Below are 72,089 nucleotides of genomic sequence, written 5' to 3'. Positions count from 1 at the left end.
ATAGGAAAAATCTCGGGGCTATATATGGCTATAGATTGATACGGACCAATTTTGGCATGGTTGTTATCAGTTATATAGTAACGCAATGTACCAAATTTCAACCAGGTCGGATGAATTTTGCTCCTCCAAGAGGCTCCAGAGGTCAAAACAGGGGATCGGTTTATATGGGGGCTATACACAATTATGGACCAATATGGACCAGTTCTGGCATTGTTGTTAGAGACCATATACTAACACCACGTACCAAATTTCAACCGGATCGGATGAATTTTGCTCCTCCAAGAGGCTCCGCAAGCCAAATCGGGGGATCGGTTTATATGGGGGCTATATATAATTATGGACCGATGTGGCCCAATTTTTGCACGGTCGTTGCGGACTATATACTAACACCATGTACCAAATTTCAACCGGATCGGATGAAATTTGCTTCTCTTAGAGGCTCCGGAAGCCAAATCGGGGGATCGGTTTATATGGGTGCTATATATAATTATGGACCGATGAGGACCAATTTTTGCATGGTCATTAGAGACCATATACTAACACCATGTTCTAAATTTCAGCCGGATCGGATGAAATTTTGCTTCTCTTAAAGGCTCCGCAAGCCAAATCGGGGGATCGGTTTATATGGGAGCTATATATAATTATGGACTGATGTGGACCACTTTTTGCATAGTGGTTGGAGACCATATACCAAATTTCAACCGGATCGGATGAAATTTGCTTCTCTTAGAGGCTCCGCAAGCCAAATCGGGGGATCGGTTTATATGGGGGCTATATATAATTATTCACCGATGTGGACCAATTTTTGCACGGTCGTTGCGGACTATATACTAACACCACGTACCAAATTTCAACCGGATCGGATGAAATTTGCTTCTCTTAGAGGCTCCGCAAGCCAAATCGGGGGATCAGTTTATATGGGTGCTATATATAATTATGGACCGATGTGGACCAATTTTTGCATGGTCATTAGAGACCATATACTACACCATGTACTAAATTTCAGCCGGATCGGATGAAATTTTGCTTCTCTTAGAGGCTCCGCAAGCCAAATCGGGGGATCGGTTTATATGGGAGCTATATATAATTATGGACTGATGTGGACCACTTTTTGCATAGTGGTTGGAGACCATATACCAACACCATATACCAAATTTCAGCCAGATCGAATGAAATTTGCTTCTCTTAGAGGCTCCGCAAGCCAAATCGGGGGATCGGTTTGTATAGGGGCTATATATAATTATGGACCGATGTGGACCAATTTTTGCATGGTTGTTAGAGATCACATGCTAATTTCAACCGGATCGGATGATATTTGCTTCTCTTAGAGGCTCCGCAAGCCAAATCGGGGGATCGGTTTATATGGGGGCTATATGTAATTATGGACCGATGTGGACCAATTTTTGCATGATTGTTAGAGACACCATGTACCAAATTTCAGCCGGATCGGATGAAATTTGCTTCTCTTAGAGCAATCGCAAGTTAAATTTGGGGGTCCGTTTATATGGGGGCTATACGTAAAAGTGGACCGATATTGCCCAATTGCAACACCATCCGACCTACATCAAAATAACATCACTACTGTGGTATAGGGTATAATAAGTTTGTGCATTTGTATGTAACGCCAAGAAGGAAAAGTCTGAGACCCATCGTTTAGTGTACCGATTGTCTTAGAATTAAAGTCTGAGTCGATTTAGCGATGTCCGACTGTCTGTCTGTCTGTCTGTCCGTCTGTCTGTCTGTCTGTTGGTGTATTTTTTGTGCAAAGTACAGCTCGCAGTTTTAGTCCGATTGTCCTAAAATTTGGTATAGGGTCCTGTTTCGGCTCAAAGACGATCCCTATTGATTTTGGAAAAAATCGGTTCAGATTTAGATATAGCTGCCATATATATTTTTCACCGATCTGGTCATAATTGGCGTGTATATCAACCGATCTTCCTCAAATTCCGTACATCCGAAGATTTTTTGTGTCGCGCAAAACTTTGAAAATATCAGCCAAATCGGTTCAGATTTAGATATAGCTCGCCCGATTTACACTCATTTGCCCACAGAGGCAATTTTTTTTTGCTCCGATTTAATAGAAATTTTGCACAAGGAGTAGAATTAGCATTATAGCTATGCGTGTCAAATTTGGTTGAAATCGGTTCAGATTTAGATATAGCTCCCATATATAGCTTTCACCCGATTTACACTCAAATGACCACAGAGGCCAATTTTTTGCTCCGATTTAGTTTAAATTTTGCACAGGGAGTAGAATTAGCATTGTAGCTATGCGTGCCAAATTTGGTTGAAATCGGTTCAGATTTAGCTATATCTCCCATATATATGTTTTTCTGATTTCGGCAAAAATGGTCAAAATACCAACATTTTCCTTGTAAAATCGCCACTGCTTAGTCGAAAAGTTGTAAAAATGACTCTAATTTTCCTAAACTTGTAATACATATATATCGAGCGATAAACCATAAATAAACTTTTGCGAAGTTTCTTTAAATTGCTTCTGATTTAAATGTTTCCCATATTTTTGTACTAACATTGTGTTCCACCTTAGTGCATTGGCCGACTTAAATTTTGAGTCTATAGATTTTGTAGAAGTCTATCAAATTCTGTCCAGATCGAGTGATTTTCAAATGTATGTATATGGGACAAACCTTTATATATAGCCCCCAACACATTTGACGGATGTGATATGGTATCGAAAATTTAGATCTACAAAGTGGTGCAGGGTATAATATAGTCGGCCCCGCCCTACTTTAGACTTTCCTTACTTGTTTTTTAATTGGATCAATTATTTTTTAGTTGACCTTCAATTAATTTTTTAATTGATACTATCATTTCTGTGATTGAAGACATTTCCATTAAAAATTAAATGGATCTATTAATTTCGTGATTGAATCAGACATTTTTTTGTGTGTATGACAAGCCCATGTAAAATTTATTGATGATCAAAATTTGTACTACTATCGGATCACAATTTGGGGATCCAAACAACTTTTTTGGATTTTTTTTTTTTTTTTTTTGTGGGATGCTTTGTGATGTTTTATAACATTTCCCGTCTGTGATACAGATAATGCGAGATACAGACAAATAACGCCACGTATTGGGATAATAATGGATTTATTTTTGCTATACCTAATATTTACAATAACTTAATCTTAAAAACTCAAGAATTAAATTTATTAACCCATCAATTCTTAATATTTCCCAACATCACAACTGACATCTCTACGGGAAAGCCACATCGATCTTTGTAACGGATGAATGCGTAGCGACTAACTGGTCAATGATTCGTTTTTTTTGTTGTTGTTTTTTTTTTTCGGGGATGAAAAATCCTAACTCAATTTGGTTTGCTGTCATTGATTTTTCTTTCGCTCATAATGCATGGCATGGCTTATTAATCCAACTGTCCAAGAGCCCCATCAGAGGAGAATTTATCGACATACGTTAGACATTTACTATGACATCGTGGACATAAATCAAAACGCCAAATATAATGTAAAATCTACCAAATACTCAACGACGACAGGCCAATGGACTACCTACTAATGGAATGGAAAATGCTAAGAACGTAAGACAAACCAAACGGAGGAATAATCCAGTATTTTTGTTGAATTTTGTCTTCATATCCATCGTATGCCGCTTAGAGATGGAGTAGAAGGTGTAGAAGAATGCCCCTTTGGCTTAAACAACAACGATGTACCCATTTGAAATGGCCATATGTCCGTCCATACATTGGCTATGTCGTCTATCTGTCTATCTATCTGTCACAATGTAATTGTCCATAATTTTTGTTAAAAAGAAAATCATTTATTTCTTTTTGGAAGGCGAAGACCATAGCCATAGTCATGGCTCTTGGAGTGTTTTGGATTAATAATGAATGTTGTCACGTTGCCACTGTTAACGCGTTTCAATAACCAAAAACTACTGCCACCTCTAAAATATCAATTATTAGTCGTTCAGTGAAAAGCATCCGCCGCACCCGCACGATCGCTCGCATTGTATGCGTTTTGACCACTTATCATTCCATGGTGCAAGAATTATGATCACCATGTCAAGATGACAGAATGATAAGCGGTCTAGAAGAAGTTTAGAGCATACGAAGTGAGTTTTTTGTGTTTTAGATTTTTTTGGGAGGAATTTAATTTTGGGCAGCCCATGATACAACCATAATGGGCAAATCAAAATTTTTTGAGCATGAAATTGAAGACAGCTTTATTCTATGAACGTTTCATAATTTTTATTTTTTAAATCTTTTCCAAGGTAGAGATACATATTGGAAAAGGTCAAAGGTCAAGTTGGAATTTATTCTGGAATTCTTATAGTTCCTGGGGGTGTGTTCAATAAATCAATCGGCAACAAATCTATAAAACTTGAGCCCAACATTGGGTTTGAGCCTATGATATCTCTATATAATATTGCCATAGATTAATCGAAATATTGTTCATATTAGTTAAGATTTGGATATATCTTCCATATCGTTACATCTACAGAGATTGGTCTAACGGTATATCCTGCATAGACAGAACTAATCATGTACTGCACAGATCGCAAAACTCCAACGGTTAAGCCCATTTCCTTAAGAAGTATTGAAATTCCCTTTGGCGAGTGTGATAAATATGGATGGAGTTATATTGGACAGGAAGCTGAACTTTAAGCTGAATATTGAAGTAAGGGCGAGGAAAGCTACACATACCAAAAAAAATTTTCTGATTCAATCACGAAATTAATTGATACAATTAATTGAAATGTCTTCAATCAAAGAAATGATAGTATCAATTAAAAAATTAATTGAAGGTCAAATAAAAAATTAATTAATCCAATTAAAAAATTAATTGATACTATTAATTTTCGTGATTGATTTTTGTTTCAATTAAAAAAATTGTTGATTCAATTAAATTTTTAATTGAATATTTTTTAAAACTCAATTAAAATTTTAATTGGAAAAATTTTCGTGACATATTTATCTGTGTACGGTAGCCTTGTACTCGTGCAAAAAGCCAATAGAGAATAGAGAAGTGGGCACTAAAACCGAAAATTGTACATTGGCTATACACGGCTGTGGTTAGACCTAATATAATGCTATATAGGTTAAAGTGGCAGCCCGATTAAGATTCAGGCTCACTTAGACTATTCAGTCCATTGTGATAAATAATGCTATATGGTATTGTGGTCTGGTGGCCGGCACTTGAGCAGCCGACAAACTTACATAAAGTTCAGCGAATGGCGGCGCATTCAGTAAGACAGCAACAAATTCTCTTAATGCCATACTGCATCTATTACCTTTAGACCTATTAGGCAAACAATCAGCTGCAACAATGGTTATATTTTTTTATCACAATGGACTGAATAGTCTAAGTGAGCCTGAATCTTAATCGGGCTGCCACTTTAACCTATATGTGAACTATCCCTTTGGTCGAAAAAAAGCAAGGTCACAAATCGGTCCTCAAAATAATGCCAAATGTTCCTAACGTAGTGCATTAGACTGGGGCGAAAACATTTTTCGACAACAAGTTTGAAACTCTAATTCCGAACAGTGATGGGAATTTCTTCAAATTCGATGGACAAATAGGTTTCGGAGCAGGGTTGCCATTATGGTCCGATCACAATGGACTGAATAGTCTAAGTGAGCCTGAATCTTAATCGGGCTGCCACTTTAACCATTGTCCGATCGTTCCCAAAAATTATTAATTTTTTAATTTGGTCCAAAATGGAAATTGGTTAATTTTGGTCCGTTTTCGTCAAATAAGAACTTTTTTCAAAATTTTCTGTAGAAATAAAAATTGGAAAAAAATATTTTCTGTAGAAATAAAATTTTGACAAAAAATTTTCTATAGAAATAAAATTTTAATAACATTTTCCATAGAAATAAAATGTTAACAAAATTTTGTGCAAATTGTATATAGAAATAAACGTTTGACAAAATGCCTATAGAAATAAAATTTGGACACTATTTTCCATATAAATAAAATTTTGGCAAAATTTTCTATAGAAATAAAATTTGGACACAATTTTCTATATAAATAAAATTTTGACAAAGATTTCTATGACACTAAAAGTTTGACAAAATATTCCATTTAAAAAAAATTTTGACAAAATTCTCTATAGAAATAACATTTTAACAAAATTTTGTACAAATTTTATATAGAAATAATCGTTTGACAAATTGTCTATAGAAATAAATTTTTTTGTAAAGAAATCAAATTTGGACACAATTTTCTATATAAATAAAATTTTGGCAAAATTTTCTACAGAAATAAAAATTTGCCAAAATTTTCTATCGAAATAAAATTTGGACACAATTTTTTATAGAAATAAAATTGTGGCAAAATTTTCTATAGAAATAAAATTTGACAAAGATTTCTATCGCAATAAAAGATTGACAAAATATTCTATTTAAATGAAATTTTTACAAAATTTTCTAAAAAAAAATAAAATTTTGACAAAATTTTCTACAGAAATAATATTTTGACAAAATTTTCTATAGAAATGAAATTTTGTCAAATTTTTCTACAAAAATAAAATTTTGAAAAAATTTTGAGAACATTTTCTATAGAAATAAAATTTTGACAAAATTTTCTATAGAAAAAAAAAATTGCACAAAATTTTCTATAGAAATAAAACTTTGATAAAATTTTTAAAGTTGAAAAGAAATAAAATTTTGACAAAATTTTCTACAGAAATAAAATTTCGACAAAGTTTTCTATAGAAATAAAATTTTAACAAAACTTTGTACAAATTTCATATAGAAATAATCGTTTGACAAATTGTATGTAGAAATTAAATTTTGCCAAAATTTTCTATAGACAAAAATTTGGACAAAATTTTTTATAGACAAAAATTTGAACCAAATTTTCTATAGAAATAAAATTTTGACACAATTTTTTATAGAAATAAAATTGTGACAACATTTTTTATAGAAACAAAATATTGACAAAATTTTCTATAGAAATTAATTTCGACCAAAAATTTCTATAGAAATAAAATTTTTCTAAAGTTGACACAATTTTCTAAAGAAATAAAATTTTAACAAATTTCATATAGAAATAATCGTTTGACAAATTGTCAATAGAAATTAAATTTTGCCAAAATTTTCTATAGAAAAAAATTTGGACAAAATTTTCTATTGAAATGAAATTTTAACAAATTTTTGTACAAATTTTATATAGAAATAAACAAAGTGTCTATAGAAATGAAATTTTGCCAAAATTTTCTATAGAAGTGAAATTTGGACACATTTTTCTATATAAATAAAATTTTGGCAAAATTTTCTATAGAAATAAAATTTGGACTCACTTTTCTATATAAATAATATATTGACAAAGATTTTTATGGCAATAAAAAATTGACAAAATATTCTATTGAAATAAAATTTTGACAAAATTTTCTAAAGAAATAAAATTTTGACAAAATTTTCTACAGAAATAATATTTTAACAACATTTTTCTATAGAAATAAAATTTTAACAAAATTTTGTACAAATTTTATATAGAAATAACCGTTTGACAAATTTATTATTTAAATTTAAATAAACTTTTGACAAAATTTTCTAAAGAAATAAAATTTTGACAAAATTTTCTACAGAAATAATATTTTAACAACATTTTCTATAGAAATAAAATTTTAACAAAATTTTGTACAAATTTTATATAGAAATAATCGTTTGACAAATTGTCTATAGAAATTAAATTTTGCGAAAATTTTCTATAGAAATCAAATTTGGACACAATTTTCTATATAAATAAAATTTTGACAAAATTTTCTATAGAAATAAAATGTTGTCAAAATTTTCTATATAAATAAAATTTTGACAACATTTTCTATAGAAATAAAATTTTGAGAATATTTTCTATAGAAATAAAATGTTGACAACATTTTCTATAGAAAAAAAATTTCTATAGAAATGAAACTTTGATAAATTTTTTTTTAAGTTGACATAATTTTCTAAAGAAATAAAATTTTGGCAAAATTTTCTACAGAAATAAAATTTTGACAAAGTTTTCTATAGAAATAAAATTTTAACAAAATTTTCTATAGAAATAAAAATTTTGAATATAAATAAAATTTTGGCAAAATTTTCTACAGAAATAAATTGTTCACAAAATTTTCTATAGGAAAAAAAAATTGAAAAATTGTCTATAGAAATAAAATTTGGACAAAATTGTCTATAGAAATAAAATTTTGACAAAATTTTCTTTAGAAATAAACTTTTGACAGTCTAGAAAACACTACAGCGATTAGGCATTCGTTTCGCTATTCGAAGTGCCAGATCTCTAGAATATATAAAATTTTTATTTATATAGAAAATTTTGTCAAAATTTTATTTCAATAGAAAAGTTTGTCAAAATTGTATTTCTATAGAAAACTTTGTCCAATTTTTTTTTCTATAGAACATTTTGGCAAAATTTTATTTATATCAAAATTTTTATTTCTATAGAAAATTTTGTTAAAATTTTATTTCTATAGAAAATTTTGTCAAAATTTTATTTCTATAGAAAATTTTGTCAAAATTTTATTTATATAGAAAATTGTGTCCAAATTTTATTTCAATAGAAAATTTTGGCAAAATTTCATATCTATAGATATTTTGTCAAACGTTTATTTCTATATAAAATTTGTACAAAATTTTGCTAAAATTTTATTTCTATAGAAAATGTTGTTAAAATTTTATTTCTGTAGAGCATTTTTTGTCAAAATTGGCAAGGCTAGGAACTACCTTACATATTCCTACCTTACATACTGCATAAGATGGCTGTTATGATGGCGTATGTCCGATGGATTGCAACGACACTAAGAAAATCTAAACTTAAACCGCACACTACAAATCGATGGCCTCATTCCAGAGTACGCTAAATCGACTTAGCATGTTTTGATGAAGTTCGCTGTTTTTTATTCGGATTGATGTGAATTGCATCCTGTAAAAATTTGGAATTTATTGGAAGTTATGGTTAATATTGTACTTAGCCTGTTATTAAAGTTTTAAAAAATGTCCAATCAAAAAGGGGCAAAAAACTTTGTTCGGTCTAAAGTGATCTAAGTCATTTTTAGCTTTGTTATATTATCACTATTTTGAGTTCGTACATACTAAAAAAATTATAAAAAATATGATTTTAAGACCAAAAATAAGGAAATTTCTTTCTATCTTATACGGGTTTTGAGAAATTTCAAAAAACAAAAGTTTTAACTTGTTTCCTGTAAAATTCACTTTTTAGACTTAGCGCACTTTGGAATATAGACATCAATATGTTATTGTTTTCACTCGAAATATCTGCTATAACGCAAAGTATAATGACTATTGCATGAGTTGTCATGATGCGTAGGAAATGGAATCAATTAAACTGCTCTTGTGTGAATGTCCTGCATTTTGTGTAAGGCGTGAGGCGGACATTAGGAACAAATCCTCGTAGCACTTTTGCCACTCCGATTGATGTATTTTCTAAAATATGCATACTGAACGCATGCACCGCTTCTTCAGGTATCTACCACATTGATACATTATATGTTTAGGTACGGGAATAAAAAAGAAGTCATTCGATGCAAAGTCAGGACTATATGGCGGATGACCGATAAAATCAATGTTTTGAGTCCTCAAAAATTCAGTTGATTGAGCCGATGTATGGGAGTTCGCAGAGTGTTCCGTTTTCGACGGTTGGATTTGCTTATTTCTTGGAAGGCACTGAAGAAACTATTGTCGTGAGGCCAAAGATTTCATGCCCTTAAAATACGATAGCGAATTTTGCTTGGCATAGAAGACGAATTTCAATGATATAAAGATTTTTTCCTTGTCCGAATGTCGATAAACTTTTGCGACATACGCCGTTTTTCCGAAAAAAGGCGATCGGATTTGCTTGCAAGTAACTTATGTTGACCCCCCTAGCCATCACCATTGGTAAGGATAAGCGGGTCACTGGATAAAATATATTCGTGTCATACAGTCAAAAAAGTATTTGCCCACCCTCGTAATGTATTCGCGTCATAGAGTCAAAAAAGTATTTGCCCAGCCTCGTATTATGATCCACCAGAAACTCATCTAAAGTGTCAATAATAATATCGCTATAATTTTTTTCCAGGTTTCCAGTTTTTCATGTTTTCATCCTAGATCCTAGACATCCGAAACTCAACAATGATACATATATAGGCGTAGAGGGATGGACAGATAAAATATATTCGCTTCATAATCATGGAAGAAAATTTAGTCACAAAATAAATAAAATTGTCGTATATTAATTTACATATACTTTCTACCTTTCGTAGGGGGAGCGGAGTTTATTATAAAAATATTATGCTTCTAGACATTAAAAATTCACCGTGTAAAAAAAGAAACGTCACTTCATATTAGCCCCACTAAATCAATTCTATGGTCTATTTAACGACCATATTTAAGACATAATTTTCATTGGGGAAACTTTCCCCTCGAACACACAATACATTGTGTGTTACAAATGTGACACTATTGAGGATTTATTGGAAAAATTAATTTCTATTAATCATGAAATTTCGATTATGAGAACAAAAGAGAAAACTGGGCTATGAAAGAAAGACTCAAGACACTTAATTTGAAAAGAAGCTCTAGTAACAACACACACGAGATAGTAAAGGCAAACGAATGCTAACCAAATAGTTTATGAAGCCAATTCACACTTTCCCACACTAATTTCATAAGAATTTCATGTCGATTATTATCTGGCTGTGAATGGAGTGAACTACGCCGAGCTTCACCACCACATAATTAAAACTTACAAAAATTATAATTAGTAGTGGCAAAACAAATCAAATCAAAATGATCATAAGTTTTCCAAACATTGCACGACGCTATCTTAACCGCAAGAAATTTTTGAAAAAGGTACTCAACCATGGTTGCCACTCGAGCCAAAAATAATTTACCAAAATTTAGAGAAATGTTTACCAAAAAAAAACTAATAAACAAACATCTTATTTTGCAACATTTTATTTCTATAGAAATTTTTGGTAGAAATTTTATTTCAATAGAAAATTTTGTTAAAATTTTATTTCTATAGAAAATTTTGAAAAAAAATTTATTTCTATAGAAAATTTTGTCAAAATTGTAGTCCAATAGAAAATTTTGTCAATTTTTTTTTTTTCAATAGAAAATTTTGTCAAAATTTTATTTCTATAGAAAATTTTGTCAAAATTTAATTTCTATAGAAAATTTTGTCAAAATTTTATTTCTATAGAAAGTTTTGTCAAAATTGTATTTCTATAGAAATTTTTGGTAGAAATTTCATTCCTGTAGAAAATGATGTCAAAATTTTATTTCTATAAAGAATGTTGTCAAAATTTTATTTCTATGGAAAATTTTGTCAAAATTTTATTTCTATAGAAAATTTTGTAAAAATATTATATCTATAGCAAATGTTCTCAAATTTTATTTCTATAGAAAATTTTCTCAAAATTTTATTTCTATAGAAAATTTTGTCAAAATTTTACTTCTATAGAAAATTTTGTAAACATTTTATATCTATAGAAAATTTGGACAAAATGTTGTTGTTTTTGATTTCAGCTTAAAACCATGCATTGACTAAACTACAAGTGTAGCTTAATCAACAGAGGAGAAGAAGGTTTGTCAAATTTATTATAGAGTGATACTATAGACTGGAAGACGGTTGGATGGACGCACGTTTCGGAAGTCCACATTCCTCAAAAATTTTGTCAAAATTTTATTTTTATAGAAAATTTTGTCAAAATTTTATTTCTTTTGAAAAATTTGTCAAAATTTGATTTCTTTAGAAAATTTTGTCAAAATTTTATTTCTATAGAAAATTTTGTAAAAATGTTATTTCTATAGAACATTTTGTCAAAATTTTACTTCTATAGATAATTTTCTCAAAATTTTATTTCTACAGAAAAATTTAGTAAAAATTTTATTTCTATAGAAAAATTTGTCAAAATTTGATTTCTTTAGAAAATTTTGTCAAAATTTTATTTCTATAGAAAATTTTGTGGAAATTTTATTTCTACAGAAAAATTTGTCAAAATTTTATTTCTATAAAAAATTTTGTCAAAATGTTATTCCAACAGAAAAATTTGTCAAAATTTTCTTTCTATGGAAAATGTTGTCAAAATTTCATTTCTATAGAAAATTTTGTCAAAATTTTATTTCTATAGAAAATTTTGAAAAAAAATTATTTCTAAAAAAATTTTGTCAAGATTTTATTTCTATAAAAAATTTGGACAAAATTTTATATTTTTAGAAAATTTTGGCAAAATTTTATTTCTCTTGAAAAATTTGTCCAAATATTACTTCTATAGAAATTTTTTTCAAAATTTTATTGCTATAGAAAATTTTGTCAAAATTTTACTTCTATAGAAAATGTTGTCAAAATTTTATTTCTATCGAAAATTTTGTAAAAATTTTATTTCTATAGAAAATTTTGTGAAAATTTTATTTCTACAAAATTTTATTCCAATAGAAAAATTTGTCAAAATTTTCTTTCTATAGAAAATGTTGTCAAAATTTTATTTCTATAGAAAATTTTGAAAAAAAAAATAATTTCTATAGAAAATTTTGTCACAATTTGATTTCTATAAAAAATTTGGACAACATTTTATATTTTTTGAAAATTTTGTCCAAATTTTATTTCTATAGCAAATTTTGTCACAATTTTATTTCTATAGAAGAATTTGTCAAAATTTGATTTCTTTAGAAAATTTTGTCAAAATTTAACTTCTATAGAAAATTTTGTAAACATTTTATTTCTATAGAAAATTTGGACAAAATTTTATTTCTAATTGTTGTTGTTTTTCAGCTTAAAACCATGCATTGACTAAACTACAAGTGTAGCTTAATCAACAGAGGAAAAGAAGGCTTGTCAAATTTATTATAGAGTGATACTATAGACTGAAAGATGGTTGAATGGACGCACGTTTCGGAAGTCCACATTCCTCAAAATTTTTTGTCAAAAATTTTTTTTTTATAGAAAATTTTGTCAAAATTTTATTTCTTTTGAAAAATTTGTCAAAATTTGATTTCTTTAGAAAATTTTGTCAAAATTTTATTTCTATAGAAAATTTTGTAAAAATTTTATTTCTATAGAAAATTTTGTAAAAATGTTATTTCTATAGAAAATTTTTTCAAAATTTTACTTAATTTAATTTTACTTAATTTAAATTTTACTTAATTTAATTTTACTTAAAATTTTAATAATTTTCTCAAAATTTTATTTCTATAGAAACTGTTGTCAAAAGTTTATTTCTATAGAAAATTTGGTAAAAATTTTATTCCTATAGAAGATGTTGTCAAAATTTTATTTCTATAGACAATTTGGTCAAAATTTTATTTCTATAAAAAAATTTAGTAAAAATTTTATTTCTATAGAAAAATTTGTCAAAATTTGATTTCTTTAGAAAATTTTGTCAAAATTTTATTTCTATAGAAAATTTTGTGGAAATTTTATTTCTACAGAAAAATTTGTCAAAATTTTATTTCTATAAAAAATTTTGTCAAAATGTTATTCCAACAGAAAAATTTGTCAAAATTTTCTTTCTATGGAAAATGTTGTCAAAATTTTATTTCTATAGAAAATTTTGTCAAAATTTTATTTCTATAGAAAATTTTGAAAAAAAAATTAATTTCTAAGAAAATTTTGTCAAAATTTAATTTCTATAAAAAATTTGGACAAAATTTTATATTTTTAGAAAATTTTGGCAAAATTTTATTTCTCTTGAAAAATTTGTCCAAATATTATTTCTATAGAAAATTTTGTCAAAATTTTATTGCTATAGAAAATTTTGTCAAAATTTTACTTCTATAGAAAATGTTGTCAAAATTTTATTTCTATCGAAAATTTTGTAAAACTTTTATTTCTATAGAAAATTTTGTGAAAATTTTATTTCTACAAAAATGTTATTCCAATAGAAAAATTTGTCAAAATTTTATTTCTATAGAAAATTTCGAAAAAAAAAATAATTTCTATAGAAAATTTTGTCAAAATTTGATTTCTATAAAAAATTTGGACAACATTTTATATTTTTTGAAAATTTTGTCCAAATTTTATTTCTATAGCAAATTGTGTCACAATTTTATTTCTATAGAAGAATTTGTCAAAATTTGATTTCTTTAGAAAATTTTGTCAAAATTTTATTTCTATAGAAAATTTAGTAAAAATTTTATTTCTATAGAAAATTTTGTAAAAATGTTATTGCTATAGAAAATTTTGTCAAAATTTTACTTCTATAGATAATTTTCTCAAATATTTATTTCTATAGAAAATGTTGTCAAAATTTTATTTCTATAAAAATGTTGTCAAAATGTTATTCCAATAGAAAAATTTGTCAAAATTGTCTTTCTGTAGAAAATGATGTCAAAATTTTATTTCCATAGAAAATTTTGTCAAAATTTTATTTATTTCTATATAAAATTTAGTAAAAATTTTATTTCTATAAAAAATTTTGTGAAAATTTTATTTCTACAGAAAAATTTGTCAAAATTTTATTTCTATAAAAAATGTTAAAATGTTATTCCAATAGAAAAATTAGTCAAAATTTTCTTTCTATAGAAAATGTTATCAAAATTTTATTTCTATAGAAAATTTTGTCAAAATTTTATTTCTATAACAGATTTGGACAAAATGTTATATTTTCTATAGAAAAAATTTTACTTCTATAGAAAATTTTGTCAAAATTTTATTTCTATAGAAAATTTTGTGAAAATTTTATTTCTACAGAAAAATTTGTCAAAACTTTATTTCTATAAAAAATGTTGTCAAAATGATATTCCAATAGAAAAAATTGTCAAAATGTTCTTTCTATAGAAAATTTTGTCAAAATTTTATATTTTTAGAAAATTTTGTCAAAATTTTATATTTTTAGAAAATTTTGTCAAAATTTTATTTCTCTTGAAAAATTTGTCAAAATTTTATTTCTCTTGAAAGATTTGTCAAAATTTTATTTCTATGGAAAAATGTGTCAAAATTTTATTTCTATAGAAAATTTTGTCAAAATTTTATTTCTATAGAAAATTTTGTCAAAGTTTTACTTATATAGAAAATGTTCTCAAAATTTTATTTCTACAGAAAATTTTGTCCAAATTTTATTTCTATAAAAATGTTAGTCAAAATTTTATTTCTATAAAAAATTTTGCTAAAATTTTATTTTTATAGAAAATTTTGTCCAAATTTTATTTCTATAGAAAGTTTTGTCAAAATTTTATTTCTATAGGAAATCTTGTTAGAAAATTTTATATAGAAAATTTGGTAAATTTATATAGAAAATTAGAGAGCAATGTTTTGCACAATCTACCAACACATCAAGAATTCTACCTACCAGTAAAAAATTTACCATGTTTGGTAGATTTCTACCAACTGTGGCAACTCTCCAACTCCTGAGGTGAGGCAATGGTAGTGAGTGAGGTACTATTTCTTTGCCTTTGGGGGCACACACTCCAACCCCCCATTGTAGTTGAAAGCGAGAAGCAATTTATGATAGAAACATTTTTGAATTTCTACGAAGGAATATGCGTCTATTCCAGCTTCAAATAAACTTAATTTTATCATAAAAAGACCAACAGAATAAGAGAGTGATACAAGTAAGCAGACATTTTAACCTGGAATTGCAATTCATTGTCAGATTGATTTGTTTAATTGGCTTGGGTGAGTTGAAATATAATGGCATTTTGGTCAGAGTTTTGGAGTCAACATCATCGTCTTAATCCCTCTACCCCTACCCTAAGAGACGTGAAAACAATATTCATATTTCTATTGTTCAAAAATTGTTGCCAATGCTGTTACGTTTCATTTTATTTTGGACTTCAATGAATGTTTAAACGAAAGATTCCATCTGCAAGCATTGAACAATGGTACCTTTGTTGGAGGGGGTAAACAAATCTTTTTCCAAGACAAATTCGAGAAATAATGAATGTTTTTGTTAAGATAATGTTTTGGGTGATTAATGTGTCGGTTGTTGATATAAAATGTTGTGATCTAAAAAAATTAACTGACATCAGTTTTCGGTTATTATGTGAACAAAGCTTAAACGGTTATGGTTTCTTTTATGGAATTTTCTTTTTTTTAATAATGGATTACCATGGCTGACATATGGCAATTGTCATGGAGTTTCCTATAATGCTATGGAGATTTGAGAAAGTAAGATATGATTATTCCGTTTTGGACAATACGAATTAGTCAAACTTATTTTAGAAAAAAAAATTACTTTTGTTTTGCGTTTTTTGTCAATTTTCACAATTTGTTTTCTATAGAAAATTTTGTCAAAATTTTATTTCTATAGAAAATTTTGTTAAAATTTTATTTCTATAGAAAATTTTGTGCCAATTTTATTTCTATAGAAAAATTTTGCGAAAATTTTATTTCTATAGAAAATGTTGTCAAAATTTTATTTATATATAAAATTTTGTCAAAATTTTATTTATATATAAAATTTTGTCAAAATTTTATTTATATATAAAATTTTGTCAAAATTATATGTCTTTAAAAAATTTCCCAAAATTTTATTTTTATAAAAAATTTTGTCAAAATTTTATTTTTATAAAAAATTTTGTCAAAATTTTATTTCTTTAAAAATTTTGTCAAAATTTGATTTCTATTGAAAATTTTGTCAAAATTTTATTTCTTTAGAAAATTTTGTCAAAATTTTATTTCTATAGAAAATTTTGTAAAAATTTTATTTCTTTAGAAAATTTTGTCAAAATTATATTTCTATTGAAAATTTTGTCAAAATTTTATTTCTTTAGAGAATTTTGTCAAAATTTTATTTTTTAGAGAATTTTGTCAAAATTTTATTTCTATAAAAAATTTTGACAAATGTTTATTTCCATAAAAATTTTTGTCAAAATTTTATTTCTATTGAAAATTTTTTCAAAACTTTATTTCTATTGAAAATTTTGTCAAAATTTTATTTCCATAGAATATTTTGTTAAAATTTTATTTCTGTAGAAAATTTTGTTAAAATATTATTTCTATAGAAAATTTTATCAAAATTTTATTTCTATGGAAAAATTTGTCAAAATTTTAGTTCTACAGAAAATTTTGTCAAAATTTTATTTCTATAGAAAAATTTGTCAAAATTTTATTTCTATAGGAAATTTTGTCAAAATCTTATTTCCATTGAAAATTTTGTCACAATTTGATTTCTAGAGGAAGTTTTAACAAAATTTTATTTCTATAAAAAATTTTGTCAACATTTTATTGCTTTAGAAAATTTTGTCAAAATTTTATTTCTATAGAAAATTTTGTCAAAATTTTATTTCTATAGAAAATTTTGTCAAAATTTTATTTCTATAGAAAATATTGACAAAATTTCATTTCTTTAGAAAATTTTGTCAAAATTTTATTTCCATTGTAAATTTTGTCAAAATTTTATTTCTTTAGAGAATTTTGTCAAAATTTTATTTCCATAGAAAAGTTTGTCAAAATTTTATTTCCATAGAAAATTTTGTCAAAATTTTATTTCCATAGAAAATTTTGTCAAATTTTTATTTCCATAGAATATTTTGTTAACATTTTATTTATGTAGAAAACTTTGTCAAAATTTTATTTCTATAGAAAAATTTGTCAAAATTCTATAGGAAATTTTGCCAAAATTTTATTTCTATAGAAATTTTGTAAAAATTTTATTTCTATAGAAAATTTGTCAAAATTTTATTTCTACAGAAAATTTTGCGAAAATTTTATTTCTACAGAAAATGGTGTCAAAATTTTATTTCTATGAAAATTTTGTCAAAAATTTATTTCTATAAAAAATTTTGTTAAAATTTTTATTTATATAGAAAACTTTGTCAAAATTATATTTCTTTAGAAAATTTTGTCAAAATTTTATTTATATAGAAAATTTTGTCAAAATTTTATTTTCACAGAAAATTTTGTCAAAATTTTATTTCCACAGAATATTTTGTTAAAATTTTATTTCTGCAGAAAATTTTGTTAAAATTTTATTTCTATATATAAAATTTTGTTAAAATTTTATTTCTATAGAAAATTTTGTCTAAACTGTATTTCTATGGAAAAATTTGACAAAAATTTATTTTTATAGAAAATTTTCTTCAATTCAATTCAATATTTCTTTATTTTCAAATTTCGTTATAAAAGATACATTAAATAATATATTTACAATATTACTTTTCTTGAAAATAAAACAAAGAAATGTACAGCATGGTTTTTATAAACCGTCTGCCGGAAATCGAGTTTTATATGTAAATTTAATATAAGTATAAGTATATAAGTATACTCTTCAATTAATGTTTTTCTGTAATTGAGAGCTTCTACCAGAAATTTGTATAAAGGTAGCCAGCAACAATCTTCACCAGCAAAAATCTTCTTTGTTAAAATTTTATTTTTATGGAAAATTTTGTCAAAAATTTATTTCTATAGAAAATTTTGTCATCGTTATATTTCGTTACAAAATTTTGTAAAAATTTTATTTTTATAGAAAATTTTATCAAAATTTTATTTCTATAGAAATTTTTTCAAAATGTTTTTCCAATAGAAAATTTTATCGAAAATGTATTTCCATAGAAAATTTTGTTACAATTTTATTTCTATAGAAAATTTTGTGAACATTTTATTTCTATAGGAAGTTTTCTTAAAATTTTATTTCTATAGAAATTTTTGTCAAATTTTTATTTCTATCAAAAATTTTGTAAAATTTTATTTCTATAGGAAATTTTCTTAAAATTTTATTTCTATAGAAATTTTTGTCAAATTTTTATTTCTATCAAAAATTTTGTAAAATTTTTATTTCTAAAGACAATTTTTTTCAAAAAATTATTTCTATAGAAAATTTTGTAAAAATATTATTTCCAAAAAAAATTGGCAAACTTTTATTCATATAGAAATTTTTGTTAAAATTTTATTTGTATAGGAAGTTTTGTTAAAATTTTATTTCTATAGAAAATTTTGTCAAAATTTTATTTCCATACATGTTGTCAAAATTTTATTTCTATGAAATATTTGTCAATCGTTTATATCTATAGAATATTTTGTAAACTTTTTATTTCTATACAAACTTTTGTCAAAATTTTATTTCTTTAGAAAATTTTGCCAAAATTTTTTTTTTAGAAAATTTTGTCAAAATTTTATTTCTATAAAAAATTTTGTCAAAATTTTATTTCCATAGAAAATTTTGTCAAGATTTTATTTCCATAGAATATTTTGTTAAAATTTTATTTTTATGGAAAAAATTTTCAAGAATTTATTGGTATCCAAACTCCATTATCTGATGAAGATGAGCGTTAAGACCTCTCATATAAGAAGTTATACGAGTTATAATCGGGCATCAAAATCTTTCCCCTTTCAGGATCACAACAACGTGATTAATCATGGAGCTTAAATATAACTTCCAATTCTTTCAGCCTGTCGTCTATTAACCCTAACTAGGTCATACAATAACATTAAATATTGGGAATTTTTCAACTTGTTGTTGAGACTTTTTTTGGACTACTTTCTCCTCCACAGCTAGACACAGAACAAATCCACTCAAGCATTCATAAACTCAAAAACTTTGTTAGACAGCTGTAGAGTTGTCTAGGCAAATTATATTCCTAACAGAGAATCTTCGGTCGATGGATGAATGGTTAACACAAAATTAGGCGCCACTACTAATCTCTTCCAAAATCTGGACTACAAGATGCAACACATGTCCATGTACACCCACCTTAATTTGAATGCACTGAATAGTGAATCTCTTATGAATATTGAAGAATGGTGAGTGGAAAAAATCCCCAAAATATATATTCCACAAAGTCCCGGCAACATCAAGTTCACATCCCATGTTTACACAAAACAAATTACTCGACAAAATACTATGTGCACACATTTATCTTCATTCAATGTGACTTCCTTGCCTCAACTACCTCATCAGAAGAAGGGAGGTGTATATGCCATTATGGTTGAATAGGACAAAAATTAGAACAAAAATGAAAAAAAAAAACTCTGTGAATTATGAAAAACAGAAATTAATCGCATTCAATTTAGCCACAAATGCTCAGACCATTTATGATGTGAGAAATGTTGCCACAAACATTATCTACTTCAGCCTCCCCCTCCTCACTCGTGGCATCGTATTTTTTAGGGTTTTGAATGAGGGGTAAACGAGCATAGGGAAATCACTGCAGAGTACATGGAACAACTGAGAAATGACACCGCAAATAAATCAAATTCAAATTCATTCTTCTTTGTGATTCACAATCAATTTGAAAATAGATGTGTTCTTCCAAAATCCACAGCATCCAATGAACAGTGATGCGAAACCATAACGTACACCAATGGAAATTTAAGAAACATTATCGAGTTTGTCAAAATTTTATTTCTATCGAAAATTTTGACAAAATTCGATTTTTATCGACAATTTTTGCAAAATTTTATTTCTATAGAAAATTTTTGCAAATATTTTTTTCTATAGGAAATTTTGTCAAGATTTCATTTTTATAGAAAATTTTGTCAAAATTTTATTACTTTAGAAAATTTTGTTAAAATTTTATTTTTATAAAACAGTTGTCAAAATTTTATTGCTATAGAAAATTTTTGCAAATCTTATTTCTATAAAAAATGTTTGCAAAATTTTATTTCTCTAAAAATTTTTTACAAAATTTTATTTCTATAGAAAATTTTGTCACATTTTATTTCTATAGAAAAATTTATCAAAATTTTATTTTACTAGAAAATTTTATAAAAATTTCATTTCTATAGAAAATTTTGTCAAAATTGTATTCATATAGAAAATTGATAAAATGTTATTTCTACAGATTTTTTTAATTTTTATTTCTCTAAAATTTTATTTCTAAACAAAATTTTTGCAAAATTTTATTTCTATACAAAATTTTGTGAAAAATTTATTTCTATACAAAATTTTGTCAACATTTTATTTCTATAGAAAATTTTGTCAAAATTTTATTTCTATAGAAAATTTTGTAAAAATATTATATCTATAGCAAATGTTCTCAAATTTTATTTCAATAGAAATTTTACTTCTATAGAAAATTTTGTTAAAATTTTATTTCTATCGAAAATTTTGTCAAAATGTTATTTCTATAGAAAATTGTATTTACATAGAAAATTGATAAAATTTTATTTTTATACAAAATTTTTGCAAAATTTTATTTCTATAAACAATTTTGTCAACATTTTATTTCTATAGAAAATGTTGTAAAAATTTCATTTCTACAGAAAACGGTGTCAAAATTTTAATTCTATAGAAAAATTTTGCAAAATTTTATTTCTATAGAAAATGTTCTCAACATTTTATTTCTATACAAAATGTCGTCAAAATTTTGTCAACATTTTATTTCTATACAAAATTTTACCAACATTTTATTTCTATACAACATTTTGTCAAAATTTTATTTTTATAGACAATTTTCTCAAAATTTTATTTCTATAGAACATTTTGTCGAAATTGTATTTTATAGAAAATTGATAAAATGTTATATCTATAGAAAATTTTGTCAAAATTTTATTTTTTATAAACAATTTTGTCAAAATTTTATTTCAATAGAAAAGTTTTTCAAAATTTTATTTCTATAGAAAATGTTGTTAACATTTTATTTCTATACAAAATTTTATCAACATTTTATTTCTATACAAAATTTTTTCAACATTTTATTTCTACAGAAAATTTTGTCAAAATTTTATTTCTACAGAAAATTAATTCAAAATTTTATTTCTACAGAAAATTAATTCAAAATTTTATTTCTATAGAAAATTTTTGTCAAAATTTTATTTCTATAGAAAAATTTCTCAAAATTTTATTTTTGTAGAAAATTTTGTCAAAATTGTATTTATATAGAAAATTGATAAAATTTTATTTTTATAGAAAATTTTGTCAAAATTTTATTTTTATAGAAACTTTTGTCAAAATTTTATTTCCATACAAAGTTTAACAACATTTTATGTCTATAGAAAATTTTGTCAAAATTTTTGCACAACTTTGTTAAAATTTTATTTCTATAGAAAAATTTGTCAAAATTTTATTTTACTAGAAAATTTTGTCAAAATGGTATATGAATACCAAAATCTCTATAGAATTTTTTGTAAAAATTTTATTTCTATAGCAAATTTTATCAACATTTTATTTGTATAAAAAATTTTTGCTAAATTTTCTTTCTATAGACAATTTTGTCAACATTTTATTATACCCTGCGCCACACTGTGGAACAGGGTATTATAAGTTAGTGCATATGTTTGCAACACCCAGAAGGAGACGAGACAGACACATGGTGTCGTTGGCAAAAATGCTCAGGGTGGGCTCCTGAGTCGATATAGCCATGTCCGTCTGTCCGTGAACACATTTTTGTAATCAAAGTCTAGGTCGCAGTTTTAGTCCAATCGACTTCAAATTTGGCACAAGTATGTGTTTGGCTCAGAATAGAACCCTATTGATTTTGGAAGAAATCGGATCAGATATAGATATAGCTCTCATATATATCTTTCGCCCGATATGGACTAATACGGTCCCAGAAGCCAGAGTTTTACTCCAATGTGGTTGAAATTTTGCACTAGGAGTACAATTAGTAGTGTAGTCAAATGTGCCAAATTTTATTGAAATCGGTTCAGATTTAGATATAGCTCCCATATATAGCTTTCGACCGATTTACACTCATATGACCACAGAGGCAAATTTTTTGCTCCGATTTAGTTGAAATCTTGCACAGGGAGTAGAATTAGCATTGTAGCTGTGCGTGCCCAATTTGGTTGAAATCGGTTCAGATTTAGATATATCTCCCATATATAGCCTTCGCCCGATTTACACTCATATGACCACCGAGGCAAATTTTTTGCTCCGATTTAGTTGAAATCTTGCACAGGGAGTAGAATTAGCATTGTACCTGTGCGTGCCCAATTTGGTTGAAATCGGTTCAGATTTAGACATATCTCCCATATATAGCTTTCGCCCGATTTACACTCATATGACCACAAAGGCCAATTTTTAACTCAGATTTAGTTGAAATTTTGCACAAGGAGTAGAATTAGCATTATAGATATGCGTGCCAAATTTGGTTGAAATCGGTTCAGATTTAGATATAGCTCCCATATGTATGTTTTTCAGATTTCGACAAAAATGGTCAAAATACCAACATTTTCCTTGTAAAATCGCCACTGCGTAGTCGAAAAGTTGTAAAAATGACTCTAATTTTCCTAAACTTCTAATACATATATATATATATATATATATATATATATATATATATATATATATATATATATATATATATATATATATATATATATATATATATATATATATATATATATATATATATATATATATATATATATATATATATATATATATATATACATATATATATATATATATATATAAACTTCTAATACATATATATATATATATATATATATATATATATATATAAACTTCTAATACATATATATATATATATATATATATATATATATATATATATATATATATATATATATATATATATATATATATATATATATATATATATATATATATATATATATATATATATATATATATATATATATATATATATACATATATTGGCCGACTTAAATTTTGAGTCTATAGATTTTGTAGAAGTCTATCAAATTCTGTCCAGATCGAGTGATTTTTAAATGTATGTATATGGGACAAACCTTTATATATAGCCCCCAACACATTTGACGGATGTGATATGGTATCGAAAATTTAGATCTACAAAGTGGTGCAGGGTATAATATAGTCGGCCCCGCCCGACTTTAGACTTTCCTTACTTGTTTTTATACAAAATTTTGTCAACATTTTATTTCTACAGAAAATTGTTTCAAAATTTTATTTCTATAGAAAATTTTGTCAAAATTTTATTTCTAAAGAACATTTTTTCCAAATTTTATTTCTATAGAAAATTTTGACAAAATTTTATTCCTATAGAAAATTTTGTGAAAAATTTTATTTCTTTAAAAAATTTGGTTAAAATTTTATTCCTATAGAAAATTTTTTCAAATTTTTATTTCTATAGAAAATTTTGTCAAATTTTTATTTCTATAGAAAATTTTGTGAAAATTTTATTTCTTTAAACAAATTAGTTAAAATTTTATTTCTATAGAAAATTTTTTCAAATTTTTATTTCTATAGAAAATTTTGTCAAAATTTTATTTCCAAAGAAAATTTTGTCAAAATTTTATTTCCTTAAAAAATTTGGTTCAAATTTTATTTCTATAGAAAATTTTGTGAAAATTTTATTTCTATAGACAATTTTGTCAAAATTTTATTTCTATAGAAAATTTTGTGAAAAATGTTATTTGTATAGTAAATTTTGTCCAAATTTTATTTCCAAAGGAAATTTTGTCAAAATTTTATTTCTATAGAAAGTTTTGTTGAAAATTTTTTTATAGAAAATTTTGTCAAAATTGTCATTTGTCTAGAATTTTTTGTCAAAATTTTTTTTCTATAGAGAAATTTCTCAAAATTTTATTTCTATAGAAAATTTTGTCGAAATTGTATTTATATAGAAAATTTATAAAATTTTATTTCTATAGAAAATTGCCCAAATTTTATTTCAAAAGAAAATTTTGTCAAAATGTTTATTTTTCTAGAATTTTTTGTCAACATTTTATTTCTATGCAAAGTTTGTCAACCTTTTATGTCTATAGAAAATTTTGTCAAAATGTTTGCAAAATTTTGCTAAAATTTTATTTCTATAGAAAAAAAGTTTATTTCTATTGAAAATTTGTTCAAAATTTTCTTTCTATTTGGGAAAATCTATAGAAAATTTTGTCAAAATTTTATTTCTGTAAAAATAAATATATTTCTGTAGAAAACTTGGGTTTGAGTGAATTACCCGAATTTATTCTGATAACACTAGTTTACAAAAAAAATTATGTACATTTGATGAAAATCTACTTTTTTATGTATTTTGAGCTGCTGAATTCGAAAAAAAATTAAAAAAAAAATATATATATATATATATATATATATATATATATATATATATATATATATATATATATATATATATATATATATATATATATATATATATATATATATGTATGCCTTCCGCATGTTTTCGGTACATTTTTTCCGTATATCGCATATTTTGGGTACATTTCGATGTTTCGGGGACAGTCCCCGATATTTTCTGCTATTTTCCGCATGTTTCAGGGACTGTGATATTTTCGGTACATTTACAAAAATTTTCCTTTTTTCGGTTTGTTTTAAACCGCCATCTTTCTACAACATTTCTATTTAATTAATACGGTGAATTTTGATCATTTTGTATTAAATTTTAGATTTTGAAAATTATTTTTCTTCCGCCAGGGTTGCCATAGATTTACATGAAAATTTGTTCTGTTACGGCGTCAAGGTTTTCATTTATGATCGCCTGCGGACTCCAGTATGGTATCAAACCCAAATGAGTAGTTAAATATAGAAGAAGAAAATAAATACAATTTTTCGAAAGAAATTTTTTGACCAGGGAAATATGGGTATTCTGCCAATATTTGGAAAACACTACAAATAAAAATAGGTTCATTTAAATAGAATGTTAAATCTATCTTCTTTGTACAATATCAAATGTACTGGTCTAAAATCTCGTTCATTTCGGTGGAAAAATGTGATAATTCCAGCCATATTTCCCCATCAAGCACTCCTATATATTTATAGAGGCTATATTCAAATCTGAACCGATTTTGACCAAATGTGGGACACATCGCTAAAAAGTTAATTACACTCTCTGTGCAATATTTAAAAGAATTTCAAGAGTAGCCTTTTCTCCTTTGGTTGGCCTTTGTGCTCATATGAATGCAAATCAGGCCGTTTTCAACCACTCTGCAAAATGTCACGTATATATGGGAGCTATATCTAAATCTATACTGATATAAACCAACTTTAACAAGCATTGCTAGAATATCAATTTTACTCCCCGTGCAAAATTTCACATAAGTCAGAGTAGATCTAATGTGGTCATGTGATTTTAAATTGTATAGATACAATATCACATGTACTGACTTTGGCCTGTATTGGCATATGCAGGGATTCGGAACGGAGTGGAGCGAGCGGAGAAAACCCTCTTTGGCCGGAACGGAGCGTTTTGCAAAAGAAAAACCGCTCCACTCGCAAAAACAAATATAAATTTTAATGGAATGCTATGATATTTTCTTTTTATTTCGTTTGCTATGGTATACATATTGCATAAAGAGGTTCCAATTCAAATATAGTTCCAATATATATCTTTTGCCCCATATCCACCTATATGGCCCCGGAAACCATAGTTTCTGATGATTAAATTTTGCACAGGGAGTTCAATTGACACTATCGTAAAGTGTGCCAAGTCTGCTTGAAATCGTTCAGATTTAGATACAGCTCCCATATATATCGCCCGATTTACACCCATATGACCACAAAGAACGTGGTTGTACTCCGATTTACATTAGGCTTTGTGCCGGGAGTACAACTAATGTTCCTATTATGCATGTCAAATTTTGTTGACATTGGTTCAGATTTATATATAGCTCGATATAAATTCATATAACCACGGATACCAAAGATTCACTCCAAATATTTTGAAATTGTGCATTGAGTGTACAATATTATTGTATAGCAAATTTGGTCAAAATCGGTTTAGATTGGAACAAATTCCCCATATATATTCTTCCATGAAGACAAAAAGAAAATTTCTTTAATGTTAGGATACCAAATTTTAAGTGGAAACACTTAACTATAAGGACAAAACGACTTCATTGAACATTTTTTTCTTTGTCTTTTGAACAAGAAAAAACTTTATATGAGAGAAATGCGCATTCCTAAATCTTTGTCCTCTGAAAATATTTTTTTCAGTGTGTGGAATGTAATTTTCTGTAACAGGTCGCAAAACTTATGTTAAAACTTATATTTTGGTTTATTTTCATAATTTTTATGATTATAAATAAGTAAATAAATAAATAGTTTTATCTATAAAGTAGCGGAGCAAAAAATGGACCGCTCCGAATCCCTGGTCATATGTGTGAAAATCGGTCGAGAGATATATGGGAGCTATATCTGAATCTGAACTAATTTCAACCAACTTTGACTTGAATGGCTACAATGTCTATTCTACTCACTGTGCCAAATTTCAAGAAAATTGGATTAAAACGTTGGCCCCTATGGTCATTTGGGTATACATGGGAGCTATATCCGAAACTGAACTGATTTCAACCAACCTTGACAAGTATAGTTATTAGGAAAGTTCTACTCCTTATGCAAAATTTCATGTAAATCGGAGTAGAATTTTGTCCTCTGTGGTCAAATGAGTGTAAATCTGAATTTGAACAAATTTTAACCAACTTTGACTTGTATAGCTACAATGTCACTTCTACTCACTGTGCCAAATTGCATGAAAATCGGGTCAAAACATTGACTTCAGTCGTCAAATGAGAGTAAATCCGTCAAAAGATATATATAGGAGTTATATCTGAATCTGAACTAATTTCAACCATCTTTGACTCGTATAGGTACAATGTCACTTCTACTCACAATTTCAAGAAAATCGGATTAAAACATTGATTTAAGTCGTCAAATGACAGAAAATCCGTCAAAAGATCTGAAATCTGAACTAATTTCGACCAAATTTCAAGAAAATCGGATAAGAACTTTAGCCTCTGTGGTCATTTGGGTACACTACAAAAGATTTATATTGCTGAAACTTTGACCTCCATTATCACATGACTTACTATATATAGGGCGCTATGTCAAAATCGAAACAAATTTCCACCAAATCTATTTATAAATCTAAGTTGACAATCTGTATATATATATAGTAGTTGTTATCACATTCACATCATAAAAAACTAAATTGCACAATCAAAGTAAACGTGTTGGTTTTCAATTCCATTTATTTTTATACTTCAAAGCTAATGTATTTTTTTAGCACCAAGCTTAGATAATGCAAATTGTTTCGCGAGTCAAATTTATCATTTAGTTTCATTTTCCAAGTCATTGCATTACAAATAAACGGAACATCATTAAAATTGTTATCGTTCACGAGGATCCTTGTGGCATTGATCTCACCATCGCTGTTCTTTTCTATATATCCAGTAGACGTTAGTCTCCCGCTTTAAGGTTTATGATTTATACATTTTGAAACTTCTTCCTGCTACACCTTCAGTTGCCCAGCAATTATATTCTGTCTGCAATGAAAAACATGGCATAGGAAAAAACACAAAAAACATCAGCATAAACAGCCAAAAGGCTTTAACAAATTGGTCATCATTCATTTTTTATACCCACATTTCTATTGTATCCCAAGGGACGAGGAAATTTAGTTCAACATTCAACATCCTTGTGCCTTATAATCTCAGCGTCGTTGTCATTTTATAGTTTCGGAAGCCTTTACTGTTCTTATATAACCACATTTTTATTTTATGCCAAGTTCCCTGGCAAAGTCACCTGAAAATTGAAATTATATTTAAATAATTATCTTTTGACAAATCTTTTTTTACTTACCGTTTGCCTCGAAATTCAAAAACTACATTATCTTTGGTTTGTTTTGTTTCTCACAATGAATGTATTTTTTTTATAGTGATGGCATAAGAGGTGGTGCCATCCACGACGTGAGAATATAATGACAGCGATTATCGGCGGGCGACTTTACATTGTATATATAGATAGTTTAGATTTGATTCGATTTTGAATTTTGTCAAAAATAGTTTTATTGGAATACACTGAAAGAAAATTAACGAAAATTTTGTAGTTTGAAGGAATAACTTGGAGTTAAAAATTGCAAGAATGACTTTAGTGACATACACTATTAGAAAAAGTTTCGTTATATTAACGAATTGTGTCGTTAAAAGTCGTTTTCTATGTGTGTACGAAGTTCACGATGGACACATTTTTGGTAAAATTTACAAATTTAAAGAAATAATGAACTATTTTGTGAAAAATACGAAATTAGGAAATCTTTATGCTTTATTTATGTATATTTTTTTCCATTTTTTAGGTTCATTTAACTAACGTAGGCAAAAAATTATTTTAGTAAAGAAAACTTTTCCCAAAGATAATGATTTTATGAACTGAAATAGAGTTAAAATGGCTTTAGTGAAATAGAGAGTTCACTTTTTTTGAGTGCGATAACACAAGTTTACTAACTATTTGTTTTTTCTTTATACATTTAATGATGTGGCTGTTCGTATTTATTTTGATCTGCTGAATTCGAAAATAAATAAATAAATATAATAAAACTCTCCTCTCATCAAATTTACATTTTCAATTAAATTTTCATACAAACGATACGAACTTTCACAAATACAAAAACTAACTTGATTTGAATTTGAGTGATTGATTTCAAGAAATCGATCCTTGAAAATTACAATATTTTAAAAATTTTTGGCTGCTTTTATTACACAATTTAACAAAATAAGTGCATATTGGTTATAGCTAGTTTATTTTAAAGATGAAAGGTCCAGTAACAATTTTGCCAAAGAGACTTATTTTTCGAGATATTGATTGTTGAAATTTTAAATTTGTAAAATTTTTTTAATGGTTGCACTTTTTTTTTAAATTTTATAAAAAAATTCATATTGGGTAACAATAGAGTATTTTTAAAGAGAAAAAGCTAAGTAACAATTTTGCAGCCATGGCTTAATTTTTCAAGATATCGGTCCTTGAAAATGTATATTGTTATTTTTTTTTTAATTGGCTGCATTTTTACAAAATTTAACAAAACAAGATCGTATTGGGTATAAATAATATATTGTAAAGATAAAATGTTAAGCACAAATTTTATCATAAAGCCCTAGTTTTGTTTCAAGTAACAATGCTATCAAAAATGCTTAGTTTTCGAGATATCGATCGATGAAAATTCAATTATTTTAGCACTTTTTCAAAATATGGCTGCATTTTTCAATACGTTAATACAAGATGTATATTGGGTATATATGGTGTATTCTAAAGAGATAATGTTAAGTAAAAAATTTGCCAAAATGGCTTAGTTTTCGAGATATCGATCGTTGAAAATTCACATATTTTACGACTTTTTCGAAAAATGACCGCTTTTTTCAAGAAGTTAATACAAAACATTTATATTGGGTATATATGGCGTATTATAAAGAGAAAATATTAAGTATGCATCGTTGCAAATTTAAGTATTTAATTTTTTTTTAAATGGGTGCATTTTTTACAAATCTTAAGACAAAACATGCACATTGGGAAAGAATGGCGTATTTGAATGAGAAAATGTTAAGTAAAAATTTTGCCTAAAATGCTTAGTTTTTGAGATATCGATTGATGAAAATTCTACTATTTTAGCACCTCTTCAAAATATGGCTGCATTTTTTCGAAAAGATAATACAAAACATGCACATTAAGTATATATGGCGTAATCTAAAGAGAAAATATTAAGTAAAAATTTTGCTGAAATTGCTTAGTTTTCGAGATATCGATAGTTTAAAATTCATATATTTTCACTGCCAACATTTTTTGAATTTGGGGGCGCTTCTGAGAATCCCCAGTACGTCGAAAACAATCATATACGATATCAAAAACTCGTCGGAAAAGCGCCGTCACTATTGAGAAGTTGTATCACGCCAAGTTACTACAAAAAGGTTTCGCATGAGTGCAATTATTAGGTGCCTCTATAGATCAATTTAGAACGACGCCAATAAGAGACCCTCCAAACAATCAGAAAAAGCACATTTTAAGATAGTGGTAAAAGAATCATTGTGGTCGAGTAAAACACGTTTGTTTAGATATTTATTAATTTGATTAATCATTTACAAATTCGTAAAAATATAACATTTATACCACTATCACATCACATTTAACATAATTTTTTGCATTAATTATGATCAGCCAGTGTTTTTATTCGATGGAGGCAGCGTGTCTGTAAAATATTTGAAAAACAATCACTTTATTCCATTTGGAAAATCAAAAATTGTTCACCAATATACCTTTCACAATTTTAAGCGTAAAATCTATGTTTTCAGAACGTTATTTTCGTTTTTTTTTTAAATAAAATATAACAAGCTGGTTGCGCTTGGCGTTTCACAAAAAATAAAATGGCTTTTGTAAAAGTAGTGATGGCAAAATACATGTATGAAGTACATTTTGTACTTTCCCAATAAACACAAACGTTTGAAAAATACTAAAATTCAATAATTTTTCAAACATTTTTTCAAAGGATTAGGGTAATATTCAAGTTGAGAAATTGTTGAGAAAATCGCGTTCTCAACAAAAAACAGACATTACCCTCAAGGCCGGTATGCACCTCTAGCGAAAAATTTCATTCCCATAAGAAATGCATTGCTATTTATGCTAACGAAATTTTCGGTAGCGTTCAATTTCGTAAGCTGGTACGCACCTCTAATGAAAATAACAGGGTTGTCAAAAGCATATTTTGGCAGCAAACATTTAATTTATTACAATCATTGTGTGCGTAAAAGTTTTAAAAGGTCTGTAAATAATAAACAATTTATTTGAGGAATATTTGGAACATATATTAACCATTTTTAAAAGCGATTAGCTGGTTTAAAATTTGAGTACACAGCCCTGTTGTAGACTTAAATAAATTTTTGCTACCGAAAATTTCGCTAGAGGTGCATACCGGCCTTCAACAGTAAAATTCAACACAATAGCAATAATTTCTCAATTGTAATCCTCAAATTGAAATGCATCGCTACTCAATAATTTCTCAAACAGTTTTCAACGTGAGAAAAATAAAAAATTAGCATTGTTGCGAATACTTTCAAACCACAATTTGTATGAAAGTCAATCCTAGTTCTAACTGAAAGTCAATACTAAATTTCTAGGGATTTTGTAAATTTTATTATTTTTTTCGTTAACAAATATAATAATCTTAAAAATAACATTAATAATATATAAAAATAATAATATAATACCAATCAAAATGTAATTATCTTATTAAACGTATTAATACATAAAACTATGAATACAACTTTAAATATCTTAAACATTTTTACATGTATAATTCCATTTCCTCCATAATGTTGGTGTCAAATTACTAATTAATATGCTGGCAATTTTAAATAATTACTATCGAGGAACTTGCTGGCTTGTGTGTTAGAATAGATTCCAGCAAGAGGAAATCGCAAAATATCAACCTGATGACGGGATGTAAATTGATGTAATGCACATTTTCATCCAGAAGTTCTTGATATAGGAATTGTTGCACTTTGTATGTTTTCTGAAAACTTTTCTTTGTTGTTTCCTTCATTGGTTTTTCATCTTCCAAGAATATACCATCCAATGATTTTAGTTTTCTACAAAACAATCGAGTTTTGTGATTTCCATTATGTTTTCATTTCACTTTTTATTTTGACTTACCAATTTGTATTTCTTCCAAGAACGTCGTGATTTCCTCAAGAACGTTGGTGTTACAAAATTGTTGTTATTAAAATACTGGCAATTTTCAGGAACTTGATGGCCAGATAATTGGAATAAATTTCCAGCAATTTCAATTCACAAAATAACAAATTAAAGGCCGGTATGCACCTCTAGCGAAATTTTCGGTAGCAAAAATTTATTTAAGTCTACAACAAAAAAACAGGGCTGTGTACACAAATTTTAAACCAGCTAATAGCTTTTAAAAATTGTCAATATATGTTCCAAATATTCCTCAAATAAATTTTTTATTATTTACAGACCTTTTAAAACTTTTACGCACACAATGATTGTAATAAATTAAATGTTTGCTGCCAAAATATGCTTTTGACAACCCTGTTATTTTCATTAGAGGTGCGTACCAGCTTACGAAATTGAACGCTACCGAAAATTTCGTTAGCATAAATAGCAATGCATTTCTTATGGGAATGAAATTTTTCGCTAGAGGTGCATACCGGCCTTAAACCGATGATGCGAAGTAAATTAAACTATCGATGTGATGCGAATTATCATCCAGTAGTTGTTGATATGGAAAAACATAAATACCAAGTTTTTTTGGTTGCACTTTGATTTATGGAAACTTTCTCTTCTCGATAAGCCACTACCATTGTTCATCGGCCAGCCTCTTAATGTGTCCAAGAATCAGCATCCAAATATTTTAGTCTTCTGCAAAGAGATTTGAGTTTAGTGACTTCCTTAAAGTTTTCATTTCGTGTTTTAGTTTTACTTACCAATTATTATAAGCAATTTCAATTGATTATTAAAAAATTTCCACATTTTTGTATTTCTTCCACGAACTTTGTTGACCAAAGTAGTATTGAAAACCATGTGGTTTTTTCGTTGCATTTCAGGGTAGTGTTTTGTCAAAGTTTTCTCCAATTATCTTCAACACATTTTCAAAGTTTTCGTCAACATTTTGCCAAATTGGTTGTAATTCGCAAACAACTTGAAGATGTATTGAAGATGAGCTTTTTCAAGTCAAGTTGAATTTATGTTGAAAATTATATTTACCCTCAAACTGAAGAGGTGTTGCATTTGAAAAAACGCTCATCCTGTGTTTATTGGGTTATGATATGCTGCCCCCCAGTAGGATGGTTGTAGTGACAATTACGAGTCTGTGGTAGCGATGAAGATGAAATGGAACTTTGAAATGTTAGCAGGGTTACGACTTTTTCGCTAATGGCTGAATTTTTTTAAAAAGTTAGTACAAAACATGTACATTAAATATATATGGCGTATTCTAAAGAGAAAATATTAAGCACAAATTTTGCCTAAAATGCTTAAAATTTTGCCTAAAAATTCATTTAAATACTTAAACATTTTTGAGTTGTCCGCCCAAATTCACTACAAAATTTGCCCGCTAAATTTTGTTTTTCGAAAAATAGTTGCCAATTTGAGTGTTTTAATTAGAAAACGCATAATTATAGAAATAGTTTGTTTTTAGTTGAAAATTACGTAATCGGGTGTTTTATTGTTAATACCTTAATAACATAAATCCCTTTCAGTTTGTACCAAATATTTTCTAATTCCCATCACTGATGTGAAATGTGATCATATGAGTGTCAGTGATGCCACTTCATATACTTTTTTAAGTTTGGGGGTTCCCAATAAACAAAGGATGAGCGTTTTTCAAATGCAAAAACATTTCAATTTGATGACAGTGTTCGTGTCGCACATATCCCAAATATTGGCTACACTATATGTTATGTTTGAAGACATAATCGAAATTACTGCTTGTTTATGGGATCGTTAACACAATCGATATTTTAGTTACGTGAGTAAATTCTTAGATTCGGCCACACTGTAAGATTCTTTAGAAACACAGATCTTCCGTCCGGAAGAACTTATAATGTGAACGGTGCATAATGATATGTTCCCGTTCTCCTCATTCGTTTTTCTAAAACATTTCACCGTTTTCACACCATTTTTTTGCGAATTACTTCCAGTTTGCCAAAATATTGACATAATCTTTGAAAATGTGTGGAAGATAATATGAGAAATCTTTGACAAAATACTACCCTAAAATGCAACGAAAAAGCCATGTGGTTTTTATACGTCGTTCTCACAAAGCATGTTTTGGGGTTTTAGATGTTTTCCGTTTATACACTCAAAAGAAATGAACTCTATTTCACTAAAGCCCAATTAACTTTATATCATTTCATAGAATCATTACGTTTGGAAAAAGTTTACTTCACTCAAATAATTTTTTGCGTACGTTAGTTAAATTAATTTAAAAAAAGAAAAAAATATACACAAATGAAGCAAAAATGAAGACTTCCTAATTTCGTATTTCTCACAAAATAGTTCATTATTTCTTTAAATTTGTAAATTTTATCAAAAATGCGTCTATCATGAACTTCGTATGTCACTAAAACCATTCTTGCAATTTTGAACTCCAAGATTTTCCTTCAAACTTCAAAATTTTCTTTAACAAGTGAAAAACTTAGTTATGTGTAATAAATTTTCTTGAATTTGTCGAAAAATATTTACTTATTTTTGTCATATCGGAATGATGCCAGCGCTTGTAATACTGTTTAGTTAAAATTTTCTAAAACGAATCGAAAGTTATCTCTCCTGGTGGGTTCACTGTTTTTTCAGTATGATACTTTGTTTTTTCGAGTTGAAAAACTGATGTTTATAGCACGGCGCCATTTGCAATGTGAATTAAGAAATAATTTATTTATTAAAATCTACACAAACACGGACTATAGTTTTGTTCCGAAACTATACAAAGGATCAAAGAAGTAGCACATCAATTGCCCAAGGAAAATAAAATGTTAATTTTGTAATAGCAGGCAGCAGCCACCAACTTAATTTAAAATCGCTCCCTGTTAAATAGCGCTCCAAGCTACCTAAAAAAGCGCCACTTTCTATGTGCGAAATTATTGTTTCCATAAACATTTTTCGCAAGAATGAACGTAGTACCTGCCTTAAAGGCCGGTACTCAGTTCGGTTTTTGGGTTGAAAATCCATACAAAACCAAAAAATGCGAAAAACTAGCGAAATTTATTCCATTTGTGATACTTTGTTTTTTCGAGTTGAAAAACTGACGTTTATAGAAACTGCCATTTGCAATGTGAATTAAGAAATAATTTGTATATTCAAAAACTATTGTGTGTTTTATTTCCATAAAAATTTTTCGCAAGAATGAACGTAGTACCGGCCTTAATGCAAAATTCACGAGAGAACCATTAACATGTTTTGGGGTTTGAAATATTTATAAGCGTTTCAAAATAAGTCGTTTTTCCCATCCAAAAAATCATGTTAAATTCACAAGTTTTCCTCAAAAAGAAGACAATCAATCGCGTTATTTATTTTGCCAAAAAGTGCGTATATTTGAATTTGGAGTGTGTGAATGTGGTATAATGAAGGTTCAAAAAGTACCAGATGTGTGGCATGCGTAACATGTCACTTTTTGTACCCTAATTGTATCAATAAAAAGTACAGAAGTGACAACTTTATCAACCCTGACGTGAATTACAAACAAAAATAATACATCTATTTTTCTAAGAATACATACATCTATTTTTCTCTTTTAATTTTTTTAAGCACAACAAGCGATCCTTCAAACTTTTAGTTGTGATGACTTCTCGTTAGTGCTGTGGTGTTCGTACAAAGCCTAATTTGGAGAATTCGATAGATAAGATGTTTGCAGTCCAATTCAATCATAGAGAGGCTTGGGGAGTGAGCTATCATGGAAAATGTAAACTTTTTGGAATTGTGCACTTCTTTGAATCACACTTCAGAACATGATCTTCTGGTCTTCCCAGCTTACCGCAAGATTCTCCTTTCATCGATTGTCACCATACAATACAGAATCTTAATCGGGTTTTTATACCAGTTTTATACGTTTTACGAATGTGATTTGTTTATAATGTGTATGATTGCAAATGATTTGGAACAAAATAAATAGGAAAAAGATACTACTACTACGCGATTTGCGTTCCATAAACAAGAGTGAAATATTTGTCCTTTCCATTTTTCAAAAATTCACGGACAACCCTCTCTTGCAGTAAAGCAAAAACACGGAGAATTTAGACTATCAAGATGAAAATATTTGCAAAAATCAAAAATACCTTTACCGTAGGTGCATAGCAATTTAAAGGCAATATCGCTCATAATTTGTTCACTCCTATTGTACATAAATAGTTACTGAATACGTATGTATAATCAAACTATGAGTCATAGTGTTTCAATTCATTTCAGATTTATGTTGGGATTCTCTTGTTGACTGCAATCAACATTTTGCTGGGACATAAAAATACATTTTAGATAATAGTGTCTAATTTTGTCTTTTTATAGAGATAAAAAATGTCTTGTTCCTGTATATCGAACAAGAACTTACTTTCGTATTTCAAACAAAATAAATTGCATTTGGGTTCTTCTGTTTCGCAATGAAAGTCACTTCATATTTTGTTGTCGAGTAAAAAAGTGAAAACATTGCTAAAATTTGACTGAATACTAAGTCCAAATAATTGAAAATACTCATTTTCGCACTGAAAAAACAGTGAACCCACCAGGAAAGATAACTTTCGATTAATTTTAGAAAATTTTGACATTTTTTGGAAAATTTTAACTAAACAATATTACAAGCGATGCCATCATTCCGATATGACAAAATGAAGTAAATATTTTGCGAAAAATTCAAGAAAATTTATTAGACATAACTAAGTTTTTTCACTTGTTAAAGAAAATTTTGTAGTTTGAAGGAATAACTTGGGGTTACAAATTGCAATAATGTCTTTAGTGACATACACTATTAGAAAAAGTTTCGTTATATTAACGAACTGTGTCGTTAAAAGTCGTTTTCTATGTGTGTACGAAGTTCACGATGGACACATTTTTGGTAAAATTTACAAATTTAAAGAAATAATGAACTATTTTGTGAAAAATACGAAATTAGGAAATCTTTATGCTTTATTTATGTATATTTTTTCCGTTTTTTGGTTCATTTAACTAACGTAGGCAAAAAATTATTTTAGTGAAGTAAACTTTTCCCAAAGATAATGATTTTATGAACTGAAATAGAGTTAAAATGGCTTTAGTGAAAAAGAGAGTTCACTTTTTTTGAGTGCGATAACACAAGTTTACTAACTATTTGTTTTTTGTTTATACATTTAATGATGTGGCTGTTCGTATTTATTTTGATCTGCTGAATTCGAAAATAAATAAATAAATATAATAAAACTCTCCTCTCATCAAATTTACATTTTCAATTAAATTTTCATACAAACGATACGAACTTTTACAAATACAAAAACTAACTTGATTTGAATTTGAGTGATTGATTTGTTTTCTTGACTGGGCTTTCGTTCGATATACAAATATAAGGCTGATAATATGCATTTATTGTATGGCTGCAGTGGTCAGTTCGTTTTAATGAAATCGGTTCAGATGTAGATACACACAAAGAAAATTTCATTATAATTCAGCCAACGAAACATTCATTCATATAACGAAACATTTTCATTAATACAATGAAAATATTCGTTAATAGTACGAAACGTTAACAGAAAATTCGTTATAATAACGAAAAATGTCGCTATATTATCGAATTTGTTTCATTGGCTGACTTTTAACGACATATTTCGTTAATATAACAAAATTTTTTCTATTAGTGTAGTTCTCAGCGTACTGATTTTAATACCTCAAAAAATGCATTACATGGTTAAACCGTTTTCATAGAGACCAGTTTCAGTTGGGAAAGAGAGTAAATTTGTCATTCTATCTACACATACCAAAGATGGTTGATTTGAATATAGTCCCCATATATATCATACGACCGATTTACACTCATGACTGCAGACACCAAAGCTTTACTCCGATATGCATACATAAATTGTTGCAAAAGGGTTAGATGTGTTATTCTAGTTATACGCGCCAAAGTTGGTTGAAATTGTAAATCGTTGAAAAGACGACGCTTTGATTACTATGTCAATCGCTAAATCATGTAAGTCATTTCTGGTATACTTTACTTTTTTAATAAAAGCAATATGTACAACAATAAAATACGTTTTTAGACATTTTTCTTCGAAATTTGTAAATTTGGTCCGCTGGAGGAAATGTTGGTCCGATTTTGGGAAAAAAATTGGTCCAAAATAGAATTTCGTTGTGGCAACGCTTTTCTATATATAACATTTATTCAGACCGACGACCAGAGAAGAAAGTTTTACTGCGATTTACATGAAATTTTGCGAGTAGAATTTGGATTGTTGCTATGCCGAATTTGACTGATTTAAATTTAGCTCCCATGTTTCGTCCGAATTAAACTAATATGACAATGGAGGTCAAAGTTTTACTCCGATTTACGTAAAATTTTACATAGAGCATAGAAGTGACATTTCGGCTATGCATGATAAGCTTGATTAAAATCGGTTCAGATTCAAATGTAGCTTCCAAATGACCATATAACCAAAGAGGACAAAGTCTTACTCCGAATTACGCGAAATTTGGCAGTTCAATCAGTTCAGATTCAGATACATATGTAGCTTCCATTGAAATTAGTTCAGGTTCAGATATAGCTCCCATATACACTGCCCCACATAAATATTGGCACAGCAACTAAATCACATAGTGGTTAGGGTATCTGCGAAAAAATGTGCCTACGAAAAATATTTATTTTAAGCTCCATTAAATGTATACCAATCGTCTCAGAAGCACCTCCTGAGTCAGATTAGCCCTCGGTGGCCGTCCGCCTTACCATGTATTTGTTGTTCGCAAAATTAAGGCTACTATTATTAACCGATTTTGATTAAATTTGGTACATTGTTGATGGAAGAATGGGGATATATAGTTACAAATAAAACAAAAAATTAGTCCATTCATTGTCTAAACTGCTTGATGATGTTATCAAACAAAAATGAATGCTCAAAAAGTAGTAAATGTACCAAAGAACTAATTTTGAACTACCTGTGCCAATATTTTTGTTCATCAAAATCTTCGCCTTGTTTTAATTTTTTATAATTTAAATATTTAAATTTAATTTTTTTTCTAAAATAAAAAGTGATCTATATTTTTAATGCTGTTACAATCCAAATTATAATATTTTTTAATTTAAAATAGCTTCATAGCACTTTTAAAATATGGTTTTTAAATAAAATTGTTTGGTGGGACAATACTTATGTGGGTCACTGTATATCTTTCGGCCAAAGTTTTACTCAGATTTACTTGAAATTTTGCAAACGGAGTTAAAATTTCCTTCTAGCTATACGTGTTTTATCCCAGATTGTTGTATTCACATTCGAATATTTTTGTCGGAATGTAAGTGTTGATCTTCACCTTCATGGTGTTTCTGCGGATGAAGAGGTGAGAAACTGCTAGGTTAACACTCTTCTTGGAGTTAGGTTAGGTTAAAGTGACAGCCTGATTAAGTTTCAGGCTCAGTTAGACTATTCAGTCCATTTTGATACCACATTTAACAATAATTACCTATTACATATGGGCACTTCTAGTCGTAACCACTGTACCTTCTCTATTATTTTATTTTGTTGAACAAACCATATTGCTCCAAAAACATTAACAGACTGCTTAAGTCCGCCAGTATCTAAAGCTATATGCTCCTAACATTCGCTTGCGCCTTACACAAAATTCAGGACAAAATTCAGGGTATTGAATTGATTATTTCCCCACCTAAAGCACAGGAGGAAAGATACCTATACCAAAGGGTAGTTTTGAACCAACCAAGATCAGGGATGTACAGCCGCATCAATTCCTAACTATTAGAGATTGTATCTCATCAACTAAGGGTCGCATGACATGCATCACCTTTTCACTTGCCCAGCATTCCTTGATGTGGATACAAGCAGATGTACCAAAGCCATAACTATATGGATCATAACGCCAAGAACTATTACAACTACATCGTCAAAGAAATCAAAAAGAAAAGTTCATTGCACCAGAATGGACCCTTCTATCCCTAGGAAGTTTATTTATATATTTGCCCTTTTAATAAATTGTTTTGGCTATTTTCTGTAAACTATTATTTAGTTCTTCTTCTTATTCTCCAAATTCAATTTATGTAGTATCCCAATAAACACAAACGAAAAATGCTGAAATTCAACAAATTTGCAATATTCAAGTCGAAAAATTGAGGAGACAATCGCCTTATCAATATAAACAGACATTAACATCAACAGTAAAGTTCAAGAAATTAGAAATAATTGTAATCTTCACATTGAAATGCACCGGTACTAATTATTTCCTCAAACTCCCTTCGATGTGAGACAAACTAAAAATTAACATTACTGCGAATACTTTAAAACCGCCATTTGTATAAAAGACAATCCCATCATTACTCAATTTCCATGGGTTTTGTATAATTTATAAATATATATTTTTGACAAAAAAAAAAATTAATAATAAAATAAGCGAAAGTTCTTCCTACAATATTATTTACTTCTTCTTATTCTTCAAATTCAAGTTATGTTATCAATGTTTTTGCATTGCACAAATCGTCTGAGCTCAAAGTCGGTATATTTAACGGCGTAAAAAGTTGCTAAAAAGGGTAGTAAAGTGGCAATCCTTAATTTTTTTATATGTATCGCATAGAATGGGGACACGTCCTCAAAATATGCGGTACATAGGAGGAAGTCCCGAATAAATGCGGTAAATAGAAAATCGGTTATATATAAGCAACAAATAAACGAACATGACAATTTTTGTGTGCAATAAGTGTCAAAAAGTATATTTAACAGAATTAACCGTAAAAAATGTCAAAATTTTTGTGTCCCCAAATCATGCGTTAGACATACATATATATATATATATATATATATATATATATATATATATATATATATATATATATATATATATATATTTTTTTTTTTTTTTTTTTTTTTTTTTTTTTGAGATATCCCGTTATTTTTAAATGTTCGCTCTTTTTTCACTAAACACAATATATCTCGAGTTAGAAAGGTCCGCTGTTGGTACTTAAATGAAAGGTAATAAGATGACGAATCGTGTGTAATTGGATCTGTGATATGTTAACTGGTTCAAAAAATATCAATGCGAAAAGTCAAAATTTTCACAAAAAATCCTATATTACAATGGACCTTTTCCGCCAGAAAAGAATAAATCATTAAAAAAAAATTCTCTTCATGGTCGTATATACGATACTCTAACGTAAGTAATAAGACCAACTAGAAGAAAAACGACCGAAAAATGATAGCTTTGTCATTTTTAGCTTTGTCATGATTTGTCATCGGATTTGTTCACTGAATTGCTTATAACTTTGTAATTTTTCAATCGTTTTTCTTCAAGTTGGTCTTATTACTTGCGTTAGAGTATCGTCTATACGACCATGAAGAGAATTTTTTTTTTTAAATGTTTATACTTTTCTGGCGGAAAAGGTCGATTGAAAAATACGATTTTTTTTTAAATCGGACATTTATAACTCGAGATATATTGTGTTTAGTGAAAAAGAACGAAAATTTAAAAATAACGGGAAATCTCAAAAACTGTTCCATTACAAATTTTTAAATACTTTTTTTTTTCGAATTCAGCAGCCCAAAAAAATTTGATTTTCATCAAGTGTACATGAATTTTTATACCCTCCACCATAGGATGGGGGGTATATTAACTTTGTCATTCCGTTTGTAACACATCGAAATATTGCTCTAAGACCCCATAAAGTATATATATTCTGGGTCGTGGTGAAATTCTGAGTCGATTTGAGCATGTCCGTCCGTCCGTCCGTCCGTCTGTTGAAATCACGCTAACTTCCGAACGAAACAAGCTATCGACTTGAAACTTGGCACAAGTAGATGTTATTGATGTAGGTCGGATGATATTGCAAATGGACCATATCGGTCCACTTTTACGTATAGCCCCCATATAAACGGACCCCCAACTTTGCCTTGTGCGGCCTCTAAGAGAAGCAAATTTCATCCGATCCGGCTGAAATTTGGTACATGGTGTTAGTATATGGTATCTAACAATCACGCAAAAATTGGTCCACATCGGTCCATAATTATATATAGCCCCCATATAAACCGGTCCCCCGATTTGGCTTGCAGAGCCTCTAAGAGAAGCAAATTTCATCCGATCCGGCTGAAATTTGGTACATGGTGTTACTATATGGTCTCTAACAACCATGCAAAAATTGGTACACATCGGTCCATAATTATATATAGCCCCCATATAAACCGATCCCCCGATTTGGCTTGGGGAGCCTCTAAGAGAAGCAAATTTCATCCGATCCGGCTGAAATTTGGTACGTGGTGTTAGTATATGGTCTCTAACAACCGTGCAAAAATTGGTCCACATCGGTCCATAATTATATGTAGCCCCCATATAAACCGATCCCCCGATTTGGCTTGCGACGCCGCAAAGAGAAGCAAATTTCATCCGATCCGGCTGAAATTTGGTACATGGTGTTAGTATATGGTCTCTAACAACCATGCAAAAATTGGTCCATATCGGTCCATAATTATATATAGCCCCCATATAAACCGATCCCATGATTTGGCTTGGGGAGCCTCTAAGAGAAGCAAATTTCATCCGATCCGGCTGAGATTTGGTACATGGAGTTAATATATGATTTCTAACAACCATGCAGAAATTGGTTCACATAGGTCCATAATTATATATAGCCCCCATATAAACCGATCACCAGATTTGACCTCCGGAGCCTCTTGGAAGACCAAAATTCATCTCATTCAGTTGAAATTTGGTACGTGATGTTAGTATAGGGTATCCAACAACCATGCAGGAATTGGTCCCTATCAGTCCATAATAATATATAGCTCCCATATAAACCGATCCCCAAATTTGACCTCCGGTGCCTTTTGGAGAAGCAAAATTCATGCGATCTGGTTGAAATTTTGTACGTGGTTGTAGAATATGATATTTAACAACCATGTGAGTTGAAATTTGTGGATGACAGTCTTTCGTAGAAGTTTCTACGCAATCCATGGTGGAGGGTACATAAGATTCGGCCTGGCCGAACTTACGGCCGTATATACTTGTTTAAGCTGGTTTTAAGCTGAAATCAAAAACAACAAGTAAACCAACAATAACAAGCAAAATAAATTTTTATTTCTCTAGAATTTTTTGTCATAATTTTATTTCTATGGAATTTTTTGTCAAAATTGTAATTCTATAGAAAATGTTGTCAACATTTTATTTCTATAGAAAAATTTGTTAAAATTTTGATTCTATAGAAAATTTTGTCAAAATTTTATTTATATTTATAGAAAATTTTTGCAAAATTTTATTTCTATAGAAAATTTTGTCAAAATTTTATTTCTATAGAAATTTTTTCAAAATGTTATTTCTATAGACAAAATTTTATTTCTATAGAAAATTTTGTCAAAATTGTATTTATATCGAAAATTGATAAAATTTTATTTCTATAGAAAATTTTGTCAAAATTGTATGCATATAGAAAATTGATAAAATTTTATTTCTATACAAAATTTTATTTCTACAGAAAATTGTTTTAAAATTTTATTTCTATAGAAAATTTTGCCAAATTTTTGCAAAATTTTGTTAAAATTTTATTTCTATAGAAAAATTTGTCAAAATTTTATTTCTATTAAAAATTTGTTCAAAACTTTCTTTCTATTTGGGAAAATCTATAGAAATTTTTGTCAAAATTTAATTTCGATAGAAAATTTGTCAACATTTTATTTCTATAGAAAATTTTGTCAAAATGTTATTTCCAAAGAAAATTTTGTCAAAATTTTATTTCTGTTGTTTTTGATTTCAGCTTAAAACCATGCATTGACTAAAATACAAGTGTAGCTTAACCAAGAGAGGAATACAATGTTTGTCAAATTTATTTGGGCAAAGCCCTATAGACTGCAAGATGGTTGGATGGACGCACGTTTTGGAATTAACACATTCCTCATCAGCATCCTCTACTTGCAGCAAAACTATCAACCAATTATCAGAATAAATTCAGGCAGTTCACTAAACCCAAAAGTAAACCACACTTGAACCTTCCGAAAAAAGGTTTCCACCATAGCCGGCTTATGCCGAAATAAATTCGTACAAACATATCTCTTTTCCTTTGCCACCGTCAAATCATCGATTTGAGTGCAGTTGGCTGGGTTTTATTTTGAGCGTGCTTACTCTTTTTTCATTCGTTTTGTTTTGTTATTGTTGTTTTTTTTTATTTTATTTCTATAGAAATTTTTGTCAAAATTTTTTTCTATAGAAAATTTTTGCAAAATTTTATTTAAGTCCAATTTTCAATACTAGCATCCCTTTCCCCTATCCTATGTTATACCATACACCAAAAGATTTGGGCAGACAAACACTGTGCAGTGATGACCCTCTATTATTAGTTCACATTGGAAATGTTGCACAAAAAGAACAGAGGCAATACTCAAACAAAGACCCAAGACTCACTATTCGAAGAACATTTACTCGCTGGTGTTTCTTTCTGAAGAGATATTATTTGTGGTGTTGGATTGGATATTGATTTTGTTGCCTTGGTTCGGATCATTGGATATTATTGGATGAATTTGTGGGGAGGAGGGGGAAAAGGAAGATACAAAATATGCATTGCACATCATCGATCATTTTGGGAAAATTATGACAGATTTCAATGATAAATGTGTTCGATTCGAGTGAGCTTTCAACGCAAAACTCAAATTTTAATGACAAAGAAGAGGGTGAGAATCCAGCTAATATTGTCGAGTGCTTGAAATAAATCTGCTTGGCATTTGTGGCATGTTGTTGCGACTGTTATTTGGGCATTTGTTGTTTTTTTGAATTGTAGCCCAATTTCGAAACTAATATCTCATGAATAGGATAACAAATCGATTTATTTTCAAAACCTACATATGCTTTCATTTTCATCGGGGTTGATATTCACAACGAATACAATTTCAAATATGTCATTCATATCTAATTTACATTCTTGAGAATGAGAAATGTCAAGGTGGCAATTCGAAATCGAAAGATTAATTTCCAATTAAATGAGTTTAGGAAATTTATGTTAAACCTCCGCACCGCAGGAGAATTGTCACTGATTTATTTTGAATGGAGGAAAGAATGAGATATGGCCTCTAGGAAATTATTGTGTGATATTTGATATTAATAAGGGATTTCTATAAATTCAAACTAAGTTAATTCTTAATATTGTATGAAGACATTAAACTATAACAATAACTCATCAACGTTTGACTACCCACCGATGCTGAAGCTATGCAATAATGTTCCTTTAATCCAGATCTCAAAATATGTTCGATTCATATGCTTCTAATAAGAATACAAAAGTGTAATAAAAAATATATAGTAAAAAATTAAAAGTGAAATTAGTGAGAAACAAGTATATACGGCCGTAAGTTCGGCCAGGCCGTATGTAGCCTCCACCATGGATTGCGTAGAAACTTCTACTGCAGACTGTCATCCACAACCGAATTACTTGGGTTGCGGTAACACTTGCCGATGGCAAGGTATCTTAAAATTTCCTAACACCGTAATATATACCACATAGTCCATACGTAGTATATATTAAACTAAAAAAGGCCGATTAAATACGTACATAATTAATCTTAATCTATATCTGTCCATAAAGCTCGAAAAATAATTGTATAATTAGATATAAGTACATAATTACCTTTAAAGTTTCTATAGAAATAAAATTTTGACAAAATTTTCTATAGAAATAAAATTTGGAAAAAATTTTCTATAGAAATAAAATTTGGAAAAAATTTTCTATAGAAATAAAATTTTGACAACATTTTCTATAGAAATAAAATTTTGACAAAATTTTCTATAGAAATAAAATTTTGACAAAATTTTCTATAGAAATAAAATTTTGACAAAATTTTCTATAGAAATAACATTTTGTCATTGCTTTCTATAAAAATAAAATTTTGGTAGATTATTTTTGGCTCGAGTGGTAACCATGATTATGAACCGATATGGACCAATTTTTATGTGATTGGGGATCGGCTATATATAACTATAGACCGATATGGACCAATTTTGGTATGGTTGTTAGCGGCCATATACTAACACCACGTTCCAAATTTCAACCGGATCGGATGAATTTTGCTCCTCTAAGAGGGTCCGGAGTTCAAATCTGGGGATCGGCTTATATGGGGGCTATATATAATTATGAACCGATATGGACCAATTTTTGCATGGTCATTAGAGAACATATACCAACACCACGTACCAAATTTCAGCCGGATCGGATGAAATTTGCTTCTCTTAGAGGCTCCGCAAGCCAAGTCGGGGGATCGGTTTATATGGGGGCTATATATAATTATGGACCTATGTGGACCAATTTTTGCATGGTCATTAGAGAACATATACCAACACCACGTACCAAATTTCAGCCGGATCGAATGAAATTTGCTTCTCTTAGAGGCTCCGTGGTGCAATGGTTAGCATGCCCGCCTTGCATACACAAGGTCGTGGGTTCGATTCCTGCTACGACCGAACACCAAAAAGTTTTTCAGCGGTGGATTATCCCACCTCAGTAATGCTGGTGACATTTCTGAGGGTTTCAAAGCTTCTCTAAGTGGTTTCACTGGAATGTGGAACGCCGTTCGGACTCGGCTATAAAAAGGAGGTCCCTTGTCATTGAGCTTAACATGGAATCGGGCAGCACTCAGTGATAAGAGAGAAGTTCACCAGTGTGGTATCACAATGGACTGAATAGTCTAAGTGAGCCTGAATAGTCTAAGGCTGCCACATAACCTAACCTAACCTAACCTAACCTAACCTAGAGGCTCCGCAAGCTAAGTCGGGGGATCGGTTTATATGGGGGCTATATATAATTATGGACCTATGTGGACCAATTTTTGCATGTTTGTTAGAGACCATATACTAACACCATGTACCATATTTCAGCCGGATCGGATGAAATTTGCTTCTCTTAGAGCAATCGCAAGCCAAATTTTGGGGTCCGGGGCTATACGTAAAAGTGGACCGTTATGGCCCATTTGCAATACCATCCGACCTACATCAATAACAACTACTTGTGCCAAGTTTCACGTCGATAGCTTGTTTCGTTCGGAAGTTAGGGTGATTTCAACAGACGGACGGACGGATATACTCAGATCGACTCAGAATTTCACCACGACCCAGAATATATATACTTTATGGGGTCTTAGAACAATATCTCGATGTGTTACAAGCGGAATGACAAAGTTAATATACCCCCCATCCTATGGTGGAGGGTATAAAAAGAAATTGCAAGAGCCAGGTCCCTGTTCCACACTTTGGAAGTATAAGTTAGTATATATGTTTGCAACACCCACAACGAGACGAGATAAACACATGGTGTCTTTGACAATCGTTCTCAGCGTCGGGCCTTCCTGGCTCGATCTAGCCATGTCCGTTTGTCTACGAACAAATTTTTGTAATCAAGGTCTAGGTCGCAGTTTGGTCCAATCAAAGTCTATCTATCGACCGCTAAATCATCCATGCACTTTTGCGAAAGTTCCTAAAAAATGGCTTAAGATCCCGTCCCATATTTGTATACCCACCACCATAGAATGGTGACGGGGGTATAATAAGTGTGTCATTCCGTTTGTAACACATCGTAATATCGATTTCTGACTATATAAAGTATATATAGAAATTGTAAGACGATATAAGCATGTCCGTCTGTCTGTCTGTTGTAATCACGCTACAGTCTTCAATAACGGCGCTATCGTCCTGAAATTTTGCACATATTCGTCTTTTGTCTGCACGCAGGTCAAGTTCGAAGATTGGCTATATCGGTCCTGGTTCCGATTTAGCCTCATATAAACGGATACCCCGATTTGGGGTATTGAGCTTTTAGAAACCGTAGTTTTTATTCGATTTGCCTGAAATTGGAAATCTAGAGGAAAAGATGTGTCTAAAATGACGAGTATCGGTCCATGTTCCCATATAGAGCGATCCACCGATTTCACTTCTTGAGCTTCTAGAAACTGTAGTTTTTATCGGATTTGTCTGAAATTGAAAATATATAAGTATTTTATTACCACAAATAAGTGTGTCACAAATGGTGTGTATTGTTCCATATTTCGGTATAGCCCTCATATAGCCCGATCGCCTGATATGACTTCTTGGGCTTCTACACGCAGAGAAGAAACATGATTGCCACAATCATATTCGAAGAGCAAAATAATATGATAGCAGCTATTTTTGCGGCGACCATGTAACATTTTAACCTGCAACCATGTTGGCTCAGTGAACATGGTTCTAAGAAAAATACAATTGTCCTCATCTAAAATGTTATTATATTGATAAAAAGAATTTTGTTTCCATTAAAAGACAATGGTCACGATCTAAAATGTTATGTTATTCGTCAAAAATGTTTTTCTTCTAGTTAAAAGAACATGGTCACAACCTAAAATGTTTTGATTTTTATGAAAAAAAACTTTTTTCGTCGTCGAAAAAAGGACGCCACTTGAGAAAAGAAAACACAAAATCAACTTTATTTATTTGTTTTTATTTATTTATAAACTAATTCATTGTTTATTTGTATTTATAATGTCGTGCAAGCAAACTTCACATATTTTTACACACTCTAGTTTGGTTCAATTTCAACAATAAGTAATCATTCCATATTTACTTCGTGACCATCAAATGTACAAACGCAGACATCATGTAACTGCAAATAAAAATAAATTATACCATATATCAAAATGCAGAACAAAAACCATGTACATTCTTTTAAATTACGCTTTCCTTTTTTGTATTCACATAAAACCACGTGCCATTTCTGAATAAATAAATTAACACAAAACACAATAATTCCGTATTCTCCGTCCATTCCAAGAAACAATCAACACACGACTGACGCGCAAAATGAAAATCGTGTGTACCTGCTCAATGTTTTTATAAAATTCTTGTCGCTGCAAAAAAATTAAAAAATTAAATGGTCACGAAAACAATGTACATGGTCTTTATGGCCATGTAATGGTTGTAGACATGTCTATACGTAAACTATAAAAATATTTTTTTCTCTGCAAAAAAGTAAAAAAATTGAATGGTCAGATACATGATTTTCCTGACCATATAATGGTCTCAAATTCTATCATTTAAATAATAGAACATGTTTGCGGCATTTGAGAACCATTTAAATGCTTATTGCCAACATATATTTTTCTCCGCTCGAAAATTATTTTTACAAAGACAAAATACATGGTTTTCGCGACAATTACATACTCTAAATAAGCATTAAATGGATGCGGCAACCATGTCTAAACATGTTTTTTCTGTGCGTGTAGACACCTCAAATTTTATCCGATTTACCTGAAATTGAAAATCTAGAGTTTTTTTGAGTCCATAAAAAGGTGTGCCGAATATGGAGTGTATCGGTCCAAGATTTAGTTTAGCCTCCGTATAGCCCGGTCTTTGACTTCTTGGACTTCTGACAAAATTTTCTATAGAAATAAAATTTTGACAAATTTTTCTATAGAAAAACAAGTAAGGAAAGTCTAAAGTCGGGCGGGGCCGACTATATAATACCCTGCACCACTTTGTAGATCTAAATTTTCGATACCATCATATCACATCCGTCAAATGTGTAAAGGTTTGTCCCAAATACATACATTTGAATATCACTCGATTTGGACAGAATTTAATAGACTTCTACAAAATCTATAGACTCAAAATTTAAGTCGGCTAAAGCAATAAGGTGGAACACAATGTTAGTAAAAAAATATGGGAAACGTTTAAATCTGGCACGCATAGCAACAATGCTAATTATACTCCCTGTGCAAAATTTCAACTAAATCGGAGTTAAAAATTGGCCTCTGTGGTCATATGAGTGTAAATCGGGCGAAAGCTATATATGGGAGCTATATCTAAATCTGAACCGATTTCAACCAAATTTGGCACGCATAGCTACAATGCTAATTCTACTCCCTGTGCAAAATTTCAACTAAATCGGAGCAAACAATTGGCCTCTGTGGTCATATGAGTGTAAATCGGGCGAAAGCTATATATGGGAGCTATATCTAAATCTGAACCGATTTCAACCAAATTTGGCACGCATAGCTACAATCCTAATTCTACTCCCTGTGCAAGATTTCGACCAAATTGGGGTAAAACTGTGGCTTCTGGGACCGTATTAGTCCATATCGGGCGAAAGATATATATGGGAGCTATATCTAAATCTGAACCGATTTCAATAAAATTTGGCACACTTGACTATAGCACTAATTTTTCTTCTTGTGCAAAATTTTAAGTAAATTAGGGTAAAACTCTGGCTTCTGGGGCCATATAAGTCCATATCGGGCGAAATATGTATATATATATATATATATATATATATATATATATATATATATATATATATATATATATATATATATATATATATATATATATATATATATATATATATATATATATATATATATATATATATATATATATATATATATATATATATATATATATATATATATATATCCATATATATATATATATGGGAGCTATATCTAAATCTGAACCGATTTCTTCCAAAATCAATAGGGATCTATTCTGAGCCAAAACACATACTTCTGCAAAATTTGAAGTCGATTGGACTAAAACTGCGACCTAAACTTTGATTACAAAAATGTGTTCACGGACATGGCTATATCGACTTAGGAGCCCACCCTGAGCATTTTTGCCAAAGACACCATGTGTCTATCTCGTCTCCTTCTGGGTGTTGCAAACATATGCACTAACTTATAATACCCTGTTCCACAGTGTGGAGCAGGGTATAAAAATTGACAACATTTTCAATATAGAAATAAATTTTTGACAAAATATTCTATAGAAATAAAATTTTGACAAAATTTTCTATAGAAATAAAATTTTGACAAAATTTTCGATAGAAATAAAATTTTGACAAAATTTTCGATAGAAATACAATTCTGATACAATTTTCTATAGAAATAAAATTTTGAGAAAATTTTCTATAGACAGAATTTTCTGGCAAAATTTTCTATATAGCAATAAAGTTTTGAAAAAATTTTTTTATAGAAATAAAATTTTGACAAAATTTTCTATAGAAATAAAATTTTGACAAAATTTTCTATAGAAATAAAATTTTGACAAAATTTTCTATAGAAGTAAAATTTTGACAAAATTTTCTATAGAAATAACATGTTGACAAAATTTTCTATAGAAATAAAACTTTGCCAAAATTTTCAGTAGAAAAAAAAATTGACAAAATTTTCTATAGAAATAAAATTGTGACAAAATTTTCTATAGAAATAAAATGTTAACAAAATTTTCTATAGAAATAAAATTTTGACAAAATTTTCTATGGAAATAAAATGTTGACAAAATTTTCTATAGAAATAACATGTTGACAAAATTTTCTATAGAAATAAAATTTTGCCAAAATTTTCAGTAGAAAAAAAAATTTGACAAAATTTTCTATAGAAATAAAATTTTGACAAAATTTTCTATAGAAATAAAATTTTAACAAAATTTTCTATAGAAATAAAATTTGGACAAAATTTTCTATAGAAATAAAATTTGGACAAAATTTTCTATAGAAAAAAAATTTTGACAAAATTTTCTACAGAAATAAAATGTTGACAAAATTTTCTATAGAAATGAAATTTTGCCAAATTTTCTATAGAAATAAAATGTTGACAAAATTTTTTGACAAAATTTTCGATAGAAATCAAATTTTGACAAAATTTTCGATAGAAATAAAATTTTGATAAAATCTTCTATAGAAATAAAATTTTGACAAATTTTCTATAGACAGAAACTTCTGGCAAAATTTTCTATATAGAAATAAAATTTTGATAAAATTTTCGATAGAAATAAAATTTTGACAAATTTTCTATAGACAGAAACTTCTGGCAAAATTTTCTATATAGAAATAAAATTTTGACAAAATTTTCGATAGAAATAACATTTTGACATAATTTTCGATAGAAACAAATTTTTGATAAAATTTTCTGTAGAAATAAAATTTTGACAAAATTTTCTATAGAAATAAAATTTTGATAGAAATGAAATGTTGGTTAAATTTTCTCTGGAAATTAAATTTTGAGAAAACTTTCTATAGAAATAAAATTTTGGAGAGAAATAACATTTTGAGAAAATTTTCTATAGAAATAAAATTTTCACATAATTTTCTATAGAAATAAATTTTTGATAAAATTTTCTATAGAAATAAAACGTTGACAACATTTGCTAAAGAAATAAAATTTTGACAAAATTTTCTATAGAAATAAAATTTTGACAAAATTTTTTATAGAAATCCAAACAAAATTTTCTATAGGATCCAAAAAGAACATTTTCATTACTTTTTTGGCGACTTTTTTTTTTTTTTTGTTGCTGGGATACTAATCAATGATGGCTGATTTTCATGGACCATTGTCTGTAAACTCGTAATCAAGTCATGTTTTATCTTTAACGGTGTTTTTTCTATCATGGTGTTACACGAGAGAGACCTTTTCAAATTAATATTTCTTATAAGCTTTCACTAAAATTTTCGAAAAATGATCATACCCACCTCACCTCTCACATTTCGAAATTAATACACTTCACTTCACAAATGCATTCGAATAGCATTAATGAATAATGCTACTGTGTTATAAGTTAAATTGTTGTTGCATTAACTTTTCCAATTTATAATTGCATTGCAATTCACACCTAATTAGATGGAAATCATATGCGGCAATTAATTCATGGAGCGGCATTAAGTGCTGCCATCAACACCCAAAGCAAATCAGTTGCAATTAAACTCTGATTGCATGAGGCCCAGTCAACGGGGAATGGGGAGAAAAACTGACACAATGAACTAACCAAGAAAAATGCCATACACTCACGAGTATGATGAGAATCAGACAAGGATGGACAGATGGAAGGGTGGAGGGAGCAATTAATTTGAATGTTTAACATTCGTACACATGTACGAATGTATTTTCGAATTGAACTCGAATGCATTGCTTCTTTACTCTCCCCCACATAAAGTGGGAGTGTTGACAAATATGGAACACTTATTCGCCTACTCCCAGAAAACTAAGAGCACAATTTCATTTTTTTTACAAACCCATCATTCCCCCGTGAAGTGTGAGTATTTTCTGTTTTTTATGTTTCGATTACTTTTGAATAACTAGGACGCCCTTTATTCCCTTGTCTAGGAGCCTCACCCTGTTCGCATGTACATCTGCTGTACGTTACACACAACCATTGACGATGGCATCAATCAACACCAAGGAATATTCCCAATGCATTTATCTACAACCCCAACCCCTGGAGCTGGAAAACGAATGAATTTTACATGGCCCATAATAATGATTATGACTTGCGGTTAAAATAAATTTTCTAAATTATTGACACTTACTTTTTCCCAGAAACAAGACAAGGGGAGAAATTCTTTCCATCCACTAACTTCCTCGTCAATTCACTTTGCTCCTAACAAATTATTCATTTACTAAGCGGGGTAATGGGAGAAAGACACAGAGCAATGGCTAAACGGACAAAAAGAAAATGTTTTCTCTTCAATGGAAGAGACTTTTATCATTGTCGATGAATGTATAAATTAATGATAGTCAATTATTTTTGGCATTTTAATAAATCTATATAAAAATAAAAAACCAAACTAACACTCAAGGAAATATATTAGGTCACACACACACACATACGCATTTATAAATTCGAAATAAAATATAAAAAAATGTGGAGAGGTGGAAAAAATTCTCTCTCGTGCTTTTAGGATCTTTAGATTTTTGATATTCTCAAAGGAGGGTAAACATTTCAAAATATTACACTGAAAAATTATAGAAAAACAAGTATATACAGCAGTAAATTCGGCCGGTCCGAATTTTAAATACCCACCACCATTAATCAAGTATAATAGTTTACTATGAAAATAGAATTGTAATATATAGAATTGTAGGGGGTTTGATGACAAATCTTCTCCCAAACGAGCCAGCTCCCGAAGACAAACTTTAAAGATTCTACCTATGATGATCAGATAAGGTTCTGGATTTATGAGTTTGAGTTTTAGAGAAAATATAAACATATCGTGTATATGTTGAAATTACGCCTTGATTTAAAATCTTAAATCTGTAGATTTTTCCGCATTTATTTAAATACGATGAGTAAAATCTGGAACTTTTACTTTCAGTTTGAAGCAATTTTCATGATCAGTGCGCCTGCTATACCCTGAAAGAAGTGTTTTCCTTTTTGAGAAACGTAATTTTAGACAAGCAAAGTTTTCTTTTGACACAAATTTTAGAGACAATCGTTGAATAAACGAAAACACTTTATAAGAAAAAGAAATTTCGTTTGTCTAAAATTTTATTATAGATTACTAATTTCCAGCAAATCGGATAAAATCTACGGATTCTAGAAGCCCAAGAAATAAAGCCGGGAGATCGGTGTATATGGGGGCTATACCAAAACATGGACCGATAGGCACCATTTGCTACTCACATATTTGTGATCTTAAAATACCTCCAGATTTTCAATTTCAAACAAATCGGCCAGAAAATATAGTCTCTAGACGCCCAAGAAGTAAAAATCGAGAGATCAGTCTATATGGGGGTTATACCAAAAAATGGACCGATATACCTCAATTTCGGCACTCTTATTTGTGGTCTAAAAATACCTCTAGATTTCAAATTTCAGGCAAATCATGTAATAAATACAGTTTATTGTAGCTCAAGAATTTCAGGCAAAGCGGATGGTAAATATAGTTTCAAGAAGCAAAATGGGAGATCGGTCTATATGGGGGCTATACCAAAAAATGGACCGATGGGCACCATTTTCGGTACACCTTTTTATGGTCCTAAAATAACTCTAGATTTTCAATTTCATACAAATCGGATAGAAAATATAGTTTCTAGAAGCCCAAGAAGCAAAATCGGGAAATCAGTCCCTATGGGGGCTATATCAAAACATGGACCGATGAGCACCATTTTCGGCACACCTTTTTATGGTCCTCAAATACCTCTAGATTTCCAATTTCAGGCAAATCGGATGGTAAATATAGTTTCTAGAAGCCCTAAAAGCAAAATCGGGATATCGGTCTATATGGGGGCTATACCAAAACATGGACCGATGAACACCATTTTCGGCACACCTTTTTATGGTCCCAAAATACCTCTAGATTTCCCATTTCAGGCAAATCTGATAAAAACTACGGTTTTTATAGGCCCAAGACCCGAAATCGGGAGGTCGGTTTATATGGGGACTATATCAAAACTTGGACCGATATAGCCCATCTTCGAACTTGACCTGCCTGCAAACAAAAAACTAATCTGTGCCAAATTTCGGGACAATAGCGCCATTATTGAAGGCTGTAGCGTGATTACAACAGACAGACAGACAGACGGACATGCTTATATCGTCTTAGAATTTCTCCCTGATCACGAATATATATACTTTATATAGTCGTAAATCGATATTTCGATGTGCTACAAACGGAATGACAAACTTATTATACACCCGTCTCCATTTTATGGTGGTGCGTATAATTATAGCCTGAAAATAAATCGGACTGCGACTTTAATCTACGTAAACCTATAATATCTAAGTAAATATTATATGTTTACGTAGATTAAAGTGGCAGTCCGATTTATTTTTGGGCTCTCGTAGACTATTCAGTTAATTGTAATAAAATTATATGCTTATGTATTTCAGAAACAAATTTCTTTGATACAAATAATTTTTATTTAGCGGAACGTTTACTACCTTTAGGTGGGTATTAAGTTAGACTTTAGCCGCTAAAGTGAAAACTAAATCAGAAAAAAATCATAAAATTATACATATTTGTTGGAAATTTTATTATAACTTGATGGGGAAGAGCCCAAAGCAAATTTTCACAAAGTTTCCATTCCTTAAAATTGATTGTTAAAGGAAAGTAATCGTGAAAAAAACAAGTATATACAGCAGTAAGTTCGGCCGGGCCGAATCTTAAATACCCACCACCATTCCTTTGAAATTTCAGGAGGGCTTGAGGACTTGAGGACACTTCCCGAAGATAAATTTAAAGATTTCACCTATGAGGACTATTTCAGATTCTGGATTTATAAGAACCATTTTTGTTTGAGTTTTAGAGGAATCATTAACATCTCTTGTAAGTGTGCAAGAAAATTATAAAATAACGTCTTGATTTGAAATCTTAAATCTGTAGAAGTAAAATCTGGAAACTTTACATTGAGTTTCAAGCAATTTTCATGATCAGTGCGCCTTCTACACCCTCAAGAAGTGAAGTCGGTCTATATGGAGGCATTACCAAATGGACCGATAAAAACTTAATCCGATACACGTTTTTGTGAGCCTAAAATACCAGAATATTTACAATTTCAGGCAAATCAGATAAAAACTACGGTTTCTAAAAACCCAAGGAGTTAAATCGGGAGATCGTTCTTATCGGGGCTATACTAAAATATGGACCGATACTCACCGTTTTTGGCAAACCTCTTTATGACCCGAAAATACGTCTAGATTTCCAATTTCAGGCAAATAGGATAAAACTTTGGATTCTAAACACAAAATTTTTTTTCTCTGATTCAATCACCAAATTAATTGATCCAATAAATTTTTTTAATTGAAATGTATTCAATCACGAAAATGATAGTATCAATCACAGTTTTAATTGGGCATAGAAAAAATTCTTGATTAAAAAATTAATTGATTTTTTCAGCAAAATTCAATTAATTTTTTAATTGATTCAATTAAAAATTTAATTGATGTTGATTGCAAAACGCAATTAATTTATTAATTAAAAAAGGTAACTATTTTTAATTACTTAGTTAAATTGGCTTAGAGTTTTTATTTGAATTAACAAATGATTGTTTGAAATACATTTTTAATTAAAAAAGTAAAAAAAAGTCAGCACTTTTTTTAACTGAATTAGTCTTCCGAATTTGATTAAAAAGTTAATTGTATCAATTAATTTTTTAATTAAACATTTTAAAAATTTCAATCATTGACTTAATTAACTTAATGTTTCTATCATGATTAAAAAGTTAATTGTATCAATTAATTTATTAATTGAAAAAATTTTCAACTTCAATTAACTTTTTAATTGGAAATATTTTGGTGATATTTTTTTCTGTGTAGAAGCCCAAGAAGTAAAATCGGGAAATCGGTCTATATGGGGGCTATACCAAAATATGGACCGATACTCACCATTTTCGGCACACCTCTTTATGGTCCTGAAATACCTCTAGATTTCAAATTTCAGGCCAATTGGATAAAAACGACGCTTTCTATAAGCCCAAGACCCCAAATCGGGAGATCGTTCTTATGGAGGCTATACTAAAATATGGACCGATACTCACCGTTTTCGGCACACCTCTTTATGACCCGAAAATACCTCTAGATTTCAAATTTCAGGCAAATTGGATAAAAAACTTCGGATTCTAGAAGCCCAAGAAGTAAAATCGGGAAATCGGTCTATATGGGGGTTATACAAAAATATGGACCGATACTCACCATTTTCGGCACACCTCTTTATGGTCATAAAATACCTCTAGATTTCAAATTTCAGGCCAATTGGATAAAAACTACGATTTCTATAAGCCCAAGACCCCAAATCGGGAGGTCGTTTTATATGGGGACCATACCAAAATATGGACCGATACTCACCATTTTTGGCACACCTCTTTATGGTCATAAAATACCTCTAGATTTCAAATTTCAGGCAAATTGGATAAAAACTACGATTTCTATAAGCCCAAGACCCCAAATCGGGAGGTCGGTTTATATGGGGACTATATCAAAACCTGGACCGATATAGCCCATCTTCGAACTTCACCTGCCTGCAGACAAAAGACGAGTTTGTGCAAAATTTCAGCACGATTGCTTCATTATTGAAGACTGTAGCGTGATTACAACAGACAGACAGACAGACAGACAGACGGACAGACGGACATCGTTATATCGTCTTAGAATTTCTCCCTGATCAAGAATATTTATACTTTATATAGTTGGAAATCGATATTTCGATGTGTTACAAACGGAATGACAAACTTATTATACCCCCGTCACCATTCTATGGTGGTGGGTATAATGACGATAAACTCGAACCCACCTTTTGGCAATACTATTTTTTTTTCTTCATATTTATTTTTAAAATTGTGGTCATTCTTTAGCATCAACTACCCAGCAAAAAAATTGAAAGTTTTTCCACACAAACATTCTTTTTTAAGAGCACCATGGAATCCTTCGTCAATTTTTTCCACTTCCGATGAAGTTATTATTTTTTTATAGTGGTCAGGGTATAATAAGTTTGATCGGCCAAAAAATGTGCCTACCAGAAATATTGATTTTAGACCCCATAAAATATATACCGATCGACTCAGAATCACCTCCTGAGTCGATCTAGCGCTTGGTGTCCGTCCGTCTGTCCATGTATTTGTTGTTCACAGGATTCCGGTCGCAATTATTAACCGATTTTGATGAAATTTGGTACAGAGAGTTTTTTGGGAACAAGGACGAACGCTATTGAATTTGGAAGAAATCGGATCAAATTTAGATATAGCTCCCATATATATGTATCGCCCGATTTCGACAAATGGAGTCACGTTGCGCTTTTTTACAAACCGATCGTCATCAAATTTTGCACATAGTAAACTTTTTCATCACCCTTTAAGTCTGCAAAATTTCATCGAAATCGGTTCAGATTTAGATATAGCTCCCATATATATGTATCGCTCGATTTTCCCAAAGTTGGCCATAAAAACCTTATTTATTAAGCGATCTTACTAAAACTTGGCTTACTCTAATCTTTTATGGTACTGACAATATGTTCCAAAAATAATCGAAGTCGGTTCAGATTTAGATATAGCTCCCATATATATGTATCGCCCGATTTTGCCAAATTTGGCCGTAAAACCCTTATTTATCAACCGATAGTACTCAAAGTTGGCTAAATATAATATTCTATACCTCTAACTGTATGTGCGCAAGTTCATCGAAATCGCCCGATTTGGTCAAATTTGGCCGTAAAACCCTTATTTATCAACCGATCGTACTCAAAGTTGGCTAAATGTAATCTTCTATAGCTTTAACTATATGTGCGAAATTTCATCGAAATCGGTTCAGATTTAGATATAGCTCCCATATATATGTATCGCCCGATTTTGCCAAATTTGGCCGCAAAAACCCTTATTTATCAACCGATCGTACTCAAAGTTGGTTAAATTAGTCTTTTATAGCACTAACTGTCCCTAATAACCTTATTTTTGACCATAGGGGCCTCATTTATTAACTGAACGTACTCAAATTTTACACCAAGTAACCTTCTGTGGTACCAATCATACCTGCGAAATATTATACAAATTGGTTCAGATTTAGATATAGGTCCCATATATATTCATCGCTCGATTTTCCCAAATTTGGCCATAATACTATTATTTATTAACCAATGTTCCTCAATTTCCAAATTTTAATGTACTAGCCGATCGTATTTAGACTTACATTTAGCTCTTACATAAATCTATTGGCCTATTTGCGGAAATTTGGATTTATTACCCACAACTAATTGACCGATTTACTCTTTTTTAATAATGAACTCAATATTAGTGGCATACTAAATCTTTTGGTGTATAATAAACTATAGCTCCTAATATTAGACATTTCTGCTCAGATTGTGACACGACACCCATAAACATGTACCCCCCTTTATGTTCTCCAAAACCTATACCAATGATACCCCACAAATGCTTATGTTTACTAATTCAGTAGGGGTGGTTTAGGGTATGATATAGTCGGCCTCGTCCGACTTTCTACTTTACTCACTGATTTTTTACTCAATTTGTATACGCTCCAATATATCACACTGACTTCAATTAAAAACTGCTGCTACTACCATAGTCATATTAACCCATAAATCTACCTACCATATACTGACTATCATCTGAGATCAATGATACATTTGACTAAAACCATTTCAAGAGATTTCCACTGGAAAAGCCTATATTAAATGTTAATACCCCTATGATCTTTCCACATATCCTCGCCAATTATAATCGCAAATATACCTGTAACAAACACAAAAAGGGTTAATATCCTTACTGCGATTCCTTAAGTACTCCATGTGTAATAATATTTTGCACATTTCAAGCGTAGATTTTTTGGGAAGCAAGCGAAAAACCACATTGAAATTATAATTACGGTAATACCAATTACGGTTTACCACCGCTTAAGTATGGATACGCCCAGCGAATTTGGGTATTTAGCAGTTCCACGCCCTCCTAGCATTTCGCAGGCAAATTTCTTCGAACCATAAATGATGAATTCCACTATGGGCTTATTGGGCCAGAAACCAAAAACTAACCGCATACGAATGGCCACATTTTATGGTGGTATGCAATTTCTATTATAGCCGGTAATCCTTTATACCCGCCCACACTTTATAACACACAAATGTCTCATTAATCGCTGGTTTAGAACAGCGATAGAGTTGAGAGCAAAGCAAACCAAAACCATTTGGTAGCGGTGATTATTGTTCTACCGCCTTAATCCCGAGCAATGCAGGTATGTCCTTTGAAATACTATCGCAATCGTAGGCCCAAAACCTTCGATTACAGTAGTCGGAGTGTGAGAGAGTGAGAGAGGGAGAGAGAATGTGTGTTGAATACCTCGGCGTTTGTGTGTGTATGGAAAGGATTGTTTAACATTTCCTGTTCCATAAAAATACACGCGCGTGTTTGATGCATAAGGCAAAAGTACCCCTATTACCTTTTTTTCAATTTCTTCTTCTTATGCTAAGTACGATAATTGGATTATGGGAAACCAACCGGATTTGAAAGCATTCCAGGCATTTGACCTAAGTCTTGATGATATTGATCCCCTTTGACATTTGTCTCTTTAGCGAAATGTTTGCATTCTCTGTGAATTTAAATCAGCTAAAACACCTCATAGCCTTAATGGGATTGTTAATCACATCACATGTGCCTCGATGATCTTAGATAGTTCGTGGATATATGCAGATTTGAGCATTCGTTTATCCTGAGCATTGACTTCTCCAGTCAGTCCTGGATGATCATGGATTTTTTGCTACTCATTGCTGCTATCGCATGAAAGCTGTAGATTTGTCCTCACTAAAAGCGGGCCTGATTCATATTAATACCCAAATATTTTCATCTGAACGGATTTCAATACTGGGTGTATTTGATTTCGATGAAGGTCCATCTATCAACTTTAGGATAATCCCATGCTTTTCTTGGCTATGATCTCTCGATTTCTCATCTATAGGCAATAATTGTTGATTTTACACAAAGCTTGGGATTTTCAAAATCTCTGATTTTAAATTTTAGTATCCAAAATATTTGCTTCCAATCGTTTATAGATTAGACGTAGATAAATTTAAATATGCATTTAGGCTGGCAATTTGAAAAATATAAATTTTTGAAAATCTAGATTTTTTCAGGTACAAACGAAACGAATTTTCAACAAGTATATACGGCCGTAAGTTCAGCCAGGCCGAATCTTATGTACCCTCCACCATGGATTGCGTAGAAACTTCTACGAAAGAATGTCATTCACAATCGAATTACTTGGGTTGTGGTATCTTAAAAAAGTTATGTATAGTGAAGTCTACAAATAATTACGAATCGATATGGACTTTTTGCACGGTACGTACACTGTTAGAAAAATATGTTTTTCATATGATCCGATATAAACAAAATGTGTTTCGGGCACGATTTTAAACCACAATATATTTAAGTGCGAACATGTAATGTTCCTAAACTAACACTAAATGTTTGGGACATCTATGTTAATATGTTAGAATATATTATGTTTGGGCCATGAATGTTTCATAAAAATAATATGTGTGAATGTAAACATATATAAATTAACAAATTTCGAGTAAACATATATATGTTGTGATATTTTATTCAGAGAGCGACAAAAATAGAGTATAGAGAAAGAAATAGAGATGGAAACCGGGAGGGTTGACGAAAGATATCAACATAACAAAACGAGAGAATGAAAAGAGAACAATTTCTGTGAAACCGCTTGTATGTTGTTTCGGAAAACTGTTTTATGATAAGGCTAAAAATTTGATATGCTTAACTCTAAATATTATTTAATTTGAATAAAGAGAATTGAAATTCGGAACCAAGAGAATAGACATTTGAAAAACAAACTGCATATGTTTTCGCCTTGAGAGCAGCATTTTATGCATGTGTGAACATGTGTTTTGTTTATCATTTTGGCACAATTTTTCGTTAAAATAAATCAGGGGTCTTCATAAAAATAACGAAAGGGCACTATACTCTTTTTAGAGTTGGGACAGTAAAATGAAATAAGGAGAAAATAGTGAAAAATTACACAGTAAAATGTAAAAAAACAAACTTTAGTTCCTCTTTATTAAAAAGTAGTCCACGAGGAGTTGACGGACACCATCAAATATAAAAGCGGGCATTAAGTTCGAGTTTTACAGCTAAAACAATTTAAAAAGTTTATTTTCTTTAAAATGAATTATTAAAGAAAAATAAAAGGAATTTTAGAGCGATGGTGTTAAATGCTAGTAAAAAACTGTTCACTCCTAAATAAATTTATGTTTATATTATAAAATTATGTATGTATGTTTATACTCGACTCCACGTTCTTCTTTTGTTAGTTTTTGAATTCCTTCCAAATTTTAAAGTTTTGTACAAAAACAGTTTTTTATTAAAAAATTGTTATTTTTGCAATAAAAAATAATATTTTATCCAAAAATCAGTCAATTTCGTATATATCAAGCACTGTTACCGACTATAAATCTTTAATAATACACATTTCGAATTAAAAAAAAAAAAAAAAAAAAAAAAAAACAAACAAACAAAAATGTTCGGTCGGAGCAGGGATTGAACCCACGACCCTTTGTATGCAAGGCAGACATGCTAACCACTGCTCCACGTGGCAAACAAATGTATGTTTCTGTTAAACAATGTTATGTTTGCATGGGCTCGTGGGCGCTGCAAACTATGCTATATAAATGTAACTTAAAACAATAATTATCTACTGGTGACTATAACAGCTACGTAGCCCAGTGGATAGTGGGTTGGCTTACAAACTGTATGGTCCTCGGTTCGATTCTCCGTGCAGGCGAAAGGTAAAATTTAAAAAATTTATAAAAGTGAATAATTTCTTCAACATTATTTGTATTACAGAAAAAGGTGCCAATAACTAAAAAATTTCGTGGAAGTGAAAATTACGAGTATGTTAGGGGATGAGCACAATCGTGTTTGGGAAAAATTCTTCCAAGCATATAATATTTTTGGCTCAAAATGCTTCCAAAAATATAATATGTTCACATAAAACAAACATATTAATGTTTCGGCAGTATGCAATAATATATGTGCTTCCTGCAAAATATGTTTGGAACATATGTTAAAGAAGCGATTTTTTTTGAGGGTGTAGAGAGCCAGAATTGAAATACGGGGTCGCTTATATGGGGGCTATATAGAATTATGCATTTGATATGGACCAATTTTTGTGTGATTGGGGATCGATTTCATTTCATTTCATTTCATTTCATTTATTTATTTATAATCCAGAAGCCCCACCGGGCCTAAATGATTACAAGTACTACAAATGACACTAAACTAACTTAACTAAAGAAAAATCTTAAAAAAATAATGTGAATATTATAACACCTTTTAACACGAATAAAGACAAAATGTTTTAATTGGTAAAATATTGTTTATTCCAAAGACAAGGATGACCAAATGTGAGCCAAAAGAGTTCAATTATATCAAAGCTTAGATAGAATTGTTTCTTTGAATCCGCCACATGACAAAGAGAAATTTCGAAGCTCATATGGAACAAGCGAATTCCAAAGCTTTACAGCCCTTACCTGAAAAGATCGCTGCATGACCAGTGATCGGAACAGAGGCATAACAAGGGCGATTTATCTGAAGGCTATATATAACTATAGACAGATATGAACCTAGTTAGGCATGGTTGTTAACGGCCATATACTAGCACAATGTACCAAATTTCAACTCACTCGGATGAAATTTGCTCCTTCAAGAGGCTCCAAAACCAAATCTAGGGATCGGTTTATATGGGGGCTATATATGATTATGGACTGATATGGACCACTTTTGGCATGGTTGTTAAATATCATATACTACCACCACGTACCAAATATCAACCAGATCGAATGCATTTTGCTTCTCCAAAAGGCACCGGAGGTCAAATCTGGGGATCGGTTTATATGGGGGCTATATATAATTATGGACCGATTTCGACCAATTTGTGCATGGGTATTTGAGACCATATACTAACACCACGTACCAAATTTCAACAGAATCAGATGAATTTTGGTCTTCCAAGAGGCTCCGGAGGTAAAATTTGGTGATCGGTTTATATGGGGGCTATATATAATTATGGACCGATGTGGACCAATTTGTGCATGGTTGTTAAATTTCATCCGGATCGGATGAAATTTGCTTTTCTTAGAGGCCTCGCAAGCCAAATTTGGGGGTCCGTTTATATGGGAGCTATACGTAAAAGTGGACCGATATGGCCCATTTGCAATACCATCCGACCTACATCAATAACAACTACTTGTGCCAATTTTCAAGTCGATACATGTTTCGTTCGGAAGTTAGCGCGATTTCAAGAGACGGACGGACGGACATGCTCAAATCGACTCAGAATTTCACCACGACCCAGAATATATATACTTTATGGGGTCTTAGAGCAATATTTCGATGTGTTACAAACGGAATGACAAAGTTAATATACCCCCATCCTACACCGAAAGAATTTTCTTCGTAAAAAGAACGAAAAATTTCGTTAAAAGTACGAAAATTGTCATTGTTTTACAACCAATGAGACTTTTCATTAAAAGTACGAAATATTTCGTACTTTTTACGAAGAAAAGTTCTTCCAAAATATTCGTAGTTTGTAAGAAAAAAGTTCGTACTTTTTATGAAGAATCTTCGTACTTTTTATGAAAAATCTTCGTACTTTTTATGAAACAATTTCGTTCATTTTATGAAAATGTTTCGTACTTTTTATGAAAAATTTTCATAGTTTTTATGAAAAATGTTTGTACTTTTTATGAAAAAATTTCGTACTTTTTTCTGAAAAATGTTCGAACTTTTAGAAAAAAAAATTATAGTCGAAAGTGCATTTGGTTGTAGTTGCAAGTGTGAAAAATGACATCGCTACTTTACATCTTAAGTTTTTGAATAATTTTTAGTTTTATTGCTTCACTTTTATTCATAACGCGCTATCACCCAAATGAGAAGTAGCATAGACTTGCATAAAAAAATGGAATAAAGGAATACACTCAAGCACATTATAAAAAACAATTTAATGCCGCGAACGGAAATTTTACAACTTCAATGAAACTTCTTCGTTATTTCAAACAAAATGTTTCGTACTTTTTATGAAGAAATTTTAACGCAGAATGTTTCGTAAAATATTCGTAAAAACTTCTTCACCAAATTCATGAAATGTGAAGAAAGTTTCGTTAAAAGTACGAACTTTTTACGAAGAAAAGTTAATGTAGAATGTTTCGTAGAAGTTTCGTATATTCGTAAAATGTTCTTTGTAAAATTTACGAAAATGAATGAAAATTTCGTTATTTTAATGAAGAATTCAGGAAGAATTGTTAATGAAGAATTCTTCGTAAAATTAACGAAGAGAATTCTTTCGGTGTATGGTGGAGGGTATAAAAAAAGAAATTGATGCGAATTCGATTACATGAACGAACGGACAGTAATTCTGAGTCGATCGGTATATATTTTAAGGGACCTAAAATCAATATTTTTTGTAGGCACTTCTTTTGGCAGATCAAAGTTATTATAACCTGACCAGCAAGAAGAGAGCTTCCAAAAAAGTAGTTTGGATCCCCAATTTGTGATCCGGTAGTAGTGCAAACTTGCATCATCTCCAATGAATTTTAATTGGGAAATACGCCCTTTTTTGAATCCTTTGCATTACTCTAAAAGTTGTGACTTTGAGATTTTGTTTCCAATTTCACTTTTTATTTTTATCAGTATTTGTTTTTTGCACTTTTATTTTCTTATTATCTAATTTTTACATATTGAAAAATATCTTCGATTCCACCGGGGCTTGAACCCGAGTCTGTTGGCACCATAACAGAACGCTGTAGCACACTCAGCCACAAACGCCATTGAACACGATGCATCAACACGTCTATTCAAATGTTTGTGATATGAACCTAATATGTAATCACGGCATGATGACATTCTAACTACTTATTGAGATGTTCTTCTTATTATTAAAGAAAAAATAAAGAACGCTGGTTTAAATCTCACCAGCGGAAATTGTTTTTATTAAATACTAGCGTAACCCGGCCCGCTTCGCTGCTCCTTCCGAAGCGTATTTTGAGGAACATTTTGCGTTAACTTAGTCAACTATACCCTTCGTGCTGAAAACAAATTCGAATATATAGGTACAAACACGGCGGGAATGCATATGTAAAACGGTTCGTCTTAAGGAGAGGGTGTACCCTTTCCTCCGAATGTTTTAAATAATGTTCTGTATTCAAGTAGTTGGACAATCTTCGATATTTCTTGTGAATTTTAAGTGTGGTTTGTCAAGGATAGGTATCTTTCTCCTCAACATATCTCAAAATTAAGCACTACACCCTCAAAAAAATCGCTTCTTTAACATATGTTCCAAACATATTTTGCAGGAAGCACATATATTATTGGATACTGGCGAAACATTAATATGTTTGTTTTATGTGAACATATTATATGTTTGGAAGCATTTTGAGCCCAAAAATATTATATGCTTGGAAGAATTTTTCCCAAAGACGATTGTGCTCATTGCCTAACATACTTGTAATTTTCGCTTCCACGAAATATTTTAGTTCTTGGCACCTTTTTCTGTAATACAAATAATGTTGAAGAAATTATTCACTTTTATATATTTTTTAAATTTTACCTTTCGCCTGCACGGAGAATCGAACCGAGAACCATACAGTTTGTAAGCCAACCCACTATCCACTGGGCTACGTAGCTGTTATGGTCACCAGCAGATAATTATCGTTATAAGTTACATTTATATAGCATAGTTTGCAGCGCCCACGAGCCTATGCAAACATAACATTGTTTAACAGAAACCTACATTTGTTTGCCACGTGGAGCAGTGGTTAGCATGTCTGCATTGCATGCAAAGGGTCGTGGGTTCAATCCCTGCTCCGACCGAACACTTTTCTTTTTTTTTTTAATTTACACATTTATATTTATACTATATTAAATTTTTATAATGAAACTTCGAAATGTGGGTTATTAAAGATTTATAGTCAGTAACAGTGCTTGATATAAACGAAATTGATAAAATATTATGTTTTTATTGCAAAAATAACAATTTTGTAACAAAAAACTGTTTTTGGTACAAAACTTTAAAATTTGTAAGGAATTCAAAGAAGAACGTGGAGTCGAGTATAAACATACATATATAATTTTATAATATAAACATACATTTATTTAGGCGTGAACAGTTTTTTACTAGCATTTAACACCATCGCTCTAAAATACCTTTTATTTTTCTTTAAAAATTCATAAATAAAAAATTCATAAAAATAAATTTTTTAAATTGTTTTAGCTGCAAAACTCGAACTTAATGCCCGCTTTTATATTTGAAGGTGTCCGTCAACTCCTCGTGGACTACTTATTAATAAAGAGGAACTAAACTTTGTTTTTATACATTTTACTGTGTAATTTTTCACTATTTCCTCCTTATTTCATTTTACTGTCCCAACTCTAAAAAGAGTATAGTGCCCTTTCGTTATTTTTATGAAGACCCCTGATTTCTTTTAACGAACCAAGGAAAAAATTGTGCCCATAATGCCAAAATGATAAACAACACATGTCCACACATACATAAAATGCTGCTCTCAAGGTGAAAACAAATGCTGTTTGTTTTTCAAATGTCTATTCTCTTGGTTCCGAATGTCTATTCTTTTTATTAAAATTAAATAATATTAAGACTTAAGCATATCAAATTTTTGGCCTTATCATAAAACAGTTTTCCGAAACAACATACAAGCGGTTTCACAGAAATTGTTCTCTTTTGATTCTTTCACTGTGTTATGTTGATATCTTTCGTCAACTCTCCCGGTTTCCATCTCTATTTCTTTCTGTATACTCTCTGTCGCTTTGAATAAAATATCACAACATATGTATGTTTAGTCGAAATTTGTAAATTTATATATGTTTGCATTCACACATATGATTTTTATGAAACATTCATGTCCCAAACATAATATATTCTAACATATTAACATAGATGTCCCAAACATTTAGTGTTAGTTTAGGAACATTACATGTTTGCACTTAAATATATTGTGTTTTAAAATTGTGCCCGAAACACATTTTGTTTATATCGGAACATATGAAAAACATATTTTTCTAAGAGTGTATATTATAATAACATACAAAGAATTACTGTTTCCCATCCAATAAATCGGAAAAAGCAAAAGTAGTAAAAATTTTTACCACATTAACATTTGCTAAAGTGTTGGAAAATGATGCACCCTCTACGTTGGCTACCAATTTCATGTAAATTTAAGTTCTTTACTAAAAAGAAGTCTGGCAGAAGCCTGTGCAAAAATCATAAAATTATGTACCCAGTTCCCATTTACGGACAACCCTCTACTTTCAATTTAAGAAAACAAAAAAAACGGACAAAAGGGAACCCTCTCCCCACCTTCGCTCCACTCCGACCTGATATCGGACTATCACGTATCCTATATTAATTTCGCAACTACTCAATGGTCCCTATAAATTCTATCGAAGTAAATCGACAAAGTTTATTTCAATTTTCCCCTTCCCCAACCAGATATTGAAAAATCATATACTAATTTAAAAGTCATGTATAAATTTGATCATGATAAATTTGATCAAGTAGATCGGCGATGTTTAAATTTTGCTCTATTGTTTTAAAAGGACGTCACTTTCCCCGATACAATATCGACAAACACTGTAGTGAATAGCACCCCTAACCTTCCCTGAAAATTCTTGAAACTTTCCTTCAAGTGTGGGGCAAGGAAGGTTGCCTTTTCGTTCATAACCTTCCCCCCACTGCTTTTGTAAATTTCAAGAAAACTTACATTTTTTTACAGAGGACCTCCTCCCCGACCAAATGTCGTAAAGCGTATCTTTTGTAAACGTCCCAGAAAATGTCAAGCAAATTATAAGCCTAAAGGGGTGGCCTCTCTTCCGTCCAAATATCACAAAATCAGGTATCAACTATTACGGTTGACGGAGGTTACGATCTCTCCCCAGTCCTCTGTAAATTTCAAGTAACTCGGTAAAGTTTAATTGTTTCTCTGTATGTACTTAAGAGAAGCGGATATCTCCCTATGCCCTTTTATTTTTATTAAAAAATCAGGAACCTGATATAAATTTCATAACCCATTTTTTCCGTAAAATTTCAGTCGGGGGAGTTTAGTTTTGTTTGAACTTTCAACTTTCAAATTTGGGCAAAGGGGTGGTCCCCCTCCCCGACCAAATATACAAAAATAATGTAGCGGATTTTTGTCTACATACCAACCCCAACATTCAATGAAAATTTCAAGCATATCGCATAATTTTGTTTCAAGTTGAAAAAAGGAGGGCAAGGGGGAGGTCCCCCTCCCCATCCACATATGACATCATCGGGTACCCCATATTAATCCCATAACCTCACCACACGTTCTCTGTAAATCTCAGATAATTTAGAGAATTTTAGTTTATTCACTGTACTTTAAAAACAGTCGAACAATGGGGAGGCCCCCTCAGCCACCAAATATCGAAATAAAAAGTAGCGGATCTTTGTCTAGATGCCAACCCCAATCTTCAACGAAAATTTCAACCAAATCGGTCAACTTTGGTCCAATTTTCAAAAAGTCCGACAAAGGGGAGGTCCCCCTCCGCGACCAGGTGTCAAAAATGAGGTACCCTATTTTCACCACATGAACGCCCCCTACGTTCTCTGAAAGTTTCAAGTAAATCGGTTCAGCCGTTTCGGAGCCAACTCGGAACATACAAACAAACAAACAAATAAACATATATATATATATATATATATATATATATATATATATATATATATATATATATATATATATATATATATATATATATATATATATATATATATATATATATATATATATATATATATATATATATATATATATATATATATATATATATATATATATATATATATATATATATATATATATATATATAAATATCTATATATTTTTCTAAAAAATTATTTTTTTTATGTTATACATCGTTTTTATTTTGTTTTGTTTTTTCCCTGCGCCACACTGTGGAACAGGGTATTATAAGTTAGTGCATATGTTTGCAACACGCAGTAGGCGACGAGATAGGCACATGGTGTCTTTTGCACAAGTGCTCGGGGTGGGCTCCTGAGTCGATATAGCCATGTCCATCTGTCCGTGAACACATTTTTGTAATCAAAGTCTAGGTCGTAGTTTTAGTCCAATCGACATCAAATTTGACACAAGTATGTGTTTTGACTCAGAATAGACCCCATTTGATTTTGGAAGAAATCTGTTCAGATTTAGATATAGCTCCCATATATATATTTCGCCCGATATGACCCCAGAAGCCAGAGTTTTACCCTAATTTGCTTAAAATTTTGCACAAGGAGAACAATTAGTACTACAGTCAAGTGTGCTAAATTTTATTGAAATCGGTTCAGATTTAGATATAGCTCCCATATATATCGTTCACCCGATATGGACTAATACGGTCCCAGAAGCCAGAGTTTTACCCCAATTGGGTTGAAATTTTGCACTAGGAGTACAATTAGTAGTGTAGTCAAGTGTGCTAAATTTTATTGAAATCGGTTCAGATTTAGATATAGCTCCCATATATATCGTTCGCCCGATTTACACTCATATGACCACAGAGGCCAATTTTTTGATTTAGTTGAAATTTTGCAGTAGAATTAGCATTGTAGCTATGTGTGCCAAATTTGGTTGAAATCGGTTCAGATTTAGATATAGCTCCCATATATAGCTTTCGCCCGATTTACACTCATATGATCACAGAGGCAAATTTATAACTCCGATTTAGTTTAAATTTTGCACAGGGAGTAGAATTAGCATTGTAGCTATGCGTACCAAATTTGGTTGAAATCGGTTCAGATTTAGATATTGCTCCCATATATAGCTTTCGCCCGATTTACACTCATATGACCACAGAGGCCAGTTTTTTGCTCCGATTTAGTTGAAATTTTGCACAGGGGGTAGAATTAGCATTGCAGCTATGCGTGCCAAATTTGGTTGAAATCGGTTCAGAGTTAGATATAGCTCCCATATATATGTTTTTCTGATTTCGACACACCCAGAAAAAAGTGACCCCTTCTTTAAGTTAAAATGAACTCATTGTGAAGAAAGTTGAACTTCGTATAGCGCCAAAGACATTTTTATTTGTTTGAACGATGTGATTTTCGTAGAAATTAGGAATAATGCATTCCATATATTAGTTAACATTTTCCTATATTTATATACCACTATACTACAGAATGAAAAAATTTAACTAATTTGAATTCATATATGGAATGATTTTATTGAAATGTTTTCATTCATTTCGACAAATCTTACACATTTGTGGTAAGACTTTTACTTCATAATTAGAACTGCTTACCTTTGTTTTTAAATACAATTTTATTTATTTCTATAAGCAATTTTATCTTCAATAAAAGACATGTTTTAATAATATATTGAATATATTTATTAAGAATCAACAGCATCGAATCTCTTTGAAATATTAATTTATTATTCCACTATTTCCAATTTCCGTGTGATATTATCAACTGTAAAACGCACTTTTTCTTCTTCTTGTACTTTTCACTTTTAATAAGTTGCTGCCTAACGATTTTGTCCTCCTTTTACAATTTCAATACCTACAAATATA

At 29.9% G+C, this 72,089-nt stretch overlaps 4 long non-coding RNA genes across 5 annotated transcripts; 1 reads left to right on the top strand and 3 right to left on the bottom strand.

The window, feature by feature from the left end:
* Positions 1-27,779: 27,779 nt before the first annotated feature.
* On the bottom strand, positions 27,780-28,561 carry LOC142219773 (uncharacterized). Its single transcript, XR_012717762.1, has 3 exons — positions 28,408-28,561; positions 28,192-28,350; positions 27,780-28,091 (listed from the first exon to the last, which is right to left on the bottom strand). It is a non-coding gene; the product is annotated as an uncharacterized LOC142219773 (long non-coding RNA).
* A 2,057-nt stretch (positions 28,562-30,618) lies between these two features.
* LOC142219618 (uncharacterized) lies at positions 30,619-31,095 on the bottom strand. The gene is made up of 2 exons (XR_012717670.1): positions 30,849-31,095; positions 30,619-30,781 (listed from the first exon to the last, which is right to left on the bottom strand). It is a non-coding gene; the product is annotated as an uncharacterized LOC142219618 (long non-coding RNA).
* A 797-nt stretch (positions 31,096-31,892) lies between these two features.
* On the bottom strand, positions 31,893-34,481 carry LOC142219616 (uncharacterized). 2 transcript variants are annotated; one of them, XR_012717669.1, is made up of 4 exons: positions 33,310-34,481; positions 33,030-33,243; positions 32,242-32,964; positions 31,893-32,177 (listed from the first exon to the last, which is right to left on the bottom strand). It is a non-coding gene; the product is annotated as an uncharacterized LOC142219616 (long non-coding RNA). The 2 variants fall into 2 exon arrangements; XR_012717668.1 differs by lacking the exon at positions 33,310-34,481 and having other exon boundaries at positions 33,030-33,303.
* Positions 34,482-52,982: 18,501 nt separating this feature from the next.
* On the top strand, positions 52,983-53,913 carry LOC142219615 (uncharacterized). Its single transcript, XR_012717667.1, has 2 exons — positions 52,983-53,286; positions 53,358-53,913. It is a non-coding gene; the product is annotated as an uncharacterized LOC142219615 (long non-coding RNA).
* The last annotated feature ends 18,176 nt before the right edge of the window (positions 53,914-72,089 follow it).

The sequence above is a fragment of the Haematobia irritans genome, chromosome 1, assembly GCF_050003625.1.
Source record: "Haematobia irritans isolate KBUSLIRL chromosome 1, ASM5000362v1, whole genome shotgun sequence".
Lineage (NCBI taxonomy): Eukaryota > Metazoa > Arthropoda > Insecta > Diptera > Muscidae > Haematobia > Haematobia irritans.
The sequence above is the reverse complement of the archived record's forward strand: the minus strand, read 5'-3'. Positions and strand labels throughout refer to the sequence as shown.